Source organism: Setaria viridis, chromosome 5 (assembly GCF_005286985.2).
Source record: "Setaria viridis chromosome 5, Setaria_viridis_v4.0, whole genome shotgun sequence".
Lineage (NCBI taxonomy): Eukaryota > Viridiplantae > Streptophyta > Magnoliopsida > Poales > Poaceae > Setaria > Setaria viridis.
The window spans coordinates 39,309,611-39,378,526 of record NC_048267.2 but is presented as its reverse complement, the minus strand read 5'-3'; the positions used below and the strand labels follow the sequence as shown (position 1 = coordinate 39,378,526).

Sequence of the window (68,916 nt, the reverse complement as noted above, 5' to 3'; positions counted from 1 at the left end):
ATTCCCTTCTGTTGGTCATAATTTTGGTCATAGTTCACATGCTTAACTAGCTTTATTTAATATATAGGGCTATGGTTTAGACTTACTTCTTAGCATGCTCCTGGGCATAACTACTACAATCCTGCAGCAGCCTTTTATGGGTTCCATTAGAGCTGCCGCTGAAGCCGGCCATGTAGTTGTCCCTCTTAGTCGTGGTGGCTGCCCTCTTGCAACGTCTTGAAACTGATTGAGAGGTGACCTCTTGATGAGGATGCACGTTGGCTCCAGCAAATTACCTTGAAATTGCAGAGCTCCCAACAAATTTCCCGGCAATTAATCAGCGCTGAGTCCTTGGTTGGCGTGAACTGAAGATGATGAATTTTATTCTCCTTGTCTAGTGATGCAGAGAAGCGCGACCTGTAGCTCATATATGCACACAGGAGAACCTGGACCTGGAGTAGGTGGTGTGTGATTGTTTCCAGAATTTTAAATCCAGGCTTGACTCTAGTAACCGCGTTTTGGACTTCCAAAACTTAACGTGTATGCAACGTGACATGCATGGTTGCACTTGTTCATGTCTCTTATTGTGAAAGAAAGCAGACAACGGTGGCATATATTACGGTCTTTTGTTCTTGAGTGAAAAAGTGAAGAGCTTCAATAACGGATTTGGTTACCACATTTCGCTTTGCCCATCTACATGATTTCGAAAATCCAGACTGTACTCCATATATATGCTGCTGCATAATAGACAAAATAATGAGATAGTAGATGAGTTTACTAGTGATGCAAATTAAAAGAAAGAATTTATAGAATGAAATTTCATCCTGACATGTGAGTAATTTATGGAAAAACATGGGGTAAGCTTCAAGCAAAATAAATGAACAAATATTCGGAGCCTAATGCAACTGACAGTTGAGACTTGAGAGCCTTTTGCTAATATAATAAGATTAATTAGGGTGGTAATGTGTTGTTCTTGGGGATGGAAATGGTAACAATATCACCCACCCATATAAGTAAATATGATCATTCTAAATAAGTAGCAGCATACAATACTTCCATTGATACTGTTAAATAACTTATATTCATTGAGTTCTTGATTTCAGCCAAAGGGACTGCCAGGCTGCATTTCCACACAGATATCTGCAGCCACTCTTACCTGAACTATCTTGGATCATTTAAGGCACGTGCATTAGAAGTTGCCAAAGCTCAAAAAGTACAGGACAGGTAGCATTATGCACCTTAAAGAACTTGAGTGAGTACACCAAGATGTACGCGTTAATGATCTAACAAGAAAGAACAAATCCCTGTTGATCATCATTCTCACAACAAGACCCTATTGATCACTATCAGAAATCAATATATGTCAACATATCAAGTGAAATGTGATACATGCTGTATGCGGTTGGTGTGAGACTTGATGCCAAATCTATGACCTTTTGAAAACAGTATGCAAAGGTACCACTCATGAGCTGTCCAAAGTTGCTGTCATAAGTTTACCTGTACTAATCATTTGTTCTCAGTTTGACTGCCTTTTGATTGTAGAAAGCAAGGGTTAGCCTGATGCCTTGTGTAAATAACTGGCTGTGTTTGTATTGACGTTAGTTGCATGTTCATTAACTTAATTCTTTTATGACTGAAGTAACACAGGCATTAGGCAAGTCTTTCACTCATATTACTCATGTAGACACAGTTATGACTATCTTAACCATCTTTGAATTCTGGTCAAAAGTAGTTGGAAAAAATGTCCCCACAAGTTTTTGTTAATCTGATCAATAAAGATAATGAAGTATATGCTTTGTGAGAACTCACAATCCGAATGATACAGTATACTTTCCCAGCTCAATATTTGGAATGCAAAAGAGGGAAGATGCTGACGGGATTCTTACATGTTTCAGGTGATGTGAGCACGGTGATGACACGAGTACAGGACAGTCACTAGCTATGTTTCATGGTCAAAAAAGTCCCTCTCCTGAGCATGCCTTCAGATTACTTTTCTGAAAATCAGGCTGCAGCAACTGGGACCTGAATTCATTGCAATACCACTTTCTTTGATGTAAATCACTCTATCTTCAGACTACCACTACTCAACCACAATATCGCAGACTTCATTGTGCTCAACCGACAGCTGGAATTGTTATGGAATAAAACTCCGTGTCACTGTAATAAAGGATCACTTTAGAAAACCAGCACGATGGTCACGTGTTCATATGAGGTCATTCAGTCACGGCACAGGCCATGATACCGAAAGTGATTTATATGCTTTTCCAAAAGGAAGCCACAGAAGTCTCTCCAAAGTAAGCTGATTTGGACTAGACCATAAGAAATCCAGTGCGTTCAAGTGTTCCAGAATAGTTTAGAAGTTAGCCACTTCTCTGTCGTTACTAGTGTAAACTATAAAAAGTAGCATATCAGCCTTACAAAACATATTTTGAGAATCATGTCAAAGTTAAACGAATGGTTGGCTAACATTCATTTCATCGGTGTATACATGTATCACGATGCAGTCATAGAGATGTGCTTAGTTTACCTCATAAGCGTTGAAAATTATGCCAGTTGCAGATTGCGACCATCTTAACGCGTTGGAAATTGATGTGACCTGCGGTCTTGGGCTCAGGAGATGAGTCATCCAGCAGTCCAGCATCAAACCGGGCTTGTCAAGGATGCAGATGACCAAAAAATGGGGGTGAAATTCTGGGATCCTGAAGTGTTCAAACAACAGTTTGGCCAAGAACAGTAGTACAGCACCATAGGCCATCGGGCTCGCAGAAACGGCGGAACAGGCAAGGAGCAAACCTGAAACCACCCTCCGACGGATGCCTCAGCCGCGGGGATCCCGCAACAACCAATAGCGTAGGCGGCGCATGCTACCCATCGCTACCATCCCCGGTCGCGCCGTCGTCTCCTCGCATGATCCGTCGTAGGACGTGTCCGAGAGGCGGCCGTGGCCGCCGCCTCCCGCGTTGCCGTGCGGGGAGGAGAGGATTCGGTGGAGATTTTCGTGGGCCGCCGCCGCAGCCTTTTCGCCCTTCCTCTCTCTCGTTTTGCGATCGAAGATTTTTGGTGGGCTCCTGCTGTACTACGCTCACTAGTCACTACTCAGAGTAGTGGGCTTTCTACAAGGCTTCAACTGCTTTCGCTGGGCTTTTTTTTCTTGGCAGACTGGGCTTCCACTTGCTGGCGCTGCTTGCATATTTTATCCCTCTCTTCTCTTGGTGCTTGACAGGCAGGTATAGGCGGTGGCCATGATTCCTGCCTAGCCCTTCTTCACCGGTCGCGAAGCTCGACGGTCATCAGGCCTGTCGCCAAGCACGGCAGTCTCCTTGCCCTGGCTCCATTCTACCGCATGATTGGATCGGCACAAGGGTCGCCGGCTCGCCGCCCTGCCCTGGCACAAGAGTCATTCTGTCAGCCGCTCGCAAATTCTTTTTGTGCATGGATGCAATGGCTGGTTTTCAATTCACACTGTAGGGATACATGGCTAGCAGCGACCCTAGTCACAACTCACATTACAAACCATCACGACAGACACGTTATCCTATGAGATCATAAAGTAGTCATAGCAAGCCATGATACTGAAAGTGGCTTCTATGGGGGGTTTTTTTTCTGAGAGGAAGATACTGAACTCTCCCCAAAGTTAGCTAATTTGGAATTTGGACTAGTACATAAGATGAGTTAACCAGTGCAAGTCGTGAGCTGCAGAGCAGTCTCTACTCTCTACTCTGTTACTACTACTAACAAATTAAAGTATCCTCAAACCAGACTAAGAATGCGATTATGCGAGATGAGAATGAGAAAATTTGGTGGGATTGGTGGGCTACTTCCTGCGCCGTTGCGTGGTCCAAGGTTCCGTTGGGCTGCTTTCTGGAGATCCCGCTTCACGAAACATTTTTGTTGGACCGGGCCCTTCTGGTCTGCTGGAAGCCTGGAAGCGCTAAGTGGGCTTCATTTCGTTTTCGACCGTTTTGCACTCAGCAGAGGGCCCTTCTGGCACTGAGCAAACGTTTGAGGGCCCACGGCCCCCTCCTGGTCCTGGCCCAGGCCCCGCGTAGGTGAAAATTTTGGCTCACCAGCGGCCCATATGGTTGCTGACTGGCGCTGGCGCTTCGGAGAGCATTTACAAACCAGAGCCTGTGTAACACACATCTATGCATGACAAAGACCATGGGCCTGTTTGGTAGAGCTCCAGCTCTGAAAAAATAGCTCCAAATCCATAGATCCAGCTAGCTCCACCATAGAGCTGCTCCACCGTGGATCTAATATCTCAAAAAGTGTTTGGTACAGCTCCATTCTTGTCTTTATCTCACTGGCAATTTGGGCCCATGCATCAGAATAAAAAAATCTCCTTCCTGGCGCTGTTGCACGCACGGTTGAGGTGCTGGCGGGCACGGTCTCGCCGGCGGCCAGGCGGCCTCGCGCGCGCGGGCGGGCGCGGCCTCGCCGGCGGCCGGGGGCGGGGCGGGGCTTCGACGGGCAGGGCGGTGCTCCGACGGGCGGGGCGGGGTGGGGCAGCTGGCGGGCGCGGCCTCACCGGTGGCCGGGTGTGGGGCGGGGCTCCGGCGAGCGGGGCGGCGCTCCGGCAGGCGGGGCAGAGCGTGCTACCAGTCGCGGCCCCGCCGGCGGCCATGCGGACGGGTGCGGGATGGGGCTCCGGCGGGCGGGACGGCGCTCGATAGGACGGGGTGCGCTGGCCGCCGGCGGAGCGAGACAGCGCTCCGGCGGGCAGGGCGGTGCTCCGGTGGGTACGGGGCGGCGCTCCGGCGGGCGGGGCGCGGCGGGGCTGTGGCGAGCGGGGCGCGGCCATGGCGGCGCGAGCAGAGAAGGAAGCAATGAAGAAATAGAACGAACCGGTCATTTTCCACTAATGAGTGGCAGTGGTGGGTAATTTCCTCCAACTCCACCAAATTTGATTTCGTGGAGCACCCCTGAGGTGCTCCACCAAATCCATGGATCTGGGGGTAGATTCACCATTTTCGTGGAGCAGATCTATGGTGGAGTTGCTGGATCTCAAACCGTTTGGCTGAAAAAATCTAGAGCAAAGCTGTTTTTGAGGATCTGAAGCTGCGTGGAGCTCTACCAAACAGGCCTATGCTACATGTGAGATAAGATTACCTTTAGTTGAGTCTTTTCTAAATAGCTACATGCCTGGGCTGAGTAACATACTTCTCAAACAATAGTGTCTTTACATCAAACGATACTGCAGCTTCCCCTTGAGCACTAAGTACAGAATCCACAAATGCATCTTCCGGCTTGGGAGTGTCTACCCATCATCCGGGTGATTTCTTTGGCAGTAATCAATCACTTTTTGGACCAATAGCATAATGGCATGTCATAGCTAAACACAAAAAGGAAAAACTGAGTGATACAGGCAACTATTTACAACCAGAAAAGCAACTGACACGCAACGGAATAAAACTGAGTGATAACATATACAATTCCCGTATCTTCCCAGTTCCCACTTCCCACTCGACTCCGCCTCACCCTCGCCAGGAAAACAGGTTAGATAACCAGAGACTTGCATGTGACTGGGCGGCAAAGAAACAAAAACGAATCATGCGGGAATTCACCCTGTAGCATATCAGAGACCGCGGCAGGGAAGACGATGAAGACAAAAGAGAAAGCAAAGGCCAACCAGGCTGCAAGTGTCAAGAACGATGAAGAGATGAACACAAGAATATGGTATGATGACTGAATTCAGGAGCAAGATCTCAGTACAAGCACTGCTGGTGGGACGGCAAAACTACTTCTACCGCTACCAACTACCTAGAGTTTACTGTTCATCTTCTCAATACTCAGCAAGTCCTCGTTCGCCTTGAACAGACTAGAACGATTCCAAGCAAATGGAGAAATTAATTAACTTAAGTAAAATACAGAGATAAATGTGCTTAGGCGCTAAACAAGGTAAACTAAAGTGGGCTGTCGGTCTTCAGTTGAACTTGGGTGAACCGGTATCATCCACATGATGCTACTCTGATGAAACTGACTGTCTTAGCTCTGACAGAACTGAATATGAATGAATAGCTCAAGACCTACTGAAGAGGAAGAAAAACATCAACCAAACAAGGTACAGACCTCTGATTATGTGTGTTAACTCTAATGAAACTGAATATGACTGAATAGCTCAAGACTACAAGAAGAAGAGGAAGAAAAACATTAATCAACCTCTAAATATCCTCCATCATCTTATTCTTTTTTAGCACTTTTAACACAAGGGGCATAGGGGTGAGAAGCCGAGGGAGGGAGGATACCTGTTTTGTGTTGCCACTTGATTCTATGACCATAACGCAGAATTGGGAGTAAGATCTCCATAGTTTGTTGTGCAGGTAGTAAGAAAATTGAATCAATTATAAAAACAAATGTGGCGGCAACTGAATATCTTGCAGTTCATAGATAGCAATACAAAATGAATAACAGAATTGGCCAAAGTCTTAGCATTGCTCTTAAGTATATTCTTCCACATTCTTCCACGTGCGTTACCAGAGCAATCCTTGTCCTGTTACATACTGCATTATAGTAGCCCCTGATGTGAAAAACAAAAAATAAAGCACTGAATGGGATTGAAAATTTTGAATGATAAGAGATACTGAAAACCTAAAATGGAATTCAAAACATGCAAATCAAGATCAAGTTTCCAGAAGTTTTGCAAACCTGCAAAAAAATGAATTAATGAGGAATGAATGCATAAAACAAAAAACAGAGTAGGAAAGAATAAGAGGCCAAATAGTTAAATGACTAAACAGAACACAGCACACAAAAGCGGAGAGAAGAGCTATTCCACTAAACATAGATAAACTAAGTGCTTCCATTTTCATTGAGTCCTGGACTCCTTTGTTCATCCTAATTTCAGTTTATGCAGCTCACAACCAAAGTAGGAAGAGAAATAAACTTTGCAGAGGCGAATTATGGCCAAAAGGTCAATCAAATTCACTCAACAAACCTAATGGTTACCAACACAAGAGGATAATCTAGGCTAGGTGGGTGCTTCATTGATTATTTCTTCCTTCCAGCTTCCATACAAGACGATATGAAATGACAGTATGCAGCGTTACTACTGAAAGTTGAGACTTGAGACTCTACAACAAGAAGGGAAAAACAAGCTGTAACATTCGAATGAAGAGAAGTAGGCCATTTTGGTCTGAATGGTCCAAACAAGAAAAAAAAATCATCATGTATGCAGACTTGCAATGGCACAAGTCAGTGTATAAAACAATAATTAAACAACGAGGATAAAATAAAATGAATTGATAACCTATCACTGAATAAACCTAAGATTGATAACTGATCAGGTGAAACTTAACACTGAACACATCTGAACTGAAAAATGGGGAGCAGTTAATCCCCACAATCGCCCATCACTCCATGACTGCAGCAATCGCAAAAGACATTCGCTCCCCCCATAACTAACATTAAATCAAAACTCATAACCATACCACTACCACATAAATCCACAATGAACATTCATGCAGAAATCATGGCGCGAAAGATAAATGAAGACAATGTGTGCGGGGCACCTAGATGCGCGGAGGACAGAGCCGCCCTCTCTGCTGCCCACTGGCGGGATCACGGAAATTTCTACGAGAAACAACCTGCCGGGTCCCAACTGCCGCCACCAAAGCTATAGGGGGGCAAAAATGGATGTCCAATGCCGGTAGCTAACAGGCCGACGAAAACAAACGGGCCAACAAATAGGGCAAGCAGCAATAGCTGCACGAATCTCAAAAGAATCGCAACCACAGAAATCCAAGTGAAAAGGAGATAGAAAAACAACCGAGTGACGTATAGAAATTCCGCAAATTTTTCTTCACCTGGAGCACGAAGCCTCAAACTACCCGTTGAAAATTCTCCTCAAATTACCTCCATCAATCCACGCACGAGAGTCTGAGGCCCAGCTGATTGGATTGGAGGCGCCTAGGCGGATGCATATGGAATTGGAAGGGGTTTTGTCACCGGAGAGGAGGGGATGGGTAGCAATGGGCAGGCACTGCAGGGCAGCAAACATCAATGGCAGCAGTGAGGTGACGGATCAATGTTGTGCTGGAAAGTGGTGTGAGGATTGCTGTGTGGTTACAGAGACCAGGGAGAGAGGTGAGCTTAGGGGATGAGACAGATTGGGAGTACCTGCACATGAGAGGCTGACAGCCGGTCCTGAGAACAGCCAACGACGACGGCTGCGCTGACATCAAGGTCTTCACACGTAGAGAGAACATTGCTGATACTGGAGATCAACGTCACGACAGCCTTGTCCACTACCAAACCGATTGTCCTCACCTCAAATGAATGATAAACGCACATAGTATGGAAACTTTTGTTCCCATTGGCAACTGTCCGACATGGTCTGGCGCATCAATTTACCTTTATTTTAGCTAATTAAGTGTAAAAGGCTTGATGATACGATACCACATGTTCTGGCATGTAAAAGGTTTCTTCGAAATTGCTATCACACCATAAAAATTGAAACTATGAAGAAACTTGGTACAGAGCCAAAATCTGAATGACAGTCTGACACGGTCTTCAAAACAAAGTTCGTTCAAGGTGCAGAGCAAAAATTTCTGACAGCCTAACTGGTTTCCTCATCCTGGATGACTGTAACTAAGAAATGAGTTAAGTACTTACAAGGTTGCTTGGAGACAAATCAAACAGCACCCTAACCATCTCTACTGTGAAACAACAGCCAGTTCCAAGCATGTTATCTGTTAATGATTTCTCTAAATGTTAGACAAAATTCCTCCATCATGTCATAAGTCAATCAAGTTTAGAAATTTAGAGAAATGTCAAAGTTCAGTTTATCTGATTACCAAGCATTTCAAGCTCAGGTGTATTAATCTTTCCTTCCAACTCACAGGTGATTGCTGATGATCCCTCAATGGTAATTCCTTGAAAAATTGAAACGTAGCCAGGAATCAATAGATCAACTAAAGCATGGAAAAAAATAATCAAATTAATACACTGTCTTTGTCTGATACAAATACTGCACAAAGATAAATAGAGCTATAGAGGAACCTGCCAATCCTTCCTAGATCCAAATCCTAAACCAGGAAATAAAAAAATAAAACAACAATTTACGTACCAAAATTTAATGGCCAAATGATGCTACCGGTTCATATCAGATGGCTTCTGAAGCATCAGCATGGATCATTATGAGCGCATAAAAGAGAATTCAACAATTCGTTAATCTACATCCCTATTATCACATTCCCCAGCCATCATGAATAACCGCCTAAAATGCGATAGGTCTGGAAGTTCGTCAAAGTAATTAACAAGCTGCCGCCTCCATTATTACTTGTACACTGTAGATGGATTGCTTCAAACAATGTGACCATTTTGTGCTACATAATATTAACAAGGAAAACATCCACTGTTTTGAATAATAAAGAAAAAGTAATAAGATATTTTAGTACACTTTTCAAGTTATCCAATTAATTCATTTATATGTGGAATGTAAATGTTAAAGGTGAAATTTAGATATAAGAAAAAAGGATGGGCCACTGGATGATAAAAGAGATCTAGTATATAATTCAATTGCAGACAGTCGCTATGCTTCTGGTGCTTCTTCAAATAATGTTGTTCCATTATACTCCCTCTGTCCCAAATTACTATTCGTTTTCGCTTTTATAGCTACATAGCTTTTCTGACTGATCAGCCTATGCCTAGTATTAACTGATACAATTTAATGTTTTTGAAAGTTAAATTAACCATAACTGAAGCGAAGTCTTTGAGCTGAAATTAGGGCCTGTTTGGATACACACTCATAATCTCTAGGACTTCATTTTTAGTCCACTTTTAGGACTTGTGCATCCAAACATATGTCATAAAAATGCATTCATAATATTTAGGAGTGTTGTTTTCATTAGGAGGACCAAACCATCATAATAGGTCATTTTTCTCCTAAAAGTGGTCCCCAACCCATCCTTTACCCCTATTGCCCCTCCCCTTCTCTCTCCACGGCGCTAGAAACAGAGCAAGGGTGGAGTAATTAGGGGTACAAAAGTCATTCCCCCTCTAACATCCTAAAGATTATGATTCCATCCAAACAGCCCACTCATAAATTTTAGGACTACCAATTTCTACCTCCTACACTTTATGAGTGTTCTAAAGTTTATGAGTGTGTATCCAAACAGGCCCTTAGCCATAACTTAAGTTTTTAACCATAACTGAAGTGAAGTCTTTGAGCTGAAATTAGCCATGACTTAAGTGAAGTTTTTGAGCTGAAATTAGCCATAACTCAACTCATATTTGCAAATGGCAAAGTGAATATAAATGAAAATGATGAGACCAAAAATGCAAATCTCATGTGAACAATGGCACTCGTAAAATAGTCCAATATGTGCATTCCATAAAGTGAACTACATGTCACCAACATAGTTTTGCCATCGAATTGAGCTGGTTATCATCGTGTATTGGAATACAAAACCGAACATTTTCACTACCAAAGAAAACAATAGTTGATTTTTGCTACACACCAAGGTTTGACTGAACTTGTAAGCATCATGATGGTAAAATAAACCCCATATGTCAATTAAAAGAGCATGCACCTTCCTCAGTTAAGTGAATGTATCCAAGGTTTAATGGGTATGTTAACTTGACAAGAGTTAAAACAATAACTGAACTTCTTTATGTGTTAAGCAACCATAGCTTCACAAAGCGGCCGTCAGTGCCACCAGTCCTCCCCCATCTTCCCTAAACCGAACCTTTTTGCATCTGAATTTTGGTCATGTATACAACAATTTTCAGCTCACTGAAACAAAATGTTAAACATATCAATGTGATAAGAGAAATAATTACTAAGATGGTCCAGCAAGCCTTGTCAAGCTTCAAGCTTCCTGACACTGCGGATCTTATATTGCACCCTATTCTAACCAAGGAGAGCAATACAGTTTTCGTTACAACTACAGATCTTCTATAGCAAAAATTCAAGACTAGGCTACTTCTAGTGCCACTTATATCTGTTAAGAGGAAGAAGGATCCAAGAGATTTACAACTTGGATCAAAGCGTTAAGGGAATAATGTCCATTTCCATTTTCACAGAACAGAAATAACGTCTGGATGCAACCAGATGTTTGAGACAACGAGAGAGAAAGTGTGAAGATCCCAGCAAAAGAAGCCATATTGACATCTTACACAGTTACACTACCCTAACTGACCTAATCTCCATACCAATTAGCTTATTTAACCAACTAGTATGCTGTTGAGTGCACAAAGCACTAGCTGACCACACAAAACAACACTGCTCTTCCAGCAGCAACACCATCTTAAACCTGCTTCAGACAGAGGAAATGCAACTTCTACGATTGATCTCAACTTCTCGCAACTGAGTTTCCAACACTGTCAACCTTGCAGTTCAGACAGCAGCACTTGCTTCTTCTGAAGCGGGTAGCAGTGGACATTCACACACCGTCCTTGGCATCCCATCACTTTCAGCACCAGAGTCCGCACCAGCCAGTATAACCTCTCGTGTGTTGTTAGGGTACAATCCTGCACAATAATGGATGAACACACAAGCATCGCATCACATGGATGTTTAATCAGTTTTTTTTTGTCAAAGGAGCCCTTATTTCTCACTTTCCATGTTGCCCAGCAAATTGATGCCAACCGTACCCCTAGTAAACATATGCCGCACTCCTGTCAAAACTGTTTCAATCCAGCTACAAAACTGTTGGTAGCTGTTGGGTTTAGTATTAGCCCCAAAACAGGAAGCAATAATAGCACATGCCACTCATCACAGCACAACCAAAGAAAGATGATCCGCAGTTTCCTCTTGATCACAGAAATTACACGATGGGTCTCCCTGCCATTTTCTTTTCAACATATTATCTTTAGTCAAAATAGCCATATGCAACCACACAAAAATCTTATTTTCTGCAGAACCTTAGCTTTCCAATTCTGTTTCAGATTTTTCTCCCCTATCATACTTGGCCAAATGCTCATAAACAGATTTCACTAAAAAATTCCCATTTTTATTCCAGATCCACTCAAACCTATCCTCCTGATCTTCTAAGACCACATTATTTAATCTACCTAGTAGCCAGAGAGTAAAATTGTTCTTGGAAGAAAACTGGTAGATTTCTATTGAAAATGAGTCACCCACCAAGCTGCAGCAAAGTGCACGAACCTCATAATAAGACACCCTGGCCATCAAAAACCAACTGAAAACAAAACCAATTATCATCCAACCTTATTTCGAAATTTATTATTAATACGTCAATAATCTTATCTGACAATACACATTGTTATCGTTTCAACAAGGGCACTGGCAGAGCCAGGGCCTGGGCTGCAGCCCTGGTTCCAAGCCAAAAGGACAATGCAAATTCTCTAGACATTGTACAGGTGTCAGAGGTTCAAATGACTGGATCTTGAATTGACACTTGATTAGCCCGCAGGCTGATTGCCTGTTTCTGTCTCCGCCCCTGGACAAGGGGGCCCTTTGTACAAGATGCAACTAATATGACTAACTGCTGGCTTGCTGCAAGAACCTACACTCCCTGATTTGGTGGTACAGACTCTAAAGAGGAACCAAGAGCTAGCTACCATGAAATTCCAGAATAATATGACACAAAATTGCACCTTTTCTCACTCATTCACAGGATCCAGCAGTTTCTATGCAGAAATATGATAAAAATCGTTACCAGGGATTCTGAATTCCAGCATAGTACGGCACAAAATTCCAGCACAATATGACACAAAATCGCACCTTTTCCCACTCATTCGCAGGATCCAGCAGTTCTATGCGGAAATATGATAAAAATACTTACCAGGGATTCTGAATTTCTGATTACAAAGGAATCCGGCGCACTGTTTCCCCCCTCTTGCCGCAAAGACCAAAGGCACTCATTACAATCACTGCAAAGATGACTCTCTCCCACCCCCCAACTCCATCCGCTATTCCTGGAAGCTGAAACCGGAAAGAGCCTGCCAGCCAGTAGTCAGGCGGCGATCTCCCTCCGCCGACAACCCTAACCTCGATCCTTCCGATCTCCCCTCCCTCCGCCGACAACCCTAAGAAGCCCAATTAGAGGCCTGCCTTGCTATATATGTAGGCCTTCAGGACAGCCCAACAAGCTGAAAAGATTCATCAGAAAGGCCCAGCAACAAAACTAAACTAATCCATCAAATTATCCACACACACTCAATGAATGAACATTCCAATGCACAAAGATCAATCAATCCAGTAACAACCGATCAAAACTTCTAACCTCTTACACAGGCAATTGCCTTCACTCAGCAACAATAATCTTGCAGTATATACTGCAAACCTCCTGCTCAACTGCCTCCATACAGTTATGGGGCTCATGCCTGTCGCACAACTTTGAGCCGCCGCTGGGATTCGGGAACAGCCGTGGTCGCAGAGGGACTCCCAGGTTCCCGTCCTCCATCTCCACTGTCTGAAACGTCAATGGCAAGGAGGTCACGCAATGAAAACAAATTGAAGTTAATCAGCTAGAAATTAAGAGTAAAACCTTAATTCCGTCAGTTAGATCACCCGGGAGCTGATGGTCGTGGATCAACAGCCATCCATCCTTCCTGACAATATCGAAAACCTGGAAATCGTCTGCCGCGTCATGATGGTGGTGGTGCTCTTCACAGAACCAAGAGGAAAATGCCAGCTCACACCCGGTACAAAATCTATCAGGGAAATGCCGGCGGGTGTAATCACAATTGACGAGTTGATGGACAATATCCCGATTCTTTCCGCTCTTAACTGCGGCAAGCTGCTCGAAACAACAAACAAATTTTCACATGAAGCCAGAAAATCACAGCTTGGCAATTTGATCAATAAGCGTTAACATAACGACAGGAACACAGCAAAGAACAACATGAACCGACCAAGAAACGGAAGAGATCAAGAAAACCGCAAGAACGAACTAACCAGCCAAGGAGGCCATCACCATACCTCAACGGCCGACAGAACCCAATCAAGAACCGATTTGGGAAACAAGAATGAATCTCTGTCAAGAAGCTCGAAAATCGCAACTTGAACATCCGATGATGAGTGGCAATGTGATCAAGAAGTGCTAAAACAACGGCAAGAACGACATCAAACGACCAAGAAACTGAAGTGCTCAAGAACGCCGCAAGAAGCCAAGAACGTACTAACCACCCAAGAAAAATCCATCACCATCCATCAACGGCCAACAGAACTCAATCAAGAATCGCTTTGGGGGTCTTATCTTACCTTGCAGCTCGGGCTGCAGTGCTCCATCTGGACCGGGATGTGATCACCGCAGGGCGCGCACTCCCCCTGAAACCAGTTGTGAGGCAAGTTTGGCCGCTCTCTGCCGAGCATGACCCAGCTTGTGCCCTCGTGTTCCACCCTCTGAATCTTTGACCAATTATATCCGAGGCCTCCTCTCTTGACGTTGAGGGCTGAAACCGCTGGAAAGACACCCTCGAGCATTGTGATCTGCAAAGACCCAACGAAAGCTCAAGCTCAAGAAGTTATGTTCATAGTTCAAGAACCAAGACCAACGAAAACACAAGATAGAACGCGGAGTTTTCTTCTACAGAACTTACATCCATTGTACGTCGGGGCCCGACCCCGTGATCAGCAACCCCGTGATCGGGGCAGCACCGCAGGCACACGGCCTCCCGACAGATGCTGCAAAATGTCCAGCCGCCTGGACATGGGAGCCTGAAATCAACCTCCAGTAGGCTACCTAGGTAGCCCGCCATTGCTAGCTCGGGGGAGGCTGGGTGAGAGAACCGTTCGGAAGAATGAGAAGTGAGGGAGGAGGAGAAAGTTGAAATTCAATTGTTTCTTTAAGCGTAGATGAAAATTCTTGATTGGTGCAAACCTTTATATTGACACTACCCCTGACATAAGCCATAATGAAGTCGGTAGCCGGATTCAGTAACTTGCCTCACGCTGACTTACCTCTTCATCTCCCCTCTCCATTCTTGATCCAATGGCTCACATTGATGCAACGGAAAAACATTAGAACTTGCAGTTTCCAAGCACAAGAATTGGTAGTACTGAAGCAAAAACCGAACTGATTACACAGGAAGAAATTATGCAACCAAAAACTGAATACAAATTAGGCTTCAGTTCTTTAACAAGTCACTGAATCAGACTAAGACTAGTTTAAGATGGTATAAAAAATCATGATCACAAGAACAAGTGGATTGTGTTCAAGTATAACTTCAGTGTCTTGATAAGATTCAGACTGCAGTTTCAAGAACAAGACTGCAGACTGCAAACTTTAACGAGAACTGATTCAGCAAGAATATGCACTCTCTCTACATTGCCAATCTCTGAAACTGCATTTTGGTCAAATTGGAGATTCACCAACTTCAGTAAACCAAATCACAGATCAACAACACAGATCAAGCACACATCAACTCAGGTCAAGAACATAACATAGGCTTTGACTTACAGGTCAATAATGATGCACATAACATCAAACAAGTCCATCCAATAGTCTAAAATCTTTGTGATCTGAACTGGTCTTCCTGGTGTTGCTGAATTTGAAGAATGTTTGTGTTGTTTGAGAAATTGCATGTTCAAACTTACAGTATGGTTAGTTTCTTTATTCACAAATGACTAATCGTAGGATTATGCAACTTAGTACCCATGTTCATGTATGATAAAAACTTTACAATTACGAGTGACAAAATCACAAATAACAATGACTGTAATTTGAGCACCAAAACACAGATTGAGACTTGCTTCAGTTTTGGTGGATCAGTGTGATTACTTGTTTCAGTAAAGACCATATAATGATGCCTGTGCTAAGGGAAATGTTTTGTGTTGGAGACTATCCACAAAATGTATGTTGTGATGTCAGCCTTCATGGTTTGCCCTATGCGAGCACAAGATGCATGTTGTGAAATCAGCCTTCATTAATGTCCCTGCCTCGTTATACAGTAGTTAATGTGGATTTGTATGCTTGAGCTAATCATGGATCACAACCTGTGCTTGCATTGATATAACGGCTTATGAGGCTTGCAACACAGAGCTCTTCTGTAACTTTGCATACGACTTGGTGGTTTAAAATGGTTTAATAGGTACAAAACAATTTTATAGGCACCCACTGAACACTGAGCTCGGTAACTAAATTTTTCTGAACTCCAGCATGCTTATTTGTAATCTGTATAGGTAACCGCAGAATGTTAAAATGGCTTAATGGGTATAATCTGTATAGATAAATGCAGGATGAACAGCTGTTACTCGGTTTCCATAAACTAATCATCTCTTATCATGTCGGATAGGCCAGGAAGAGTGCCACATACGGATCGGCAACGATTCGGCGGATGGTTCTTATGGTGGCTCTGGCTACTGGAGTTCCTGTTTCTTCTCAACCTCAGATCCACCTCCTTTAAACTTCCTGAAGTGCAGTGTAGAACAGAAAGCTGATGCGCCAAAAGGAGGCCACAGCAGTCTGTTCTTCACTCAAATTCTCAAAATCTTTCTTTTCTCTAAAATTTATTTACCACTGTTACATTTGGTTCAATAATCTTCGATTCTATTCTCCGATTTTGCTTTGTCGGATTTGATTGACGTGAAATTGCAAATGGATGGGATGTAATGATAGCATATGTTACTGCTGACTTCTATAGTACAAAGGCAGATCATAAGTTAAGATGCCTTGATCTATTCTATTTTGTTAATGCCTTAGTAGATATGACGTTTTGCAACTAAGAGTTAATTTGCACATTTTTACAAGTGAGGTTTCTATCCAGTATACCCTTTGCAGATGCTGCATATATCTCGGTGCGTTCCATATGTTCCTTATTTGCTCGTTTCTTTTAAGGTGAAAAAAGGTAGGTTCAAATTTAATGATTGAAATATGTAGAGGGACCCAAAACAACTCTGGCCTGATTAAGGTATGTAATCATCTTGCTTCTCAATTTCTCATCCAACCAGATAATATGCAAGTCACCGGACTTGGAAAAGGATCAATAGCACATAGCTCATGTATTTTGTTTCCCAAAGTTAGGATGGTGCAATATACAGTTCTGGAATCGGGAACGAAATGAATATTATTCTAAGACTGACAATTTTTAGACCATGGCATATATATGATGACGATTGACGACGAAGAGGAATCTAATATGGGTCTATCTAATATGTATGGAAAATTGGGAGTATGATGTTATTGTCGGATGAAGAATCGTGAGGCTCTGGAGCACTTAGTTTTTAGGGTACTTAATGCTCAGACACCAATATCAAGTGCATCAATTTGTATGAAAGAGGACACACATTTGCAATGGTAACTGGCAGTAGAAGGTCTATTCGATAACTTCTTTGCTTACTCATCACATTGTTTACCCCCCCCCCAACACACACACACACACACAATGGCTTATAGAAAGGACTCTAGGGTACCCCTAGGCGGGTTGCCGGTCTAAAACACCGACACAGCCCTCCGATTGGGTGAAGCGTAGCTGTCAGATGAACTCATAAAAAATCCACGTCTGCCTCCATTTCGCGCACCCACATGGGGTATGCGCCACCCGACCCCACGTGGGGCCGCTCGCCCCCCTCCCCCTCGTCCCCATCCCACGCACATGCGCGTGGGACCGTGAGGGCCAGCTCGACGGCGCCCTAGCAGCTGCAACACGTGAGTCCCATTGCGACATGTGCAACACCAGATCTACTTTTTGCAACATCCAGTAACATAGGTCCGAAGCAATTAGAACACAAACATATGTCTGGAACACTTGCAAAAACTTGCAAATGCTGGAAAACACTTGAAAAGCTGTTGCAAAATATATACGACATCCTGATGAAATATTTGGAACGGATGTTTGCAACATACGTGTATAGCCACTGCAACATATGCATCATCTGGATCTACTTTTGCAATATACGTATGAAAAACAGATTAAACATTTGGACCAGATGTTTGCAACATACGTGTATAGCCACTGCAACATATGCAACATCTGGATCTATTTTTGCAACATCCATATGAAACACTTGCAACATACATCTGAAACACATGGAACATATGCAACATCTGGATTTACTTTTGCAACATCCATATGAAACACTTGCAAACATATATCTGAAACATCCGAAACACATGGAACATACGCTTGCAACATGCAACAAAACCTGACGGGAAGAGCACTGCACAGCGGAATCCAGTGTTAGGAAACGATGGAGGAGGAGGATGACAGCAGGTGGACGACACCTTTACCCACGGAGCAACTCCTCCGGTGGCTGGTGCGGCTCGCCCCTAGCCCAAGGGAAGCGGTGGCCCAGGCCCGGTCGTGCCGTAGCACTCGAGTGGCGGCCTGGGCGGCTGCGGAGGTGGAGGCAGGGTAGGAGAAGGGGCGGCGGCCTGGGTGGGCGCGAACGCCGACGACGACGGGGAGGCTGCCGCGGTCGGGGTGGGCAGCGACAAAGCGTGGCGGACGAGGAAGGGGTCGGCAGCGTCGGGGTCATCCCCTGATGCGGTAGCTCCTCCGTCGGCCAGTGCGGCTCGCCCCTAGGCCCGAGGGAGCGATGGCCCACACCCGGCCTTCCCCACGGAGCAGCTCCCCGACAGCTAAGACCGCTCCCCCACACCCAGCCTTCCCCGCGAAGTAGCTCCCCAGCAGCCAAGCCCACTCCCTGGCTCCAGAGGGAGAGAGAGATTTGTTGGGTGAAAGGAGCGGTGGGTGAAGGGATGAGGCAGGGAAGGCTTCCGTGAGACCGCGTGTGGAAGTGTCTAGTGGAAGAGAACGCTTGGATCAAATTGGGCCACGTAGCCATCCGACGGGAGGACTCGTGTTCGGACGTACAACTTATAGCATTTCCGTTTTAGGTTTGGACCTAATTTTAATTCTGGTTCCACCTGTTTCTTTTTTCCCCACGCTATCCTCTCCTGAATCACGCACCGATGATGGACCAGAACCGGCGCACTCTCCAGATCCGAAAAGTCAATTTTTTTTCCCACGCTAACCTTGCGCACGGACGGACCAGAATCCGGAGCACTCTCCAAATCCAAAAACTCGGTTTCTTTTTTTTTTCCACACTAACCTCTCCTGAATAACGCTCAACAAAAACCGCGAGAAGGGTTTTTAACCCTGGTTTTAGGCTTCCCAAGAAAGAAGCACACCACTTGCACTACAATTTTTTTTGTGTTATATGAGCGCATTCGACCTCATTTGAATGTTCCAGCACATCCCATAAGCCAACCGGTTACTATCATCAGTCATGCGTGGCAATAGATATAGTCGCGTTCCTTTTATTATACGGGTATTAAAAAAATCCATAGCATGAAGTTTTTTATAGAAACAAATTCTAGCTAGATGTTTATTTTTCAAACTTTAGGACTATTTATCAGCTTGAAAAGAAAAAAAAACATGTTTGGGGAATCTAATTATATATTGGAGTAGAAGAGGATAGAAATGAATGAGTATGAAATGGCGCACTAGCAAATATGTAGAGATTCACGGAGTTCAATAAAGATATAGTGATAGAAGTGGAAAAAATCCACGAGTTTCAAAAATCCAATTATCATTTCACCATAGCAACGTATGGCATTTTTCTAGTCATGTACTCCCTCCGTTCAAAAAATGATATTTTAGCATTCAAAATTTGTCCTAAAAGAATGACATTCTAGGATTTTAATCTTATGCATGCATATAGAAAATGGAGAAAATATTCTCCATTTTCTATTCTCCATTTTCTATATGCAAGTTGAACTAACTAAGGGTACATGCATCTTTTTCATTCACCCCTAATATGTCTGAAAAATCTAAAAAATCAATTTTTTTTGGACGGAGGGAGTATGCAATGGCAACACAAGTTTGTGTTGGCCTCAGGATCCACGTACGTAACGTGAGTTTTAAAAAGGCAAAAAAAAAGCTTTGAGATTTGCAGTGAAACTTAATTTCTTATTTACTAGATATTTTTAAAAAAATCACACGCATGCTGGACGTGCATAGAACTAGTATTGAGAAAAGAGAGTGTTTTGGTGGAGTACATTTTTCCCAATACAATAGTTGGACTAGGGATTGGGCGTATTGTAGATGCTACTGGAGTTCGGTTTGTTTCTTCCAAATTTAATAATTCATTATTCATCATTTATCAAAAGTAATATCTCCTTTGATAGTCCAACGAGCAGTAACTATATCCCTCTAACTATCTGACGACAGATTTGATCATAAAAATCTGTCTAATTTCTGACCTTCTGACTACAATTAACGGCTCTCTCTTTCCTTCTTACTTTATCCGCTCCCTTCCACATCGTGCCTGACACCGCCGCATGCTTCTGCCTAAGGACGCGCTCCCCCACCTCCGCCCAGCCTGGCTCCGGCGGCGCCATAGCATGGAGCTGTCGCCCCCGCGACAGCTCCCTCCCTAATCCGGTTGAATCGGATGCCCCCGCAGCAAGCTCCGCCCAACCACCATCCTCAACCACCGTGGCCGGCGGTGCTCCCGTCACCTCACCGTCCTGCCCTCCGCCCACCTCCTCCGCCATGCCGACAGCCTCCCCAAGCATCTCTCTACAATCAGGACCAAACCTGAACCGAGTTTACCGGAGTTAGCCATTGTTGGAGAAGAAGAGGAGCTCGCCGGGGAAGAAGAACCACAGAATCTCAAATTGAGTCCTACAATAACAAATTCGACAAATTTCTCCCCCAAATCTGTCAACGGATGTCAACGGATACTTAACAAAACTCTAACTATTTTTGTGCTAAGCATTGTGATTCTACACGGGAAGTAGTCGTAAACCGACAACTCGTAACCTGCTACACGGCTGAATAAATATGTGCCACGCACCCCTTGTTTGGCATCGTTTTCCAAAACTTTTGAACGGTGCCCGTCGTGATGCCGCCTGTGCGACGACCCCGCGCCCATCCCGCCGCAAGTCCGTACACAGACGGGTGGCTGTCACGCCGCCACCGTATCGCATTCGCATCTGACGTTGGCGGCGGTGCGCCTCCGACCAATCTGCCCGATGACATCCTCTTTGGGATCTTCTCCCGCGTCTCGGGCGCCGCCGACGTGTCGCGCTGCGCCGCGACCTGCCGCCACTGGGGCCGCGTGGTTGCCGCGCGCGCCGCCGCCATCTCCCGCGCCCTGCCACCGCCCGCTAGATTCCTTCCTCGCCTCGCCCTCGGCTTCTTCCACCAGCAGCAGAACGGCGTCAGCCACTCCGTGCGTGTGGGGGCGCAGCTGCGCTTCATCCCGATGGCATCTACCTCGCTGCTCCTAGGCCCGTCCGGCGGCGGCGCCCGTCTCATCCACGAAGGCGGCGCCTTGTTCGAGCACGCCCGCCCCATCGCGTCCCGCAACGGCCGCGTGGTGCTCGAGCTCCGGCGCGAGGCGCGCGCCGACGGCCTCGCCCTTTGCGTGTGGAACCCCACGACGGGGGACACGGCCGTGCTCCCAACCCTCTCCGGCAAGGACTCTCCTGGAGATTACGCATGCGCGATACTTACCGGCGACGACCTCGACGACGTGCCGCCGCGCTCGACGGACTTCTTCCGCCTCCTCCTTGTCTACAACCGCCGCGCGGCTCCACAGCACTGCGGTCCTACTCGTCGGACACCGGCAGCTGGGGGGCAGAAGGCAACAATCCCGGTGTCAAGATCAGCTGCCATGTGCTCCGCCGGCTAGGCCCGGCCGTCGTGGTCCGCGGCGTGGCCTACGTTTGGCGTGCGGCTCGATGACGGTACGATGGCGGCGGCGGCAACCATGGACGTGTGCTCGGTGCCTTACGCGCTAAAGAACTGTAAGCTGGACAAGCACGTGCTGGGCGTGTCGCCGGACGGGAGATTGCGCTTCGTCGCAACCGGGTTCGTTGCAAGACGACTCCTTGTAATCTCCTCGTTGATCTCACAGCTTCAGGGCAGCGTCCACTACGACAGCACCGCCGGTGATATAAGGATCGCCGTACCCCAGATCGAAGTGACGAGGACAAATTGGAACACCATCAAGCTGCGGTGGTTCGGCGAGAAGACCGGCACGCTCATCTTCACCGTCGGGGAAACCGTCAGCACATGTTCGATCTTCGCGTTGAACCTTGCTAGCAGATCACTGGAGAAGCTGCCCCACGGCGTGAGCTACCATGCGTGCAGAAACCTCTGTGGTTATGAGATGGATCGGGCCGCGCTCCTTGCGTGGCTAGCTCCTCAGTAACATATCCCGTGTAATCTTTCTTCATTGGTCTCAAGTTTTGAGCGGAGATGCTAGCGTCCGAACTTTCAACTCCGATGCTACCATCGGACGATCGAGAAAAGGGAAAATTCTCGCCAAAAATAGTTATACGGATGTTTCACGTAACATTTTATCTAGATCTCGATTGAGATGGATAATGTGCACGTATACGTAGCTGATGAAGCTACCATGGCTCACAGGCTCACAGCCAATAAAAGCGTGATCACCGTTGTATAAAAAAGATGCAACACGGTACTGTATTTTTTATTTTTTTAAAAAGCTCAACATTGAGGATGTACTACTTCAACATTTTGAATAAATTGTACTAGTTTATTCAGAATTTTGATTTATATTTCACAGATTGTTAATTAAGTTTAAAAATATTAAAACATGTATAAACATACAAAATCATAATCCTATAAATATTGTTAAACATAGAGATTGGAGGGGGAAATGATAACAAAAGAGCAAAAAAGAAAAGCTTATTTCTCTATGCTATATGGCCTATTATTGATGACTAGTAAGAATTAGACCCAGGGATATTGAACTACTTTGCATGTCTTGTGAAATCATCTTTCACGAGATGGATGATACAGGTCCTGCGCTATTATATTGACCAGCGATCTTTGACGAGTTTTGTGCTTGCCTAAAATTTGTTTCAAGATTTTCTTTCCCTCATACTCTCATAAGTTCTCTGCATAGCTTAGGAAACATGATTACTCTTGAGAAGACAAAAAAAAACTAAGAGCATCTATATCAGGGTTTTAAATCTTCGGATGTAGCTACCGGTATCTCCACATATAGCTGTTCGATAAGGGTCCAACTGTTTGCTCTCTAATTCAATATAGCTACTATAGCCTCATTTAGCCGGCGATTAGTTGTTTGAAGGCATATCGCTAAATGGCTTAGCCGAAGATTTAAAATAGTGATCTACATTAACGAATAACTAAGACGATGACCAATAACATCGTCGCGTGCTGAAGTCACAGTGCGTGTAAGATAGCATCTGGAGCCAGCATTGGCCGCGACGTCGCGTGTCGAGATGCTGTCAATCACCTCAGGACCATATCGAAAGAAAATAGAAACGATGCCATCCCCATCTTTACCTCGTTAGCTTTTTTTTTTCTTCTCGAATATGCAGGAAAGTCGCGCATCATTGTACTGAGTAGAAAAATAGTTTACATCTACGCTCATCGGAGGAGCTGTTTTGTTACCTCGTTAGCCCAGACTAGCAGTCTGGAACCTTCCTTGGATTAGTTGGTTGGTTAACCACCCTTCCCCGGAAGTGTCCGCGTCGTGGCGGTAGGTGTCATCACTGACCACTCCATGGACTAGCTAGTATCTGCGCGAGATGGATGCACACCTACCAGTTTATTTTCTCGGACTTCCGCTGTGCCACCAACCAAAAAAATACGTACGGGTGGACGGCCAGCCGGCGCCCATACAAAGCTGGCTCGAAGAACATATGGCGTCAGACGACGGCCACACAAAGTCCATGCGTCACGGGTGACTACAGCTGCTATTGGTAAGCAACGTCACGGGTGATCACAGATGCTCCTCGCGTAAGCAACTGTAGTTGGTGCTGTCGTGCGATTCTCCTTCATTTCCTTCGTATTGATGGCACCTATCAGCTGTACACGTGGATTCATTATACATAGGTGCCATGTATGCATCGACCATGGTCCTGTCCTGTGTGTTTCACCGTGAAATGCAGGCTCGGAAAATGGGCACTTCAAGCTCTTCCCGTACTCCCTCCGTCCCATAATAAATACATTTTTATAATTTAAAATTTATCTTAAAACAAGTGCACATATAGAAATGAGATCACCTAACTCTAGGTTATCTTCTTCTACTTTTTCTCTTCCCAAAGTGTAATGATTGGGGTATATATATAATTTCTCACTAACATTAATCTCTTCACCCAAACTCTAGAAGTGCATTTATTTTAGGATGGAGTGAGTATGTAAGAATCAATATTCACTATGCCAGAAAACATTTCCACTTGCGGTCAAAACCAATTTCTGCTGGCGGGTCTGGCACCCGCTAGCAAGCCACTACCAGCAGAAATGGTATCTCTACTGGCAGGTGGACACCCGCCAGCACAGATATGATTCGTATTGGCGGGCGATTAGAAGGCCCACCAGCAATGATATTTTTAGGAAAAAAATGGTTGTAGTCGCTCGTGTTACCGCAGCACCGCCACTCGTGTCGCCTGGGTTGCCCACGCTGCTCGCTACAATCGTTCGCGCTGGCCCTGCACTCGCCGTCCGCCAGAAGGCTGCACCCGCCGCCCGAGGCTGCCCCGCCAGCTGAACGCGCCGCCGGCGACGGCCATCCGCAGCTGCATTGCAGACCATGCCCGAGCAGGCCGCCTGCGCTGGGCATGCCGCACCGCCCGCAGGCCACCTACGCCAGCATCCTCGCCGCCCGAGCCGGCCACCCGCCAGGCATCCCGCGCCGCCCGTCCAAGGCCCAGGTGCAGCTGCCCTGCAGGAGAAAGAGATAAGATAGAGATGTAAGGATGCGGAAGAGAGATAGAGGAGGAAGAGATAAATACCAAAGGAGCTGGGTCCACGCGTACACGGGGCATGCCGTGCCACCCGCCCAAGCCCCAGGTGTAGCTCCCTTGCAGGAGAAAGAGATAAGGTGAGAGAGGAAAGAGATAAGATAGAGATATGAGGATGCAGAAGAGAGATAGGAGGAGGAAGAGATCGATAAATACCGAGGGAGTTGGGTCCACATGCGAAATGCATTTGTGCTGACGGGTGATATAAGTACCCGCCAGCACCAATGGAGGCCATCTATGCTGGCGGGTGGTTATGTCACCCGCTAGTACAAGTACATTTGGAGTGACGGGTTTTAACGGGGTTGGCCACTTGACCATTTGTGCTGGCGGTGGTAATCTTGCCCACTAGCAGTAAAAAATCAAGGTGGCACCACAGATCATTTCTGGCATAGTGATTTAGCATAAACCAATTGCACCCTAATATTTAGAATTATATTGGATCCTGTCACAAATAAGCAACACCGTTTGTCACGTGTAGTTAAACATTACCAAACTTTAGGTACACATTACTAATAATGATTTCATGTGCCCCACAAAACAAGAACATCGATCACTCTCTGACTACTCTTTCTATACAAGCACAGCCATGGAGTACGTACGGTGCACCCACAAAAGGCCGGCTGGACAAGCAAAATGCCAACCCGACCTGATGCACGAGCACGACCCAACCTCCTCGCCGAGAACGATCTGAGACGGACGAACGAACCGATCGTTCCACCACGTAAACCAAAAGCCCCGGAGAGATCCATCACACTCTACGGAACACCAGAGACATGCCCATGCACAGTGTCTGCGGAAATGGGCGGCCACCAACTCACCGAGGAAGCAGCGGACAACATCGAGCGAGTGACGCGTAGCAGTCTTGCACGGCTGCTTGGAATGCTGGATTTGTGGCTGGCCGCGATGCCAAATGGCTATGGCTACCCCTCCGGTGCCGGGTTCACCAAACCACTCTTTGCGGACGTCATTACTATGATGTACCAAATATATATACTATAAAAATGGAAAATATAAAGTTCTCTTATTGTGTTCTTAGGTGATGCGGAGTTAGATTCTTATCCCCTTTCTGAACAATTTGATTTTTATATTATGTGTAGTTCTTTACTGAGTAAATTGCACCCACTATACATAGGTGGATGCAAATTGGTCCAACACCTTGTAAAATGCTTAATTCAATATAATAACTTGATAGGTGGGTGCAGATTAGTCCGACAACTTGTAAAGAGCTCAAGCTAGCTTAATGACTTAACAAATTTGTGCTACAGTCCAAACGTTACAATGACAACGTATTAAGCAAAGTGCATGGACATACGAATTCTCTTGCAATCAATAATTCTGTTTCTTTTATCGTTAATCATGACATGTCCGTTGCTTCTCAACGGTGCTTAACTTATTTGTTCATTAGTTAAATTGAATCAAATTTAAGAATTATGCAATTGGCATTACTGAAGGACTAAAATAAATAAGAAAGATCTTTGGACCTTAGCTTTCTTCTTCTGTGCTTCTGCTCATGTATTCAACTGTAAAAGAACCATGTCAATTTCTATTATTTTTGCTCATTATACTTTTCAAAAAACTACATGAGATTTTAAAAAATATTTATGTCGAATTTCTAAAAGATATTGTTAGTATATATTAACTATTGTTTTTTAGCTAAACAAAAATGCATATCATCAAACATATAAAATAGTGAGAGCAAATTTATCAATATTGAATATGAAATTAAATATTCCTAATCAAAATTAAATTATTGTATAAAAAAAATTGATACGAAGGTATAACATTAATTTCCTAAAAACATAAAGTTCTTGTTCCGGGTGAATACATTACCATAGCGACACGAATATCAATGGTCAAATAATGCTCAATGACTTGTTCGGACGCGAATATACTCTGACCCAGCATTAGAAAATAGGTTGCTTATTATATTATCTTGACTGCGGATGTACCAATTTGACAAGCTATTGCACTAAATTGGGCAGTTTACAAGTTTTTTATTAATCTACACCAAGCTATCAAATTATTATACTAGATTGAGCATTTTTCAAGTTACTAGACCAATCTACACCCACATGACAAGTTATTGTACTAGATTGAATATTTTATAAGTTGTTGGATTAATTTGCACCCACTTGACAAGTTATTATATAGTGGGTGCAATTTACTCTTCTTTATTTTGATAACAAACATCGTCCTTCTCTATATTTATATAGTTCTACTGTCATTCATTTGTCTTTCTTGTCTATTCAACGAATATAACCTATCAATTCCTTTGAGCTCTAACCGAGCAAGGGATCATGAGTTACCATCATATGGGATCAATTATTGAACATAAAGTTTCATACATCTATGTATCGTTCATGAAAAAAAAGGTAAACGGAAAAATAACAACCAAACACTTGGAACATGGACCAGAGTCAAAAGGAAGCTCTCACCTACCCACCAAAAAACCTTTTCTGTGCTACTCCAAACCCCAAAAATCATTGGCCACACATCTCCACTCTGGTACACACCCTGCAAGCCCAACCAAGCGCAGCGCCCTCACTGCCGGTGGGCCCCGACCGTGGACTCACTAACGCCGCATCCACCAAACCCCCTCCGGTCCTCCCCTACGGCCCTACCTACCGCATCGCCGTCAATTGTAACGCCAACTCCTCTGTCGTCCCGCCGGCTCACCTTTATATGCGCACGGACGTGTCCCTTGGACTCTCCACTCTCCAGGAACAACCGCCGTTCCAGCGCGCCAACACAACAGAGACACACAAGAACAGTGAAGACGGCAGCGTGCCCGCCATCCATCCCGGCTTCGTCGCCATGGACCTCCGCTTCGCGGAGAAGCTCCTGATCGGCCTGTTCGCGTCCGTCGTGATCGCCATAGCGGTGTCCAAGCTCCGCGGCCGCAAGCTCCGCCTGCCTCCCGGCCCCGTCCCCGTGCCCATCTTCGGCAACTGGCTGCAGGTCGGGGACGACCTCAACCACCGCAACCTCGCCGCGCTGGCCCGCAGGTTCGGCGACATCTTCCTCCTCCGGATGGGCCAGCGCAACCTGGTGGTGGTCTCCTCCCCGCCGCTGGCGCGGGAGGTGCTCCACACCCAGGGCGTCGAGTTCGGCTCCCGCACCCGCAACGTCGTCTTCGACATCTTCACCGGCAAGGGCCAGGACATGGTGTTCACCGTGTACGGCGACCATTGGCGCAAGATGCGGCGCATCATGACCGTGCCCTTCTTCACCAACAAGGTCGTGCAGCAGTACCGCGCCGGGTGGGAGGCCGAGGCCGCCGCCGTGGTGGACGACGTGCGCGCCGACCCCAGCGCCGCCACCGAGGGCGTCGTGCTCCGGCGACGCCTGCAGCTCATGATGTACAACAACATGTACCGCATCATGTTCGACCGGCGGTTCGAGAGCATGGACGACCCGCTCTTCCTCCGCCTCAGGGCGCTCAACGGCGAGCGCAGCCGCCTCGCGCAGAGCTTCGAGTACAACTACGGCGACTTCATCCCCATCCTCCGCCCGTTCCTCCGCGGCTACCTTAGGATCTGCAAGGAGGTCAAGGAGACACGTCTCAAGCTCTTCAAGGATTTCTTCCTCGAGGAGAGGAAGTGAGTAGTTCCTTCATCCATTCCATAATTTCGTTGGACTAGTGGCAGTGAGAGAGTGGGAGAGCAACCGGAACAAACAGAACAAGCACCGTGCGACTCTGACGAAAAATCATATGATGTGCTCACATGGTGGGTGTTTCTGCAGGAAGCTAGCGAGCACCAAGGCCATGGACAACAACGGGCTCAAGTGCGCCATTGATCACATCCTGGAGGCGCAGCAGAAGGGGGAGATCAACGAGGACAACGTGCTCTACATCGTCGAGAACATTAACGTTGCAGGTACGTGCAGTACAGACTAACTTAATCACCCTTCAGGTTTAGCATGGCAAAAGACTATTGTCCCTGGAATTTAGTAGCCTAGACTAGAAGTTTCTGTCATGCACTTCCAAGACGCAACGATGGCGCCATGTGAGGCCCAGGAACATTCTGCAACAAAAACTGTACTACAGCACTTGTGTTGACAAGAAGGCTACAACACCTGCAAAAACGCTTGACGTGATAGCCCAACATACCAACCAGTGTCAACAGTGTCCGTGCATTGCAATTTTCATCACTAGCTACAAAAATAATCGATCAATTTTATCACAGTCGGAGCTGCAATGCAACTGACAGCAGTAGCTCACTCGTTCTTGTCTGTTTGTGCCTCTGCAGCGATCGAGACGACGCTGTGGTCGATCGAGTGGGCGATCGCGGAGCTGGTGAACCACCCGGAGATCCAGCGGAAGCTTCGGCAGGAGCTGGACGCGGCGCTGGGCCCCGGCCACCAGATCACGGAGCCGGACACGCACAGGCTCCCCTACCTGCAGGCCGTGATCAAGGAGACGCTGCGCCTGCGCATGGCTATCCCGTTGCTGGTGCCGCACATGAACCTCCACGACGCCAAGCTCGGCGGCTACGACGTCCCCGCCGAGAGCAAGATCCTCGTCAACGCCTGGTACCTCGCCAACAACCCTGACAGCTGGAGGCGGCCCGAGGAGTTCCGGCCGGAGCGCTTCCTGGAGGAGGAGAGGCACGTCGAGGCCAACGGCAACGACTTCAGGTACCTGCCCTTCGGCGTCGGCCGCAGGAGCTGCCCCGGCATCATCCTCGCCCTCCCCATCCTCGGCATCACCATCGGACGCCTCGTCCAGAACTTCGAGCTGCTGCCGCCGCCTGGCCAGGACAAGATCGACACCACCGAGAAGGGAGGCCAGTTCAGCCTCCACATCTTGAAGCACTCCACCATCGTGTGCAAGCCGAGAGCGTTCTAGCTTCGAAGAGCTGGCCGTGTGTGATCGATGCTCCGGAGTGGGAATGCTCTGTTCCATCTCTTGGCTGTCTTAATTATATAGTAGCTCTCTATCTCTTCAGAGTAGATAAATATTCAGACAAATGTTAATCGCAAGAGAGGGTTGGACAGATAAAAAACAAGGGATGAAATGTAGAGATCTGATAATTATTCAATGCAGCGTTCAATTGAAAAAAAAAACTCGTTGCAAATAACCAAGTCTGTATCAAGGTTTTTGGAGTCAGTAAGAAGCATGTACGCACACATGCCACTTACCGCTCACTCCCAGAGCTCTGGCAGACGCAATGCAGTTTTCCTTTCAGATTATTGCAGAGTCTCCGCATGACTTTGGGGTAAACAATACAATTTCTATAGACCATTCCAATTTCTCCAAAAAAGTACTGATATCATGGCAGTTTTCTTCTGGTTTAAGCAAAGCAAGAGTCGGCATAGGCAACATTGGTTGTGATGTTTAGTCTCTCCTAACTCTTAACTGTCTTTTTGGTAGCTGGATGCATTATCCCGCGGGGCGGTTTGGTGTTTCCTTAATTTCATACTTATCAAAATATAAGCTAATTTCATAAATTTTGTGAAGGCAACTTTTTAGTTGATTAGCCCTCCATAATTCTTGCCCATGTCTTGCGGTATGTGATATAGTTGTAGTATTTTCGCAGCCAATGTTTTTTTTGTCATGGTGGCATGGCGAAAACGGTGAAATTCTTATGTGGACGATGGCGGCAACAATAATCGACAATGAGGATAAGTGTTGTATTGTCATCGTAAAGATGAGAATGGAAACGACTATGGTGGGATAGAGTGGTGTGTCCAAGCATAGCAGCTAGCCTCTCTAATGGGAGGCGTTGGGGCGACCGACTTTTTTATTTTTTAGCTCTTTTTGCGAAAGATTCTCACAAATAGATCTCTGGCGGAACCAATTTCAAAAATGGACCCTTAGCTTGGCGCCATCCACGCTGGCGCCAAGCTACAACGTCTCGGCGCCAGCCATCCTGGCGCCAAGGTCTATACATAGCAGCTGACGCGGATGCCGACGTGGCGGGGGCTTGGCGCCAAGCCTTGGCGCCATGGATCTTGGCGCCGAGCTTGGCGCCGTAGATCTTGGCGTCGAGCTATCCACCCCGTACCTCTACGCGTTTCGAACTAAACAAGTATAATTATTCCGAGGAGTAAACAATAAACTAAGTTGTGGTTCAACTCTACATTTTACCATATCGACAGGAAACGCGAGATTTTACGACCGACCGGCGCCACCGTCGGAAAAAAAGGTTCAATAGTGGGGTTCAAACTCAGGTCTCTAGGATAAGAAGCCCACCTCCTAACCAGTTGAACCACAACTTAATTTGTTGCATACTCCTCAGAATAATTATACTTGTTTAGTTCGAAACGCGTAGAGGTACGGGGTAGATAGCTCAGCGCCAAGCTCGGCGCCAAGATCCATGGCGCCAAGGCTTGGCGCCATCATGGATGGCGCCAAGCCCCCGCCACGTCGGCATCCGCGTCAGCCGCTATGTATAGACCTTGGCGCCAGGATGGCTGGCGTCGAGACGTTGTAGCTTAGCGCCAGCGTGGATGGCGCCAAGCTAAGGGTCCATTTTTGGAATTGGTTCCGCCAGGAACCTATTTGTGAGAATCTTTCGCAAAAAAAGCTAAAAAACAAAAAAGTCGGTTGGGGCGATATGGGGAGATAGAGCAGGAGGTAGGCACGAGTCAAGTAGGTTTGTGAGGACTCGCATGCAACTGAGTTGCCAGTCAATCGGGTCGTAAACCCAAAATAGTCCGCATCTAGTGGCTCAACGGACAAATGGAGTCATGGACAAATGAAGAATACACTTTAATATAGAGAGATTTATTGCAATAAAATTAAATTAACCACCCATTGCTCAGTTCTACTTCTTTTTCCTTTTCTCATCATGATTGATCCTGAATTTGCTCATTCCCTGTTGCGTGTGTTAACCTGCCTTAGCGGTTCTCCTATTCCCGAAGTCTTGCCTACTTATTTGCTATTCTGCAAACACTGCCAACCCCTCATCATCCATGGCAGGGGTGAAGCTACATTAAAAAATGAAAAACAGTGATTGAGGTAAATTTTTCACCATATTACCAATAACATATTAACTCTATGCACCCACAAGCCAAGCGCACCCCCTCCAATTTGCTTTAGTTTCGCGATGTTGGTATGTTGTCTAAGTATATAGGGCCATATTTCCAACTATGAAGAACCGTGTACCTAGACATAGTGGTTAGAGAAAAAAAGAGAAAAGTAGTAGATAGTTGTGCTCATATGATGGATAGGAAGCTAAATTTTGGACGACTCGAGTGCGAAAAAATTTCAATGCCTAAATGCCAAATCTTCCAAATGGCTAAGATCCTGTTTGTTTCCATTGTAAATTATATAAGTTGGAGTATAGTACCCATATAGTAAAAGTCCATCCTAAAACCGAAAATAATATGAAATAAGCTATTATTTGCGGTCCCATGGTGATCCTAGAGTGTTTTTTTTTACCATATTAGGCTCTGTTTAGATTTTGTTCTATACTCCCTCCGTTCCAAATTGTAGGCTGTTTTGACTTTTTTATGCATAGTTTTTGCTATGTATATAAATATAGTGTATGTCTAGATTTATAATAATATCTATTAACCTAGATAAGTTAAAATGGTCTACAATTTAAAATAAATGGGTATAAAAAACGTAATGTTTCTGAGCTCCGCATTGAACCAAGTTGGCAGAAGCGTTATTATCAAACAAATTTAAATACTATTGCCTCAGTGGTCAGTGCCAAATTATAACCTTTGAGCACAAATCTCGAGGTTTAGCTTCTACTATTGTTCTAATTCTTCAGAGCACATGCTTGATGCTTCCTCTGCATCTTTTCTCTGAAGAAGCTCCCTTGTCAATACTTGTCCATGCCTCGGTACATGCACGGAATACAACTAGCATGTGCATGGTCATTGCAAAGTTGCAAACCATGCAATTTGTCGTGCCGAAATACTTGCATTGCACTTTCTTGCTAGAATGAGCTGTGCCATGCGCTCTGTCCGTGTCCAGATTCTCTAATCATCAAGGGAAGGGGCAAAAGTGCAAATATTTTTGACCCCCTCTTCCAGGTAGGCCCCTCTCCCGTCGTGCCGGCGTGCCCGGTTTCCTCTTCCCCTTCCTCTCACCTCACCCTCCTCGACGCTACTTGTCCACCGCCCCGGATCTACCTCGCCGCGTCGGCGCGCGGGACACCACCCACCGACGCGAGGAGGCAATCGAGGCGGACGAAGCGCCGCGCCGGAATTCGACGGGGCATCGACCACCGGAGGCGTAGAGCAAAATGTTCAAGTTCCTCAAGGAGGTGGTCGCGGGATCCGGATCGGGCCTCAAGGACTTCCCCTACACCATCGGCGAGCCCTACGCCTCCGCCTGGGGCTCATGGACGCACCACCGCGGCACCTCCAAGGTACGCCGTCCGCACTCTTCCCCGTCTCTCCCGATCGATCAGATCCCCCGTAGGGCTGGTCGGAGGTATTCGCTGTGTCGCTGATTAGGTTCGTAGGCTGGAACTGTTCGGTGTATCGCTGGTTCTGTTGGTCGACTTCGAGTTGGAACAATCCGGTGCGCTATGCTAGCGTGTATTTTGGTGTGCGTGTGAGGGTGTTCTGTGGGCTGTGGCCCGTGCGCTCTGTAGCAGGTTGAGCTCTCGGTGCTGTTTTGGTGTGGTTTCGACTGTGTTGGACTGTTGCTAGATTTAGTAGCTTCTAAGGATCACAATTGGTTGATTCATTGTAGAGTTGACTCGAGTTAGTTTGGTTTTAGCGGATGGAAGGTATTTGGTTTACATTTTGCGGGATAGTTGTGTGCAGTTGTTCAAACCTGGGTATGCTGGTTTGATTGTGTAATTCTTGTGGAGCTCACGTGCCACAGCATGCCATCCAACTTGGTGAGGTTCAAGGATAATGAGGATATTACTGCTACCAGCACTTACGTTGCATTTGAGTTTTTGGTGTTATATCTAGGTTTCTTCATGATATTTTTGTTATCTGGAGCTATGCTCTTGATTTCATCTGGTGCTATTGGAGTGTACGGGTATGAGGTGGTTTCTGGGATGTGATGCCTTGGGACGCCTGTGATTGCGATGTTGACTGCGAGTATTGCAATAACTGATTTTGGCCTGAAGGTCTCACACTATACTTGGCAGCAACTGACTCATTGCTTGTGTGGAGTTACCCAAAACCTTTTAGATTCTTTTGGTCCAACCTTGGAGTTCTTTAGAAACTGTAAGCAAGTTTGAGCCTCTACAAAGGGTTTGGTGCACACAGCTTGTTTCACTATTACATCACACCAGCAGTAGGCTGAGAAGATGATAAAAGCAAATAATTACCAAACCTAGGATGAATTGCAATCTTAGTAATGGTTAATATATTTTCAAATATGCAGAAGTTTAGAGATTGTGTGTCATGTTATGATTCTGGTGATTATCAGCAGTTGATAGAGTTTTATTATTCATCCTAGGTCTACCATTAATACTGATTTTTCTGGTGCAGTTTTGATTTCTTAAGCTGTTATTCTTTTTTTCACCAAAGGATTATTTTGTCTTAATTTTTGTTAGATATGTATGCCCTTGCCAACACTATTTTTGCCTTGTCTTCTCCAGGATGATGGATCGCCTGTGTCAATTTTTTCTCTGTCAGGGAGCAACCCTCAGGACAGACACTTGGTTGCTGGTCGCAATGGTGTTAAGAGATTACGAACGGTATGCTAATAACTGTAGTCATTCGGTTTTGATGATCTATAGTGCTGTAAATTTAAGAGTTAAGACTTAATGTGCAGTCTGTTGTGGCAAAATGTCAAGGCTTAAAAAAAAATCCCGGTGGCAATAAAGCCTTTTTTTTAACTGAAAATCTGGACAATCCCTTAAATATTCTAGATCAAATGGAAGGCAGCAATTTGTGCCAAAAAAGAAGAAAAAAATTCTCGTGATATTTCAGTATTACTTCTATGTGCTGTTTTGCCCACAGCATATCGCATCGTTTCTGTTGTCTTACTTTCATCAGAAGGAGCACCTCTGAAATATACAATTTTTTTCTTTGGTAGTTTGCTATTTTGTTTCCCAATATCTGCTAAGTCAGTTTACTGCTGTTGTGGCTACTGCAGGTGCGGCATCCAAATATCTTATCCTTTTTACACAGTACTGAATCAGAAGTTCCTGATGGACCTGCCATGAAGCACACAATTTATATTGTAACAGAGCCTGTTATGCCACTTTCCGAAAAGCTCAAGGAACTGAATCTTGGTGGCACCCAGAGGTACCATGATCTTCTTGTACTTTTGTGTTCATCAAAATGTTCATTCACTAAGAAAAATCTTGTAGTTTCTGGCATTTTATCAATATATTTTGATTCACCCCTGTTATTTGTTTATTTATTTTCATTGAACTACATGCCACGGTGGCTAATAAATAATGGTGCAGGGATGAGTACTTTGCATGGGGGCTTCACCAGATATCGAAAGCTGTGAGCTTTCTCAATAATGACTGCAAGCTTGTAAGTCCCTGCATTAAGATTTGAAGAAGATTGCAATCTGGCTAAAACCTTACATAATTTGTTGCTTTGCGATATTCACTCATAGATTTTGCATTGATGATTTCTCATCATCCATTCTTGCTTGTGGTTGTTTTGTGGCGTTTACTTGTGGTTTTATTTAGTTATAAATGATGGAACAATATTATGAAGCATGTGGGTCTGTATTCGTGTATGCTGCTTGCAACAGAGGTGATTCTTAAAATGATTATTTTTTTACTGTTCGAGTCTCGATCTAGAACATTTCCTTGTTTTGATTATTTGATGTGGGTGCCTTGTACACATATCATTGGATTATATAGTGCAGTCAAATTAAAATGGTGCGGTGTTAACACATAATTGGAAACTACAAAGGCTGGAAATGCTTTGTTTCTTAAATGACCTGATTGCCATCACTTGATCAATTCAGGTTCATGGGAATGTATGCTTGGCGAGTGTAGTTGTCACACAAACTCTGGATTGGAAGCTTCATGCTTTTGATGTTCTGTCAGAATTTGATGCTAACAATGAAGTCTCTGGTAGCCCCATGTTGGTAAGGACTTAATCCCACACCTTTATTTATGTTAGTTATATGTATCGCATGTATGCTTCCCTCTTCTATATCATTTGGTGAATATTCAAATAGTGCTATAAAATATATTAAAGCTTGAAAACTTGTTTTATTTCTACACCTGTTTTGTTAGGGTCTACTTAGGCTGTTCCTAGAAATCAGGTTCAATATCTCTATTAGTACCATAGAAATTGATGAAAAAGATGGATTTTATAAATAATTCCTTCATAAAATAACAAAATGTTTGAGTTTATCTAAAAGCTGTTCTGATTTTTGTGTTTTTTTTGCAGCAATTTGAATGGTTAGTTGGAACGCAGTACAAGCCGATGGAGCTGACAAAGTCAGACTGGGCCTCAATTAGAAAATCACCTCCGTGGGCCATTGATTCTTGGGGACTGGGTGAGCATATCTAACTCTTAATTGTTCCTTGTCCTGCTCCTGCATTGCATGCTTGCAGTGATTAGGCCTATAGATTTGTTGGCTACTGTATGGGAGAAATTGTGTTCTAGCACTTACTATATGGGAGAAATTTGTCTGCACTTGTATCCATAGCTCCTAATCTTTTATGTTAAGTAATACTGAGGTTTTGGATTATTTATAGCTAAAGGCACAAGGAACTAAACAGAAACATCAAAGTGTGAATTGATAAACTGATGCCATTCAGACTTATCTATTGTTTGCCTTCAGTGGTCTTCAATTCTTCATCATTTGGTTGCTATTTCCTTAAAGTTGAAATAATGAGAACATGACACTTATGACAGGGTGTTTAATTTATGAACTCTTTTCTGGAGCAAAGTTGGCTAGAACAGAAGACCTTCGAAATATTGCTTCAATCCCAAAGGTTTGCTCGCATAATTTCTCTTAGGAACTTATTTCACAATGTGCTAACCTTTATTGGTTTTGGAGTTTCCCACTGGTCTAACTGCAGAAGTTTCTACGCATTTGTCATTTTGATGAGTTATTTACTATTTCTCCCTTGCAGTCTCTGCTTCCAGACTACCAGAGGCTCTTGAATTCCACACCTTCTCGTAGATTAAATCCTTCAAAACTTATTGATAACAGTGGTAAGTTCAACCCTTTTTTCTTGTCATTTAGTCATTTTTTGGGGTTCCAATGGAATTTTATTGAATCAATACATTTCTTCAGTGCTCAGTGCCTCAGTCTTATTACAATATTGTGCCCTACAAGGTGGACGGCAATTGCATTAGTTTTAAAAAAATTGAAACAATGTCTTTGGCTCTTTGTTTTCAGAGTTTTTCCAAAACAAGTTAGTTGAGACCATCCAGTTCATGGAAGTTCTTAATTTAAAAGACAGCGTTGAGAAAGACAGCTTTTTCCGGAAACTCCCAAATATAGCTGAACAGCTTCCTCGTGAGATAGTCCTAAAAAAGGTACCGCCAAAGTCTAGAGTTCCCTTGATTCATCCATACATGATTATTCTTTCTACCTTCGTTAATAGTTTTCCCAACCAGCTGGGTGATCATGTGCTTATTATCTGGACTACTTTGTGCACAGTTGCTCCCTGTATTGGCTTCTTCTCTTGAGTTTGGTTCAGCTGCTGCTCCAGCGTTAACTGTTCTGTTAAAGATGGGTTCCTGGCTTCCAGCTGACCAATTTAGTATCAAGGTGATCTTTTATTTCCACTTTTGATAGATTTGTTATGGTCAGCGCTGTTTTATGTTACATCAAATAGTCTGATTAATAGATAATGCTGGTGCTTTCAGGTTTTGCCTACTATTGTCAAGCTTTTCGCCTCCAATGACAGAGCTATCCGAGCTTGTCTTTTGCAGCACATAGATCAGTTTGGGGAATCATTGTCAGCTCAAACTGTTGATGAACAAGTATGTAATCTCTTTTGTATACAGACAATTGGACATCTGCATTTGTGTTTCTGGAACATTTTCTGCATAAATATATCTAATAATTTCTCTCTTTTTTTAGGTTTTTCCTCATGTTGCCACTGGCTTCTCCGATACTACTGTTTCTATTCGTGAACTAACATTGAAGTCGATGCTTGTTTTGGCACCAAAAGTGAGTTGCTTCTATCCTACTGAGCATATAGGTCTATCATCGAGAGATGTAGTTAAAATCTGATCATTCACCTGAGCTATGAAAAAGTATTAACTGTTCTGTCAAAATTTTCTGAATTTATCATTTACTTGGCCATGATTTATATTCCAAAGAAATCAAAAACCTTACATGTATTCCTTTGGTAACCAATTTTGGCATGTGTTCAGTTTTGTTCTGGAAATGTGTTTTTTCCAAGGTTAAATATTATCCAAAGTTAGGGTTAAACTCCGACTACTGATTTACTCCTATCATTTACTTTAGATGCAGGAGCGTGTACATAACACATACCAAATTGCCCTCCTGGGATTTTAGATCCTCAGGCAGTCCTTTTTATTTTCTGCTGAAAACTATGTTCCCTGATGACTAATTGTCTGGCCTGATACTGCAGTTATCTCAGCGAACAATCTCAGGATCCCTCTTGAAGTATCTCTCTAAGCTACAGGTGGGTGCTGTTCTCTTCTGATTGAGATGCCCTTTGACTCTGTTATACCTGGTTAGATTTGATGAGTTTTGTACTGCAGTTATAGTAAGCACTGCTGTCTGTTACAGGTGGATGAAGATCCCGGAATCAGGACAAACACTACAATTCTTCTTGGCAACATTGCAAGCCACATGAATGATGGGGTCTGTCCCAAAGATACTACTATTGTGTTACCTGTTTTCCTTGTTGATTTTCCTTGAATGTGTTATGTGCTAGTTAGACATGGTGAACACATGGCATTATGGAATTTCTCTGAAATTAGCTATTTTTAACATGTGTCAGTTGTGCATAAAGGAAAGGTTTGTAGCATTTTTTTTACTCTGGAAATCCATATGCTCTAATTCTGCTTTAAACACAAAATACAGTAAAAAAATGAATCCATAGGTATTGTGTATAAGCTTTTGCTTCCACGTTCAAGGTTCATGTTTATGTTAAAAGCGCTGGTTTTCACAGCTGACCTGACTGTAGGCCTGGTTAAGGGTATTCAGCACTATTTTACTGCTGAGGAAACATGATAAAGAAAAAGAAAAAAAATATGATGAAAACTTCCTGTGTGGCTGTATCTATAATTCGCTCCTAAGTGAAAAGTAGAACAATATCTATATTAACCTGGAGATGGATTATGTGCTATTCTAGCATAATCTTTGCCTCTTTTGCTGACAAGGCTATGTTATCTGACAGACCAGGAAAAGAGTCTTGATCAATGCATTCACAGTCCGTGCATTACGAGATACCTTCCCTCCGGCCAGAGCAGCTGGTACATACCTTTGCAGATGTGCTGCTTTAGTACTTTTAGATCTATCCAGCAACAAGTATCAGAGCAAGTGTGCATGCTTTGTACCATAACTGACATTTGTTTACTCTTGCTTCATGGCAGGAATCATGGCACTGAGTGTCACTAGTTCATACTATGAGATGACAGAAATTGCAACTCGCATCCTGCCTAACGTTGTTGTCCTCACATTTGACCCAGATAGGTACAACCTCAGTCTCTACATTCTCCTTGTTTCATGTTTTAAATAACATGCTTCATCCCTGTAAAATTGCTGGGGATCTGTGAGATGATCGAGCGTGAGGTTTTATGGCGCTAGACCAGGTCTTGGGCCCCGTGAAGGGTATGTGTTTTGGTGAAGTTTTCACAATTGTAGTTGGCCCATTTCTCACACATATGTTGTAGACAAAAGAAGCGAAAGGAAGGACATGAGGTAATAGTCTTTGTCTCATCACCACACTTGAGCCCAACAGCTTCTCATCACCAATTCCTCCGACCCTGTGCTACTGCCTGCCGTCTACTAGTCTACTGCTACTAGCCCAACCCCTTCACCTTGCTGCTGCTGGAGAGGGAGAGAGAGATTGGCTCTCCTCACTTAGCAAGGTTTGCCTTGCCTCACCTTGCCAAGCAAGGCTAGGCTAATGAGCGATGTTGGGCAATAAAATCATGCCAACATGAATGCATGGCACTATTCATTCCATGTTTGGATATAGTACCATCAAATGTCCATCAGAGTTCTTTTTTTTGGCCCCTGTGAAGCAAGTTTTGCTTACAACTTTCTGTGATAACTGCGGGCCCATGATTCAGTAGCATACCACACAAAGATAGAGACATTGTTTGAGCACTCTGCACAGTTGCTAAAATAAATTTGCTTGATGGGTGCATTTCCAGTTTGAATAGAAGTTGTAAAGTAAGAAATGAAGTTAAACAATCTAGGTGGCAGGCGGTTGATTCCAAAATGGTTAATTGCATCCCATTTGTAACACTGCATTTCGAACTGTACTTTTCTGCATGATGCTTTGGTGATTTGGTCTTTAAAACAAATCATGTGATGTTTCTACAGTGATGTGCGAACCAAGGCTTTTCAGGCTACCGATCAATTCTTACAAATAGCTAAGCAACACCATCAAAAGGTACCCATATCTAGTTTGTTGTTTATGATCTATATCCACTTTGCTGGATCACTTTAGCCTACTAATATTTTTGCAATTCTTGTGGGTTACTAGCGACAGGCAGTATAGATTGTATTTTTTTTTATGTTCTGAAGCATCTCTTATCTTAAGACGTGATTAAGGCAGAAGGTAAAAATCAATAAAAATATACATCTGGATAATGCCAATTAAAAACACATATTCTAAAAGCATCACTGCAATTGATTCTGGATCCTACCATAAATGGAAGGGATCCTCAGAAATCTCATTTGCATTTTGAGCTAGTTATTCCAACTTTATTCATTTTGATTCAAGGGCTTTTGTGCTTTACTGTTTTTGGAACTGCTCCTTTTACATTATTTCTGGGATAAGGTCATCTTCTGTAATTTTTACTAGTAGAAGTATTCTACTTTACCTTTATGTTCTGTCAATTTGCTATTCTTATGTTGTCTGATGTTTTAATTTTGTGTACTATAGCTTACCACGGGAGACACGATGGTGGCTGAAAGTACTAGTGTTCAGTTAAAGCCTGGAAATGCCAGTTTACTTGGGTAAGCTGTCTTGCCTCTATGTTGGCTGCCAAAATGGACACAAATATTCTTTATTAATTTGGGTGGGTGGCTTGGTTCTCAATCAAATCATCTACACCAGTAACTAGTTATTTTCTCGTTGAAAGCTTGGCCTAAATGCATTATAAACTTCTGAGTGCCAGTAATATATTTACATGCGTGTATCAATTGTGTGCTGTCCAAAATCTACGCAACAGTAGAAAAACATATGCTGATTCTAAGAAGCCACCCCAATGCTAATGATTTGTTATTTTAGTCTAATTTAATGTTCTACTGGATTTTTTTATTCAAACTCGTCTGAATCCAGGTGGGCCATGAGCTCTATTACTCAAAAGGGTAAACCTTCTGATCATGGCTCAATATCTACTGCAAATGCCAGTAATTCGCAAGTTTCAGCAACCTCCGCTGCCACTCCAGGTATAGGTAATTTTATTCTCCCAACTGCTTTAATCCCTAAGAATCACCACATTTCTCACTTGCATAAAGTATATCTGGAAAGAGGATTAAGAAAGTACTCCCACCATACTTGTTTATTTGTCGTTATTGACTAGCGATTTTTGTTATGCATTTGACTACTATTAAAGAAATAAATGGATGAATCTTCCAATATGATTTTCATATAAATCAAACTTTAGAAGTCTCACCTATCAATGGTGGGAGTACTTTCTTAATCCTAACCTTGACAAACAAGAATTGATAGTGTCATATTATACTTGAATCGTAACCTTGTGGTATACCTATAGTACCTTCTTGCCACATTCCAGACATCTGTTCTAGTATTTAGGCCCTGTTTGTTTTAGCTTGCAGATTGCTACAATCTAATAATCTGCAAGCTGAGACAAACAGGTCCCAGGTTGAGTCCCAGATTGTGACAATCCATAGACCAGATTGTTACAATCCAACAATCTACTTTCCCCAGCTTGCAGATTGTAACAAATCTACACGCTACAATCCACAAGCTGCAAGCTAAAACAAAGAGTGCCTTCTTTTTGTTACGTTTTGACTGTGAATACCCCTACTTAAACTTCACTTTGAAAGGTCTACAATTGAGAATCAATTCTATTGCCACAGGTACTCAAGCTTCTACTGTAGGGCATGCACCATCCACATCCAGCTCCCTTGATCATGCTGCACCGGCATCAGCAAGGTCTTCAGTAGATGGATGGGGTGAGCTCGATGATGGTAATATCCATGAGGAGAATGGCAGCGATAAAGAAGGATGGGATGATGTAGACCCATTTGACGATAAGCCATCACCCTCTCTTCTATCCAACATACAAGCTGCTCAGAAACGTCCAGTGGTGCAACCAAAGCAAGCAGGTAAGTTTGCTTCTGTCAAGTGCATTGGTTGGTTTCACGCAGCTGTGTCATCAACTTTCATTAAAAAACAGTAGTAAAAGGTGATATTACTTAGTATTGTTGCTAAGATCATAATGAGAAATTACCTCCCTATGTGTCAATTACATATAGCCCCTTGACCCACTTCTCAACTTCACATTGGATGACATTTCCAGTATACATCCTTGTGATGGTAATGAGCTAATTGATTATTAAATAACCATCTAATTCTTGTTTTCTTCTATTGATTTTGTCAAACACAGCTGCAACCTCAGCCAAATCACATCAACTGAAAGCGCCAAAATCAGAAGATGATCCTCTATGGGGTCCTATAGCTGCTGCACCACCCAAAAGTGCATCAAAGTCTGCAGACGTCAAACCATCAACGTCACATAATGATGAGGATGATCTCTGGGGTACAATAGCGGCACCCGCTCCAAAATCATCTGGGAAGCCTTTGAAGGCGGCCGCAGCAAACAGTGACGACATATGGGGTTCGATTGCAGCACCTCCACCATCAACCAAAGCTAGACCCTTAGCGTCATCAGGTAGGGGTCGAGGGACAAAGCCGGCACAACCAAAACTTGGTGCTCAAAGAATAGGAAGGACATCCTCAACTGGGATGTGACGTCTTATGATATCAAGTGTTGTATAAGAATGCAAAGTTGTCCTCTTGTTTTTTTCCCCCTTTGCTTTCTGGTCTGTCCAGGATACCATTCTTTGTAAACTAGCCAAAGCATTTATGTGGACACGATTTTGACCATTGTATTAGTCTTGTTTTACCGTTGTGTATTAAGTAGCTCCAGAAGATGTATGTACATCACAGCCAGAGTCATCTTGAATCGATATTATTAATATACTGGTCTTGCCTTATTTTGGCTTGATTACTACTTTGACAATTCCCTTTTTGTGTTAAGATTAAGCGTATACTTATGGTTGACATGTAACATATACAACAGTACCACCCTTGAGCTCAAATTATGTGGGAAGAATGTAGACTAGAAATCGTTCCCGACTTTTTGAATGCAGCCATTCCATGTAAGCATGTAGCTATGCTGCAGTACAGTATGCGATCTCAAGTATCCACACAGAATCTGCATGCTTTGTGAATAGGTAAAGAAAGATGAAGGGAGTTTGGCTGTACACCCTGGATGGTCTTAGAGCGAGAGTGTTGCGCAGCCTTGCAAATTACTTCCCTGAATCCAGTGTTGCGCTCGTCTTCCTCGGATTTTCCATTAGACGTCGTCTTCCTCAGATTTTCCATTAGATGTTAGCAGGAAGCAGCCACGACGTGAACGGTTGATGGGTGGTGTTGTCAGCTTGTAGCACATCTCTATATCGGCACATTCGAAGTAGCGCCTTGTTCTACTATTCGTCGCCTATGCCCTGAAGTTTAAGGGCGTCGGTTTCTGATGCTTTGCAGACAATGATTTCCCACAGCGACTCAGCGAGCACGTCCTTCACCAGTAATCTTTGCAGGAGCAGACTCCACCCTCAAAGCGATGGAAGCGGCTGGCGTCCCTGACCAGGAACGCCCGGTTGGCAATCCCAGAAACCGCCTTCAAGAACGAGTGGCAGTCCCCGCACACCCTGAGGTTCTTGATCACCACGATCTCACTGCCGGCCTCGGTGTTCAGCAACCCAAACGCCACGGCCAACTTCTCGCTGTGAAAACCGACCAGCCGCTGCGCAGCAGCCTTCTCGGCCGCCCCACTCTGACTCACGCCTGGTCTCTCATTCACCACCTGCTCCAGCCTCATCACGAGCTCGTAGATCCTCTTCGCCTGCGGGTGCGAGTGATCGTCGGCCATGAAGAGGTGTACCCGCCCCTTGTGCTCGAGGTAGCTGCACCCGGGCTCCTTCTTGAGCCCGCGCTCCTTCATCATCGCCCGCACCCTCGCCACGCCGTCCAGCTGCCCTGTGTCGATATATATGTTCGACATGAGCACGTAGTAGCCCGCGTTGGTGGGCTCCAGCTCGACGATGTGCTCGAAGGCCTCCTCCCCTACCTCCGCGTTCTTGTGTATCTTGCACGCTCCAAGAAGGGCACCCCAGACCGCGCCATCAGCCGGCATGGGCATCGACGAGATGAGCTCTCTTGCCTCTTCCAGTCGCCCAGCACGTCCGAGGAGATCCACCATGCATGTGTAGTGCTCCAGAGTCGGTCGCAATTTGTAGGCGCTTTCCATTGTTGAAAAGTACTTACGTCCCTCGTCGTACATCCCGGCGTGGCTGCACGCCGACAGGAGCCCGACCATCACGATGTTGTCAGGGCGGATGCCTTCTGACACCATCCTTTCAAAGAGGCTGACGGCGACGTCGCCGTGTCCGTGCATGCCGTACCCAGTGATCAGCGCCGTCCACGACACGATGCTCCTCCTGGGCATTTCGTCGAACAGCTGCTGCGCCCGGGGCAGGCTGCCGCAGCGCGCGTGGAAGTTGATCAGCGCGTTGCACAGCTGCACGTTGGTGCGGAAGCCGGGGAGTCTCTCCCGCACGTAGCGCTCGACGTCGAAGCCCACGCCGCGCGCGCCCAGGTGCGCGCAGGAGGAGAGCACGCCGACGAGCGTCACGGCGTCAGGTTCCACCCCGCCGCCGTCCGGGCCATGCATGCGGCGGTAGAGCTCGAGCGCGTCAACGGCCAGGCCGTTCTGCGCGTGCGCCGAGAGCACGGCGTTCCACGACACGAGGTCGCGCGAGGCCGCCGGCATCTCGTCGAAAACCCGCCGGGCGAGGGCGGCGCCAGCCGCCCCGCCGCGCGCGTACGTGGATATGAGGCAGTTGGCCACAGAAGTCTCGGCGGCGAGCCCGGCCCGTGCCGCGAGTGCGTGGACCTGCGGCACGGCGCTCAGAGGCGCGGCGGGGACAAGAGCGAGCAGGGTGACGGCGTCGAAGCGGACCGAGGCGGCGCGCATGCGGCGGAAGACGGCGAAGCACGCGGCCGGCATGGCGTGGAGCGCGCAGCCGGAGATGGTGGAGTTGAACGCGGTGCGGAGCGTTGTCTGGGGCGTGCACTCAAGAGGCATTTCGTCGAGGAGCTGGTGGGCGAGCGGGAGGCGGCCGAGGCGGGAGTAGGAGCTGAGCAGCGCGGAGAGGAGGAAGGCGTCGGCGGCAGGGAGCAGGCCGCGCTTCGCGGCGAGGGCGTGTATCTGGGCGACGCCGGATGAGAGGGACAGCGCGGCGCAGGAGATGGCCGCGGACGGGAGCGCCAGGGCGTGCGGCGGCGGCGAGGGGTCGCCGTGGCGCAGGAGGGCCAGCGCCTCCCGGTGTCGACCGAGGCGCGTTAGGGTGCGCACCCGCGCGCTCCATGGCTCGGTGAAGTTTGCGTCGCCGGCGAAGGCGGCGGCGGGTGTGGAAGGATCGGTGGCCATGGCCCATGGGTTATAGCCTTGTCATGGCCTCATGGGGGACAAGGCCATTGCAGGCGTTCGATGAAATGCATCTCTCGCTGGCATGCGGGCCCATTCTACCAGAAAGGACTCTATCCTGACCTGCAGTAGGTAAAGCAGCGTACTCTGCTTTGAAAAAAGAAAAGAAAAGAAAAGGAAAGGAAAACAGATCTCTCCGTCACGATGAAAATAAGGCCAGCACCGGTTTTTGCCCCGTCCGTTAAGCTTAGCATAAAGTTTTTTTTTCCTTTTCTTTTGAGACGATGGAAAGTTCTCTTCTTCTACCTCCCGACGGGAACTTGGTCCTCTGAATCAACCGGTATCAGTAATTTATTTTCGGGACAACTACATACGTGCCGGCACTTTGACTTTTAACTGTATGTTTGCTAAATTTGCACAATCGCTCATGTTTTGACGAAGTCAACGCACTGTTTTGATGGCAAAAGCTGGAAAAAAAAACTAGATGGGTTGACTTGATCAAAGCAAGGGCAATAGTGCAAAGTTGAATAAAAATAAGAACAAACGATTTAGAGATCAAAATTTGGGTAGAATTGCAAAATGCCCTTCATTTCCCTCCTCTAGCAGCAACTTCTTTCTTTGTCCTCGCCCCGTACACTCATCTTCCTCGTCTCCGCCGCCACCCGGTGCTACATCAATCCAGTACATGCACTGTGGTGCCTCTATCCCTTCCTTTACCCAATCAAACTAGTCTCATCAAACTATCCACGTCTTGCGTGCCCACCATCACCATCGGGTAGGCTCGTCATTGAAGACTCTCAGGATACTTACTCACATTAAAAAACTCAATGCTAAGTCCAATTTATTTTATTTTGAGAAATTTTATAAAAGAATATAACATTTAAAATATCAAATAATGTATCATCAAGAGATGTTTATGGTAGATCAATTGAAATTTGATGTTATATATGATCAAAGTTAGAAAAAAGTTTGATTTATGGCAAAACTAAAACATGATGTTCTTTGCATAGATCCTGTTTGAGTTCCCGTTGGATTCAGAAGACAGAAATAACAAATCTGATCGAGTAGGTAGCATAGACTAACATAAGAAGAATCCCCTCTTTACATTATGGACCAATACAATTCCATTACGAATTTCTTTCTAATTCACTAAAAGAATATACAAAGAATGAAAAAAAACTTTGCATCTCTTCACGAAACCCCCCCCCCCCCCCAAATTAATCAGACTCGTTGTAATTTACACCCAATTTAATGAAATAAAACAGTAATTGGATGAAGAATTCTTCATGAATTCTCACAGATCACAAAGCCGCTGAAATCTTCCCCGCGCCGTAAGAAGGGACCCCAAAAATGTTCATGGAGCAGAAAGATTCAGCTGTGCTCGCCGTACCGCTGGCTCCGTAGAACCGAGCTGACGGAGCTGTACCCGAGCACGCGGTGAAGCGGCCCCACCTGCCCTGGCTGCTCGCCACTCAGGTTGCTCCACGCGCGCGCGTACTCGGTGTCCTCCCCGCCGCCGACGGCAGGCTGCGGCGCGGAGAAGATCTTCTTCGGGTGGTCCGTCGAGCCGCTCGCCGGCAGCGTCAGCTCGAACGCTTCGCCGCAGCCACCGCACTTCAGCCTGGAGGCTCTGCCGACGGGCAGGGCGGCCGGCAGCTGCAGTATCTCCTTGCACTCGTCGCAGACCACGAACGGCGTGCCGCCCAGCAGCGGTCGGCAGTGGTGCGCCCGAGCCCTGGGCCCGCCGCGCCGACTGCTCGAAACCGACGACGCCGACGACGAGGAGGAGGCGCTGGCGTCCCGGCGCGGGCGCTCGACGGGCAGCGCCCGCGTGAGCTGCGACTCCAGGCGGCGCATGAGACGGGAGCTGCGCCTCGTTATCGTGCGCTTGCCGCCGCCGCCGTCGTGGCAGGACGCGCTCAGCCGAGGCATCATGCCTTGCCAATGCCCCTCGATGCTGCGCGGGTGGTCGACGGCGGCGATGAGCTTCCGGAGGTTGTCGAGCGCATGGAGGAGGTCCTTCTGGAACGCCGGGTCGCTCAGCGGCGATTTCTCAAGATTGACCGTCGGCTCGAGTCCAGACAGGACCGACGCCACCTCGAGTTCTTGGGAGCTTAGCGGCGATGCCCGTCGCCGGTAAGGCATCGCCGGCACGTCGGACTCCGAGTCGGTGCCGGATCCTCCGTCGCTGCGCACGTCCACATCGCCGCTGCTCGACCGCCTGGTTCTCCGCGACGACGGCCGGAGCTCGGTTACGCGGCCGTGCAGCGGCGATCCGCGTCGCGCAGCCTCCGTTCGGTCGTCCCGGTTCATGCTGGAGCTGAGAGGGCCGCTTCTCGCACCATCTCTGACCGACCCAAACCCTCTGTACGCAGAGGACGACGACGCGGCTCCCGTGTCCTGCCTTGTCGGCACGGAGCTTCTACCGGTAGTTGACCTGCTCGCCAGCGACGGCCGCCCGTCGTCGTCGTCGTCGACGGCCCAGGCCGACCTCGTATTCGACGGCTCGACGTCGTCGGAGAAGACCGACGCGGTGTCGGCGGAGAGGATCTCGAGCTGCGCGAGCGCGTACTCGGTCTCATCGGTCGGCCGCGGGTTCTTGCCTGCGCCAATGCGGGAGAAGAAGAAGAACCGATCAATCGATCGCGCCGGGGACGAGTATTTGCCGGAACACGAAGGAACAGCGCCGGAACTCGAATCGAGCGGCGGAGCTGTGCTTTGTACTACCTCGGATTGGCGTGCGGCACTTGCTGCAGTAGAAGATGATGGCGGTGAGGTCCTGGTAGATCATGGCGCGGCAGTACGGGCACCGCCCGAACCGAGACTTCACCTCCTCGGCCTGCATGACGACGGCGCCGGCCGCGGCGCGGTTCTTACCTGCAAGAACAGGGCAGGGGGGTTTCGTAAGCCGGCACCGACTAGAAGCGCGTCGCGTCGCGTCACGGCGACACGCCGTATCAGAAGAACCGATCGAGAGGCTCACCTATACGCCAAATCCTTTAATTCTCCCAAATTCTTCTTCAGCAGTTCATCCACTGATCTCAAGAGCGGGGCACATGCCAAGATTACGAACTGCTCTGTCGTCTGTTCCAAGAAACCCAGGCACGGACGGAAGATCCACCTCGCGAGACGTGAGGCCGAAGGAAGCTGGACGAGGAAGAAGCAGCAGCTAGGAAAAGCAGCAGCTGAGACTGGGTCGAGAAGAAGCTGTGCGCCACGACGAGAAGATTTGCTGCGATGAGAGAAAAAAACAGAGAGAGAGGCTGTTATGGAGAGATTGCTGCCTCCAAACCTCCGTTGACGCGAGCCGAACGAGAAGGTAGGTGCCAGTGCGACGCGCACGGGTGTTGAAAGCGAGGCGGGATGAGGCGGAGACCCGGTCCCCTCGCGCAGAATGAACGCATTCCCTCACGGCAACACACGGTTCACGGGTTTAGTTCACACCACACAACCCCCTACCCTCTCTTCCAATGGCTGTTACATACAAGAATGGGAAAATTACTTGAGCAGTTTTGCCAACGACATGGATTAAAAAGGATGGTTTCAAGTGTTGTTTGCTCAATTCTTTTGTCTCGATTGTTACTAGTAACTACGGAGTACACAAGCAGCCACGTGTTCTTCTGAACACCCTGATCTCTCACTGTCACCGGCGGTGCCTCGTACAGTCATGCTAGCTGCTAGTGCTATCGCATCAGTTCACTGTCGAAGACTTGAGGAAAGGGGAACCGAGGCCGGGTTCCTTGCTCTATCGACGCAAACATCCAATCTCGTCCCCAGCGAGAATGCAGTTGACGAGGTGTGCTGTGGTGAAATATCAGAGGTTCGATGCTCTCCCCGGAAACTGAGAAAGGAGCAGAATGAGAAAGTGAAACGGCCGAGCAGGACCCGTGGTCAAAACTAAGAAGCCATTGGAACCGAGAAGCAAGGAGCCGTGTGAGAGGTGACACGGGCGGGACTGAAAATTCCGTGACAGCCCTCGCACGCGCTAGTAGCAAGTACGGAGTACTTGCCAAAATCCCCGTTTGTTCAGTAATCAGTAGCGATCGACGTCAACGCCAGGACCGGGATCATATGGCTGCCCGAGTAAATCAGCGTCGCTGTCGTTGGAGTTGAGACCGTGTCATGGTGTACGGGCCGCCAAGGTATCGACCCTTTCTCTGCGCTGGACGTGGGAACTTTTTCAAACACGAAACATCCTCCAAGCAAATCATCAGGTTGGTCTGCGCTGGACGACAGAGAGCTCATGTCTGAATACCTGGACGCCGCTTATCTTTAGATTGCACGGAACCTCGCGCCAGGAGCTAATAAGAATTAATTTGGCAGAAATTTCCCCCAAAAAAAAGAAAAAAAAGGATGTATGGCCCATGCAGGTCTCGAACCTGCGACCTTCGCGTTATTAGCACGACGCTCTAACCAACTGAGCTAATAGGCCTATGTTGAATTGTATTTTTATTTTATAAGTTTATTAATTTGTAAGTCAAGTCCCCCCATTTTTGTCATGTTGAATTGCTGGTTATCATTTGCCCTCGCTTCCACTTCCCTCGTGAACATTTGCACCCGCTGTTTCCCCTCAATACCATCTGAATTATGGGTCTTGCTTTTTCGGGAGCTGCCAATTTCTCATGTGTTAGAATGTCAGTTTTTGAAAAAAAAATAGCATACACATTTCATGTTTGCTTATACATCGATAGCGGAATCGTGTAAGGGCCCGTTTGGAGGACTGGTACCGCCTCCAACTTCATCTATTTATACAAACCGAAGCACTACAGCGTGAAACCATTTCACAAACTGAGGTAAGAAAATAGAAGCTGAATAAAATTAGTTTTTTTTTTTCGCCAGTAAAACTGTTTTTTTCTCGTTTGCCTCACGGGCGGGACGAGCAAGAGCATCGGTCATGTATACAGCCTGCAAGTGGTCGGAAGCTCTCTAACATACTACTACAGCCAGCAAGCGCTAGCTAAGGACGGTACATCCAGATCCAGCAAGCGGTTGCTACTTACCACCAGACATCAGCTACCAGATAAAGCAAGACTTTCGTTTGGTTCCATCTTTCCAACTTCAATTCATTAAGGAAGCACCGCAAAATCCGAGCACAAGGAGTGGCAGAAATATAGAAGGGAAATTCAATTCATTAATCACGCTGCAGATATTATGTCAAATTACAGAGCAACATTATCCTATGAAAATCAGAAGAGCTACTGATTTAACTGAACGATACAATGGCACGGATTATCAATCAGAATAAGGAAAAAAAATGCACAACAGATTTACTGGAAACAACCGGGGATCGAACAGAAACTGCGCTACGCAGGACGCTATCAACTTTGCTGAAGCTCTATAAGCAACTCACTATGCAACCTAGTTACCGTCTCTGGCTAAACTATGCTGTACCCCTCATGGTGCTTGGGCAGTCTCCGGCTTGTCCTCCAAGGGCGTCCTTGTCCCCGAAGAGTAGGAGTTCCGGATCTCCGTGATCCTCCTTATCACCTCCTCCATCTTGGGCCGCTGGTCGGGGACAGCGGCCACGCACGCCATTGCGATCTGAAGCATCTGAACCATCTCGTCCTCGACGTTGGGATGCCTTAACAAGTCCACATCGAAGACCTCAGCGGTCCATTCCTCACGAACCACAGACTGCACCCATCTTGGAAGGTGCTCGATGGAATCCTCACGCCCGGGAGATCTGAGAGGGGCTTTTCCAGTTAGCATTTCAAGGAGCAAGACACCGAAGCTGTAGACGTCGGACTTCTGAGTTGATTTCTTGGTCTCAAGGACTTCCGGTGCCCGGTATCCAACAAGACGTGGGGCAGCCTGTGGAGTGGTCATGAGCTGTGCCAAGCCAAACTCAGATACACAACCGTCCTGGTTCTGTGATAGAAGGACGTTCGATGCTTTGATGTTGCCATGGATGAACTTGCCACCTCCCTCGGCATGAAGATGAGCAATACCACGGGCTACATCAAGCGATATCTTGACTCTTGTCTCCCAGTCCAATGGAGCTCTTCCAGCAGATTTGTTACCTGAAAGTAGTTACAATGAAATGCAATAGTGTTATTTCATTTCAACAGTCAACACATTAGACAAAGTTCTCTTCAATGAAGACCGATGCTTCTGGCATGAGCTAACACACATTAAAAACGTAATGCTAAATGCCTAAATTTTATTGATACACTTACAATGAGTGCTAATGCCCGTGCATTTTCATGTTGAAAAATAATGCCTGTGCATTTTCTAACTCATGGTTTGCCAAAAGGGAAAAGGTAATTAACATAGAGAAATGGTGGTAAGTTTAGTTGATTCTTTCTGACAGAAGAAAAAAAAAAGTAATTATCCATATGACCTCACAATGAAACAAGAACTAACACATCAATTCTAGTACAAAATATGATACTGCTAAGTTTTCAAAGGAAATTATTTATCCCTCTCCTGAACCCACTAATAGCATGCTGATTTCACTGTAAAAGCCAATGAATCTATAGTTTTGGTTTTTTGGTTTCCTAGCTATATCTTAATAACCTTGAACTGGTGCATATTAGTCAACCTCAATTACCAGTTTCTGGCATCAGTATTAAGGAACAAGTTGAACAGGATAGAAAGCCAGAAATAAGTACTAATCGGTAATAACTAAAGAGGCAAAACAAAGAACATACCATGCAAAACAGCAGCGAGGCTACCAGACGGGACATAGTCAAACACCAATAGCTTCTCATCCTTGGAGTAATAGTAAGCACGCAATGGAACGACATTTTGGTGTTGGCCAACCCTGCCAATTATCTCCATCTGCTGTTCAAAGTCCTTCTTGCTCACCACCACTTCCTTCAGTCTCTTGACCACAACTGTGGTGCCATCCTCAAGAACAGCTTTGTAGGTGGTTCCATAACTTCCTTTCCCAAGAACTTCAGCAGAAGCTCTCAGTAAATCTTCCAAGTCAAAATTATATGAACTGCCCTCGAAGAAAACCAACTTATTCCTCTCTGCTTCCTGAACACCACTGCTGTAGTCTTCCTTAGGATTTTCTGCCCTGCCACCTGCAACAGCCTTTCCTTTGGATGAAGCTGTGGTAGGTTCAGTGTGCTTCTTTCTCTTGAAAATACATATCAAGAGCATGAGAATCAAAATAAGCAACAATACTCCTCCAACAGCAGCAATTGCAATTATCACAATAGTTTTGATCTTTTTCCATAAGCTCTTCTTGGTCTTACTGGGTGCTAGGGGTGATACTGGAGAAGGAGAAGGTGCCGTTCCTGGACATGGATCCAAAGGAAATCCACACAGAAAAGCATTCCCCAAGAAGGAACTTGCAGGAAATTTCTGCAAGGAAGGTGGTATTGGCCCGCTGAGGTTATTGTTGCTCAAATTCAAATGTCTCAATTTGGGGAGTTGGAGGTCAGGAATGGGTCCCGAAAGTGAGTTATTCTGGAGAAGTAATGCAGTAAGTTGAGTAAGATTTTGCACTTTCAATGGAATTTCTCCATCAAAAGTGTTGTACGACAGGTCTAAGAATGTTAAACTGGAAGAGAGGGAAGTTGGTATGATTCCAGACAGGTTATTATGCTGAAGATAGAGGGAATGGAGGGCAGGAATAGATCCTACATCAGGAGGGAGGTCAACAGTAAGGCGATTGGACCTAAGGCTCAATACCTCCAAGGCATCAAGCTTTCCAAGAGTGTCCGATGGTATTGGACCAAAGAGTCCTACAGCAGGTAGACGTAGTGTATGTACACGGCTCTTATCTGGTGTGCATGTCACCCCCACCCAGGTGGTACAGACAGGTGTTGTGGAGCTCCAGTTGAGCTTCTTGCCATGGGGCAGTGATGCAGCAAATGCAAGAAGAGCCTGCTTATCAGAGTTGAGATCAGCACTTTTGGCATGAGGAATGCTTGCAAAGAGAAGAGCAGCAGCCACAAAGGCTATCACTGTAAGATGTTGCATGGTTGAGACTTGCTGGAAAAGAATTGGATTCAGTACTACTGTACGAGCTTTCCCATCAGAACTTCAATCCTCTAGCAGCACAAGAAAAGAAATAGAAGTTAGTGAAACAGCGCATAACATCAAGATCATATATTCATATTTCATATACAACAACATAGCCTTTCATATTCATATTTCATATAAAAGAAAGAATTCAGTATATGATGCATGATGCACAAACTTTTGACCTCTGACACACTTTCATCACTAGCTTCCTAATGAGAAAAATAAAGACGATCAAAAGAATCTGAGAATTTTGAAAAGATGGGCATCTGGCAAATGTTGTAGAAAATAATACATCAGATATTTTAACCCCCAAAATACAAAAGAGATCTTCAAATAGATAGGCAGGAAGTAGACATTTTCTTGTACTAACAGCCTGTCAGTAGCATCTCTCCTTAGTTCCAAATCAAGGCCCCATTTTAGCTCATTTCATAAACAGACTCCCCGATTCAGTAAATAAATGTTAGGTATTCCATCACAAAACACAACACTTACGGCCTAAACAGAACTGTGACACACTAAAAGTACAAAAAGTTACTGCATTAGAACACTAAACAACAGAGTGTACCTTGTACAACATGACAATTTCTTCAGGAATTTCAGGGCAGCATTGAGAGCTACCCAAACTGTACCTACCTATGCTAGTACTTTGCATAACCCAGAATAATTCACTTTGGCAACTGGAGCTACCATGGTCAGAAATCAGAACACAGCCCTTGTTGGAATAAAAAGGAAAAGAAACTGGATTTAAGTGGTTAATAGTGAGGCATGCTATGAAGGGCGTCCCGCTGAAAGGAAACACACATGACCCTCATTGTCTTTTCCCTAGTCTCAACCATGAGACAAGCATCAAACTGACCTGCCATAGTTTATCTTCCTATTTTTAAACGGGGCAGTTGGGGATGGGATCAGGAGCATATGACAAAAGCAAACCATCCATATCACATCAGAAAGTAGCCATCATTCATCAGTCACGAGCCTCCTTTTAATAAAGCACATACCACATTATATTAACAAATTAGCTACAAAAATACTCACTAAACACTGTCCCCAAGCACTGGAATTATGACTAACAACCATCATAAGAGAACAGTGGCAGATAATGCCAAGAGCTGTTTAGCCAAAGTCTCCAAAAAGGGGAAAACTGCTAGATTCCTGTACTTGGAGCCTTGGAGGTGATCTCCATAATGTACCAGCCCATAATACTGCATTATAGCTGACCCAAACCTTCCCTCTACACCTGATGCAACAGTCATGCCGTTGCGTTCTAAAGAACCAAATGCTTACCAAAAGTGATGGCACATATACTAAAGGCTAGCACATAAAAGCGAAAGCTCTCTGATGCAATGCAAGAAACCAAAGGAAGGAAAAAGACGAGAGCTTTGAACTTTTGGTGGGGGGCTGGTTGAATTAATGCCGTTGTTCTATGCCCTGGATGGGCTAGCCTGGCATGGCCCTACACGCGAATCCATCCGCGTAATCGATTGTGAACCCAGTAAAGTGAGGATATGACTGTCTCAACCACACAAACAGCATTTACACCATAAAATCTTTTTCGATATGAAAAATGGGATCACTAACAAATACAGTGTAGGAAAGGAAAAGCAACCAAGAACTCATCACACCAGAGAGTAGTACTAAGTACTGACCAAGTGGTTCTTTAAATAACGTAAGATTCAAACTACCCAACTCTTCAAACACTAAAAAATCGGTCAATTTTCTCGTCTGCTGAAGAAAAAAATAGCAGCTACAACCAACTACTCACATTTTATCAAATCCTAAACAGTGACCTTTTGCAAAAAGGTCAAACATAACAAACTACATTTCAGTAACCTGCAATATCCCATATGCCCTGCCTAAATCCTCTCCCAAAGGTGGGGAATAGGGTCCAATCCAGAATTTAAAGTTGGCACCAAAATCAAACACCGAAGGCAAAGATTGCAGAAAACAAGAAAGCACGGACTGAAGAACGGAGAAGGCCCCAAACCTTCGGCTAGCAGAAAAATCAAGAAACGGCCGCCTCCCACTCCCCCTTCTCGCGTCCTCCGCCGCAAGATCCGTCCTCCGGCCGGAACCACGCGAGGGCGGCGGCGATTCGAGAGCCGCGGCCGCGGCTCAGCCCGATCTGCCCCCGGAGAAGGCCAGCATTGCGCCGAGGCGCCGCGGAGAGCCCCGGGCGGGAGTCCACGCCGGCGGCCACCCCCTCCCTCCTGCTCTCTCGCTGGAGACCCGGGAGCTCGCCGCGACTGTGAGCTGTTTCTCGTGCCTGTGCGGCTGTGCTGCTGCCCCTCTGTCCGGAGTGTCTGGGTGTGTGGCTTGTGGCGTGGTGGAGAGTGGAGTGGAGTGGGACGCGGGCTGGGCGCAGTGAGAGAACTCGAGTGTGCTGCGGCCTGCGCGTCGCCTGTGTGTACACATTTGGTGTGCATTTAAGAGAAGCGTGTCGGGAGCTTGGTTCTGGGGACTTTTGGGTGACGGATCTGCCCCTGAGCGTGACCGGCCGACCTCGGCCACGGCCAGAGCCGCAGCCCTGCAGAAGATGCGCTGGCGTGGCCTCTCTGGCAGTCTGGCTCATTGACTCCTAGAGTACAAACTACAATCTTCTCTTCTCCTGCCTTGGTTTCACCGTATGATGAACCAAGAAACATCAACCTACATTTACCAGTACGCTCTCAGCTGTTTTCTCGGTTTTTCTTTTTTGCAAAAGGAAAAGGAATTATCCTATCCTCTTCCTTTCAAGATTTTATGAATCTCCGAGCTTGAATTATCGAGCTGGATCTCTGGAAAGAATGTGGCATCGTTTCTCTCTTCATTTTCGAAGATAACTGGTATTGGTGGGTGCTTCAGTACACTGTATTGATTAATTCCTGTCAACGGATACCATGGTAGGTGAAGTTGGTGAACCGTGAGAGCAACGCAATACAAATTTCATGGCTATTAATTAACGCCTCAGATCAACAACTCCCCCTTTGGCTACCTCAGGCAAGCACCCAAGCTCCAACGGCATGAACAGATTGAAGTGAAGCTGCAACAGCAATGTTCACAAAATGGAGCCACTCAATCATGTCATGTATCAAGCAGAACAATTTTGTGCCGCCAAAAATGTCGATCACATATTACCAAGTAGAAAAACTGCAACTGGTCAGGCTTCTACAGCATCAATGATCTGAAGTACAGTATTTGGCTAAGAATCCGCCGGTTCTTCAGGAGATGATCCAGCACGTTTCACTAATTAGCAAGAGGATGCAAAAGGTCATCATGCTCCAACGCAACATGACAACGGGATGGTTGCATCTCGTGGTCCATTATATCGGTGGTTAATTGAATAGCCATGCTACAGATCTACAGTACCACTATACTACCATACGTGGCTACATCTTAAACAATAATTTTGCAGTAGCATGTTGGGATCCAGAAACAAATTTATGTTCCCATCCAACTTCGCCGCTCCTGTCTTCTCAGCAGCCTGGATGAATCGACTGGCAAGCCAATGCCAACACAGAAAACTTTATTCCAGATGAGCTACCACCGAGCAGGCCCATTCGAGAAAAAGATTAAGCAGATGATTAACATAAGCATTTCAACATTTCAAGTTTAGCACAAGGTTGACGACAACGGACAGACAGGTAAACTCCAAGGAGAAGAACCTCCAGGCAAACCGTTACCTAGGGCAAATAAAAGAATTGAGAATTTGGGGGACCTGTTCTTAATTAGCTCAGGTTATTTTCACCTAGAATGATGGTGCATCAGAGTGGTTGAACCACTGTCACAGCGACCAGTGGAGTTATTTGGTCAACCAGCGGCTCAAGATTCCACTTCAATTGCACTGGGACCACCTGTCGACTTGACTCGGTTTCCAGCAAATATTGTCCTAGACAGGTATGTCAGCGAGGTCTTAAACTTGAACATGCTAGTGTATTACGACCAGCTTTTACAATTTAGTAGATTATAAAGGGGAAAAAATGCGACAAAAAGGTCCTGCGAGTTAGGGGGTTTCCAAGAAAAAAAAAAGAAAATACTCCTCAAATTGTTACGATCAAGTACCTGCATTCCTAATGAGTTTTCACATCCCCTAATCCCCTCTGACAGCGTTGACCATTTGATATGTCTTTCGTCTGGCCTCGTACATCCCTTTAGATACCTCACTATGGATCGGGTACGCTTTAATTCAATTTGATACACTAGAATTTTGATTTAGGAGGAAGGATTTATAAAAATATTGAGATCATAATGCCACGCGTGAGATAAAGAAGAGAAGAATCCTGATGTTGTCTCTCCATGCGAATTATATGAAGTCTAAGCAATGGTGAAACATTTGGAGACTAAGAGTCACACTGGAGGCTAATCCTGAGCAATATCGAGCAAAAAACTCCATGGGATACGAAAACTTATAAAAGTTACAGCTCGTAGGAGGGTTTTTGCCATTTTCCAATTATAAATCAACGCGTGGGAACAAAGTGGTATTACAATTCACGTCATCGTGCAGTGAACACTTGAAACTTACACATCATAATGATGTTAAGGTTGTAAATTGAGTATATATTGTGTTCCCATACATTGGGTATTTGGGTTTCAAACACAAAAATCACTCAAAATAGATATTCAAGCTATCAAAGGAGTACAAGGTACAAAACCCCACTATCTTTATCTGCTCTAGCAGATCTATGAAAAGATGGGGGAAGGAGGAAACCGAACAGAGATAGCAGCATACAGTCTGTAATAGCTAGGGAAGAACAGAACAATGAGCCCATCTTTACGGGTTGTAAACAGTTCATAGCGGACCAAATGGCTCAGGGAGCGGCTCAAACCTGTGATCAAACACTGGGCTCTGGTCAGACTTGTCATCCACACTGTGCAACCAACTCGTATTCTTGGTGTCCTCCTTCAGCAACATCGCCTCATATCGTGAATTGGCGTATATATCCAGTTCACTCAGAACCTCTTTTGTTCCAGTGCTTTCCCTATCAGGGGAACCAATGGAGCTCCCGCCATTGTGTGAAAGAGCACCACTAGAATCTCCAGAGAAGTGCCCATTGCTGCTGCCATTATCGGTGAAGCATCGGTCACCATTTGAGACGGAATGGCCTGGGTCTGACGATCGAGCTGGTCGGCCCTTGGTATTAGTAGAGCGAATGCTATGAGGAAATAGAGAGGCACCACGGATGCCACCCAAATTTTGTCGAATGTCCTACAATGAAAGAGTCATTCAGTTTCTTCTAAGCAAGAAAACCTACCTGCAAACTTGTGAAACTTGAAATAACAAGAGTCTGTTGCCAACTGCAGATCCAAGAGGTAAAACTTACCAATTCGTAATGTATTTTTTTTTAAAAAAAATGCATCTTCTATAATTTACTAGATTCTTTATAACATTCAAAGTTACTACTTTAAACAGGCATAATCTGAAAAGTACTTTAGTTCAGGAATACAATAGCTGTAATCTTTCCTGCATACAGATGGAAACTACCTCTTTTTTCTGATTAAAATGGCAGAGATAGAAACACATAAGACCTTGTTCAATTCAATGTAAATATGAGGGGGTGAACATACCATGTGCCTGATAGCCATGTCAAGTGACTTCCTCGATATTGTCCTACCGAATCCATTGTCTGCAGCTGTGACAGATCGCGAGGGTCTAGTTGTTTGACCTTCCAAAACAGATCTTTCACTCTGCCTACTTTGGTGCCCATTGGTAGGAGAAGATGCCTTTGATTGTACATCAGAGAACTTACTTCGAGTGATAGCAGGCACAGACATCTTTTTTACAGGAGCTGAGGAAACTGGTTCAGCATTTGGCTTTGACCTGGCGCCCGAACCCATACCTGGTCGTACTCTACCAGCAGAGAGTGGTCGTTCTGGCAGTCTTGTCCTCAAGTTTGGTGGAGTTTCACTTGGAAAATCTGGAATATCTAGTGGGCGAACTGGAGCTCGTGGCCGTGTATTTGGGGAACTTGGACGGGATGATGGCGCTGATGAAGGTGCTGAACTCCGACCACTACTGGCTAAGGATCTGCCATTAGATGTCAAGTTATTGCTGCCAGAAATCCGCCCAACAGAAGGTGAGCGACCAACAGATGGTGCTGATGAACGCATGGTTGGCTGACGAGTGGGTGTGGATGACCGAGAGCTAGAACGGTTCACTGAAGGAACTGTACTTGATGAAGAACTGGTACGAGTTATTGCAGGAATTTTACCAGAGGATGAGCTGGGACGGCTCACTGCACTAGTTGTGCTTGAAGATGAACTGGACAAGATTCGAGACCGAGATGTTGGAGTTGATGATCTTGAGCTTTGTACTGACATGGTCTTGGGAGCAGTGGAGTTGGCCATAGAGCTAGACACAGAAGGATGATTTTTAACTGGAGTAGATGGACGAGTTTTAGTTGGTGTAGACGTACGGGCTTTGACAGGTGTAGAGGACCGTGTTGGCACTGGACGTGAAGATGTAACAGATGATTTTGATGCAGTAAGAGTGGCAGTCCGCTTGCTCGGGGTTGTAGGTCTTGAACTGATAGAGGAAATGTTTGCATTGAGGATTGATGAGCTGCTGTTGCTAGACATAAGAGTAGATTGAACTGCTGGGCGGGAGACAGAGTTACTTCGTGCTGGTCTAGCGGGAAATGTTGAATGCCCATTCTCTGGTTCAGAAGCGGAAAGCTGCAACAAACATACCATACAGTTGTGTTAACTATATTCATGATCCCCAACGATATGAGCAGCTGAGAGTAAATTTCAAAAAACAGTTCTGTAGCTGAGTATGTTCTCACAATTTGACTGAAGTGGGTGATTATCAAGTTTGCCATTTTGAACTACATGATACTTGATTTTCATGTCTCAAAAGTAAATTCCAGAATGCTGTGGAATTGTGGATTCAAATGTACTGCATGTACCATGTAGTACAACTAACATATGAGAGGTGTGTGCAATAATTTAAAGGTTTCCACATATGGTCACCAAATAATCAACCAACTATAAAGCAATTAATAAGCAAAGCCCTATGAGAAGGACAGTGATTTCTGCAATTGCACAAATAATAGTTATTCCTAAGGAAAGTTTTGTTGACAATATTGACAAATCATCGAGACATGATTGCTGAAAATAGAGTAAGAACTATGTTTTAGTACAATTTCATGTTTTAACATCCACTAATTTGACAGACTACCCAGATGATGAAGATGCTTATCAATCTTGTGCACACTATTTAAGACTGTACAGAAGATAAAAATGATTCTAGCAACTTTTTGAAGCTAGGCACAAAATGCTCTTGAATCCACTGTAAACTCCCAAATCAGTAGTTATTGCAGTTGTAGATCCCGTAAAGCATGGATAGATTATTGTTGCAAGGATGTCACAAACATTATTCCTTATGCAACTTGAATGCAGCAGTAGATTGTTATTCCTTATGCAAGCAAACCATTAATATGACCTGAGTGAATTCAAATGCCACTGATAATATAAAATATATATAACCTTCACAAAATATCTTGACATTGCATAGACAAAGATCAAGAAACATATTACATATAGAAACATATAGCATATAATAACAGTAACTGTACCAACCCTCGATGCTCTAGTCGTTGAGGATGACCTGGTAACAGTGCGTTTAGTCACTGTTGAGGATGTATCTTTCTCAGCAGCATCAAGTGCAGGAACACGAGGGGTTCCAGGGGGCGTCAAAAGCCTGCGGAATTCATTACATATGTTACAAGATCGGGTCAAGATATGTAGTCACTCGTGCACACATGCCACATGATCCTGGACAACAGATATCAGAATATTAAGACACAGATGATGATGTTCAAGCACAAAAATAGAAGTTAGCTCCTACATCTTGACCAACAAGGCAACAACACAACAATCCGTTTGTGAACAATCTCATGAAAATGGCATCCAAATCAACCTTTTTGTACAACTAGATGTTTATAGTTTCTTTCTAGAATACGCAGGAGTACCGTGCATCATTACATTAAGACAACTGCACAGGTTAGTTTATGTTGCACATAAGCCACGGAAAAAGTTGAGACTACGACCTAGCAAAGTGTCTAAAGCTGTTGCTCCTGCCAACAGCCACAACCAAATCTCATCTGAAAGCTCCGCAGAATGGTCTGCACCTGTGGATGCATTATCTTATCATTGTAAATCAGTAATGCTTCCTAATACGGATAAAGCTACCATGTTCACTAAGGGCAATCGAAATGGTGCTATGGTTGCATGAAAGCAATAAACATTTCAACTAAACTTGTATTGAAATGATAAGAAAACACCACAAGTCTGATATGTGTACCTTCCAAATTTCACAATTACATGGGCGATGTAATCATATTCTACAGAAATCGCAGTATTTCATTTAAACAACAATAGAATCATTCCAAAATGAGATAATTTGAAGACATTCTGAAGTAGGAAACCCTATCTGTCATTCTATTCTTTTTATTTGATTTCCTCTTACTAAGAAAAAAAAAGTATGTATACATAACGTCCAGAGCTTTGCTCGTCATGGAAGGAGCCCACATGCCAACCATCAAGTTGCATGCCTATCTTTGCTCTCAGCATAACTAACTCCCCAGCTAATCCAAACAAGGTCCCTACCAGGCAGGCCAACCTTGCCCAATGCCCACAAGCAATCACAGTCAGCACACCCAAAACCCCCCAAAAATGATTTGGGAAAAACCCTGGAGAAACCAAGTACAATGAGTAGAGAGTCGTCGGGGAGCGACCAAGCAAACTTTCTAGACCGTTCGAGAACACCGCATAGCCAACCATTTTGACTACGTTCACGGCAACTATTCAAATGATTAACCAATCGCATGCGGCACAAAATCGTGGCCACATTAGGAAATCGGATCACCGCAAAACGAGAGTAATCATTCAATCACCAGTCATAGTCGTTCTTCCCGATCTCCGTGTCCAGCAGGTCGTCCATCTCGACCCCCCCGCCGCAGACCAAAAACCGGCGCTAGATCGACACACGCAACTGCAAAAGGGGAAAAAAAAATTAAAACCACCACTCGTAAACTCAAAACGCGAACGATAAAACTCAGCGGTGCCGTTACGGTCCGGTACTCGCACTTACCCCGGCGATTGGGCGAGAGGGGGTGCGTCGGCGCGCCCGCCGGAGACGGCTCGGGCCTCGAGGGATTCGAATCGGCGGAAGGGGAGAGCCTCTCCCACCCTGCGCCGTGCTCTCCTGGGTCCTGGCCCTCTTGCTCGCGGCGAGGAGCTGCGCGTTTGCGCGGGTTTGAGACCGCGGGGGAAGAGGAGGCGACTGCGACGGGAGACGGGGCAGGGATGGATGCGTGTGCTTTGCTCGATTGCTCCGCGGTTTTTTTTTTTTCTCGAGTCTTCCTTCCCTTCGTTTGATTTTCGAATCGCCAGGCGGTAAATATTGGCACCTGGTGAGTGTTATTTTAGTCCATGTGGGCCCAGTAAAGAGCGCGGTCCCAGTGGTCAGTGGGTTTGGCTGCTCGTGGCACGGCGTGGCGGTAGCGAAAGGGCTGGTAATAAACTACTCCGTAAAACCGGACAAAGTGTACTTGAGGCGGTAAGCCTGGAGGTCGGCGGAGTCTTTTTGGACGGAACGGAAACGGACAGAGGCCAGGTATTGGGGTTCAATGGGGGCCGCACCCTGACAGGTGGGGTTTCATCAACATCCCCACAGGTCAGTCGCTATCCATGGCAGCCAGAGGGCCCAGAGCCCACCGGCCACCGCTCCGGTCAAGGATGGGGATGTTGAGGTGGATGAGTGGATCACCGGTCCGAGCGCGCGGGCGATTGTTTAACAGGTGTCAGGCGTTACGGGCGCGACCGGCAGCAAGCTAGCGACGGGCGTTTTGAGTCACGGAATGCTGAGCTAGTTAATTATCTAGGGCCTTCCTACCTTAGGTCCCCCGTGCATCCAATTTTGAATTTGGGCCTGAAATGGGAGACCTACGAAACATTTGCATCCTAATAAATTCTTAATATAAATAACCAAAACGCGTGTTGTTTCTTTTTGCGTTTAGATTTAAACCAGAATGTCGCCACCCAACAATTCCCAAAAATTCGCATTTTATATCGTACAGCCCAGCAGCACAGTTCCAAGTAAACTTCGTGGCTGTCGAATTGGAGCAGCACTGGCAAGTTCGGTACGAGATCGTAATTAATGACATCACCTGCAAGCTTCATCATCACGCGTCGTCGCCGTGCTTGCGTACGCGGTACGCGCGTCGCAGCTGACACCTCAGGATAATCCGGAGCTCCGGATCCAGTACCTGGCAGGCTGCCGCAGGCGTGCCGCCGCCGGGGAGGCCGGAAGAGGGCACGTCTAAGCGCTGCGGCGCCGGTGCGCAGCGCACGGTTAGTTGGGCGGTGGCGATCGGCGCAGCTGCCCCGTCGCCGTCAGGAAGCCGGCGGGAGAGGACAGGAGATCGCACGCGCCATTGATGAGGGCCGGCCGAGCTATAGCCAACTTTGTTTCATTTACTGGCATCAGCCGCCTCTCGTGAATGCTTCGGATGGATGGACGAGAGCAAGTTGGGCTGTTACTGTAGGACATGTATATTGCAGCGGTCCATGCCATATTGCCATGCCAAATGACATGCGTGGCGCCATTGCCCCGGCAGGGGGCGCGGCGGCGTGGGCTGTGGCCACACAGGCATTTCCGCAAACAGCTGACGTCACGCGCATGCTCCAAACAACGGCGACCGTCATCGATTGCACTTTGCAGCAACCCATCCAGGACCGCAGGCGCCAGGCATGGCTTGCCTCAGCCTCAGCAGGAGCCGCATTGCAGAAATTAGTAAGGGAGGAACGGAAGATTCAGGATTGCCATCGATGGAAATCATCGGTCTTCGTCCTTCCCTCGCGGCAGCCGCCCTCGAGTCGCTGATGATGGTGGCGCGGCTGGTTTGACGATGGATCGAGGGGTTGCTTTGTGCAATTTCCGTCAAGTTAAAGGGGCCGGGGTGCACAGAATCTGAGATCAAGTCCCCTGAGACCTTATTTAGTTGCCAAAATTTAAAGTGCCAAAATTTCTGTGCCGGCACTGTAACATACTGTAGCATTTCGTTTGCATTTGTGAATTATTGTCCAAACATTGACTAATTAGGCTCAAAAGATTCGTCTCACAAAGTACAACAAAACTGTGCAATTAGTTTTTACTTTCGTCTACATTTAGTACTCCATGCATGTACCGCAAGTTTGATGTGATGGGGAATCTTCTTTTTACATAGTACCAAAGTTGGGATTTAGGGGTGAACTAAACAAAGGCTGAACTTGATTCAACGGACAAAATGACTTTGGGGGTGTTTGGATCCCCGGGCTAAACTTTAGCCCCTGTCACATCGAATGTTTGGACACTAATTAGGAGTATTAAATATAAGCTAATTACAAAATCAATTTCACAATCTCTAGGCTAAATCGCGAGACGAATCTATTAAGCCTATTAGGCTTAATAGATTCGTCTCGCGATTTAGCCTAGGGGTTCTGCAATTAGTTTTGTAATTAGCTTATGTTTAGTCCTTCTAATTAGCATCTGAATATTCGATGTGACATGGACTAAACTTTAACTTTAGGATCCAAACACCTTTCTTAAATTTGCAGGAAGACCCCTCATTTGGATTGTGGTTATCATTCGCGACCCAAATATGTACAATAATACCCCTCATTTGGATCGTGATGGTAGATCGCGATCCAATTTTTTACATAAACCCCCCTAGTTGCTATTGGGATACTTTATGGCCGGGTGCCGGCAGATGAACAGCGATGAAGAGCGAGGAGATGGTCATTATGAAGGCACAGCGTCATCAAAGGGTAAGGAATCAGACGGAGGTGTCCGACAAATTTCGGCCGATTCAGCATCACGGAGATAGTTCCATGTGCAGACGAAGGTCGCTAGGGGGGAGCCCTCAGCGTTGTGAGCCGCAGCCGAGCAAAATAGATCCCAGACTCCGAATCGAGGCCGGCGATGAGGATGTGGCAATTTCCTCATGAGGTTTGCTACGAGTTACTGAATACCATCTGCAGTCAAATTCAAAGTTTCAAACAACAGACGAGGCATAGTTTCTTTCAAAAAAAATTTGAAAGGAAAAAAAAGACGAGCTACAGAAATTTCAGGCAATTGCAAATGCAAGTGACTGAACCGTCTTTTGTTGATACTCCCCCCTTCCAAATTGTAAATCATTTTAGCTTTTCTATGTGCATAGTCTTTTTCATGCACCTAAATATTGTATATGTCTATACGCATAATAATCTTAAAAAAGTCAAAACGATCTATCATTTGAAACAGAGTGAGTACTTAACTAAACGAGCGTCACAAATGTGGACACAGGCCTGAAGCTGTTGGGCTTTGCACCTGATGGCCAAAACTTTGCAAGTCATCACTCGTGTCTCCTCTCTTCAGAGCCCAGTGTCGGGAACAGGGAGAATAAGGTTGCTCCGGCTTCAGTCGCAGGAGATCCTACTAACCCAAAAGCCCAAAAGCCCAAAACTAGTTGCGTCGTCCTCCCGATCTGTAATACCTCTTGAGCGAATTGGTGCTGCAGGGGAGTACCGGAATTTTTCCAGGAGCCAGGTATACGTTTTCAGTGCCTGCATTGTGATTCTCTGCAAAGAGAGATTCAGAATAATCAGTAGCCTCAGTTTTACAGATTTACAGTTATACCACCAGCGAAATGCTCGCAGTTGCCAGTCCGAACATGGATCACAATGTACGATTACATTTTACTCCAAAAAAAAAAACAATTGGCATGCTACTGACTACAGAGATTCTTCTGCAGTTCTTTGTAGGTAACCGAGTGCTGTGCTATCTCAGCACTAATGCACCAAGTTCAGTTCAGTCTACGGGCAACCCTGTCCATCTGAAACCTTTAGTTCAGTCTGTGACAGGTGTTAAATCTGAAGCCAAACAGGCCCGTAAAGTTTCCCGTTCTCGTGGCCTGTTTGGACGTCGGAACTTGGGACTGTGCCCGCCGGATCTGTCTCTCTCGTCTCCGAGACCCCATCTCTTATCTGTTCCTGTCAGCATCCTTTTTGATGGCTTGTTTACTGTCAACTTCAGACGTACTGCAAGTCTCCTGCCTATGTAAACCAGCACTTGCCTTGCCGTTTAGTTGAAGCACCTAGCTAAAATCCGTCCTGCTCAATCTTCCACCGAAAGCTACCGCTCCCCTTGTTAAACTATGTCCTCGCGCCTTTCGTGTGTGAATGCTGCTGCATTTGCTTGATTCCGTTGAGCTCCGAGTCGGAGAGGACTGCAACTGCAATGCTGTTCTCCGTCAGTATCAGCATCACTGCATCAGCATCAGATAACGCATAGAAGAATACCTCGCCCAGAGAACATCGCCATCGACATCCACCGGTGCCGTGGAAGCTAGAAAGTGAGTGAGCCACAATCTTCCTGGATCATTCCTTACCTTCGACTCAGGATTAAACTTTTCTCACGTCATCGAGCTATCCATTATGCATATACAGTTCATCCGGCTAGCTCATCATCGGCGCCGTTTTTCCGATGGGATTTAGCTGCGTGTCGGGCGGCGAGTCCGTACTTGAGGCGCCGTCAGCGAGAAGCTCTCGACCCGCCTGCAGTCAACGCGCGTGCTGCCCTTGAAGGCTTGAACGAATCTGAAGCAACGTAAAGGCTCCGTTTGGAGGACGGTACTAAATTTTAGTCCATGCCACATCAAATATTTAGATACTAATTAAACCTATTAAATATAGATTAATTGTACAACCAATTGCATAATGAAGATTAATTCGCGAGACGAATATAATAAGCCTAATTAGTTCCTGATTTGACCATATGATGCTACAATAAATATGTGCTAATCATAGGTTAATTAGATTTAATAGATTCGTTTTGCGAATTAGCCACGGCTTATGCAATTCAGTTTTATATAATTAGTTCACGTTTACTTGGTATCCAAAATATTCGATGTGACTTAGAATTAAAAATTAATCCACGGATCCAAACACCTCTTTTTAAATTATGGCGTTGGTCCTTCTTGTTCTTTCTTCCGCGGCGGATTAGTCAGGGCGTGTTGGACCGTCGGTTGTGCGCACCAATCGGAGACGCTGCCGTGGCCGCGCCCTGGATCTTGGCAAGCCGTTTGTAAATGGAATCCTTAACTTGTGCAGCAACTTCTGATGCTTAGTCACTGGAGTCTGATGCTTAGTCAGATATGATAACTTAAGATTTTTCTTTAGAAAACTGCTTTGCATGTACTAAACATGTTTCCCCTGAAGATGTGAGGCAGTTGAGAGAAGTTAACCAAACACCTGGACCGTCCAGAAGCGGCTGCAGTGCACACACGTACGCATCTTGGAAGCTGAACCTTGGATGTATATCTCGTGATGGCTTTGGCTTCCTGTTTTTCTTCCCGGCCTCTCCGTGGACCTATGGTTCGAAGTCGGATTACCTGCCATGGTTTCAACAAGCACGGCACGGGACAACCGGACAACTACCAGGTTAGGATTGGAGCACGTCCTTCGTTTCAGTTTTACGCGTCACTTCTGTGCACCAGCTAGGACGTGATGTTTACTGGGATTTTGTTGATCTTGTGTCTGAAAGCTTCTGTTCAAACCCTGTCTTCCTAGTCTAGTACTACTGACTCACCGCGGTGTCACTGTTCCTGAATACTCGACACCTACGGTCAAGGCTCTTTTATGTCCAGGTGTCCTTGTCTTGGACGGATCAACGAGAATTACGTACGTCTTCTGCTTTGGTCACGCTCAACCGACGGTGAAAGCTACGAATCGCCTCGCTGACTTGACGTTCTCCTCCTAATAAGATTACTATGTGACAACCTGTGTGCTGTTGAATGGATGCAATATTACGCAATGCATGTTTTCTAAATTAAATTTCACTAATTTTTACCAATTTTCGGAAAAAACGAAAATACTAAATTAAAGCAAAAAAGAACGGGTCAGATTGAGACTTGTAGGCCCTCGTGGCCTTGTTTGTCAGCTAGCTCATCATCCGCGGTCCGCGCCGTTGTCTCGATGGGATTTGTCTGCGTGTCAGTACCGGACAACGAGTCCGTACTCCAGGCGTCGTCAACTAGAAGCTATCGATTGACGAGTCTGATGAAGCAAAAGCAGAGCAAAGGTAAAAGCAACCAAAACTTGTCCATTTTTATCCTTCCTTTTGGCTCCCCGGTGGATCAGAGACGATGCTGTGCCTCGGATCTCGGCAGTTGAAAACGGAAATCATCGGAATTCTGCTGGAACGAGGCGTGCGTTCAGATCTTGGCATGTCTTCCCTGAAGCAGATCAGAAGCGGTTGAGGCAAGCTAACCAAACCTGGACCATCATCAGAAGCAAGCGGCTGCGGGGCGCGCACGTACGCATCTTCCGTGCTCAATTAACGTTGGATTACTACTGGTCGTGCACTCGTGATGGCGGCCTGACTGACTTCTTCTTTGATTTCCTCCCTCGTCCTTGCTGTCAAATCGGCAATTCAATGGCTTCCGAGAAACAAACAATTGGAGCTTCAGTTTTAGATGTCACAGATGATGATATATCTGCACCACCAGCTGGGAGTCTAGGACGGGATCCATGTAATCGTAAGCTCATTTACGAAGCACGACTTCTT

The 68,916-nt window shown here is 45.8% G+C and overlaps 7 protein-coding genes, 1 long non-coding RNA gene, 1 other non-coding gene and 1 pseudogene across 13 annotated transcripts in view; 3 read left to right on the top strand and 7 right to left on the bottom strand.

The window, feature by feature from the left end:
- LOC117858539 (probable WRKY transcription factor 29) overlaps positions 1-710 on the bottom strand; it is a 4,538-nt gene extending 3,828 nt beyond the window's left edge. Inside the window, exon 1 of the mRNA XM_034741621.2 lies at positions 87-710. Within this exon, the coding sequence (XP_034597512.1) occupies positions 87-172 (86 nt within the window). The 5' untranslated portion in view covers positions 173-710. The remainder of the gene's footprint in view (positions 1-86) is intronic.
- Positions 711-10,968: 10,258 nt separating this feature from the next.
- LOC117858750 (uncharacterized) lies at positions 10,969-12,957 on the bottom strand. The gene is made up of 2 exons (XR_004641046.2): positions 11,536-12,957; positions 10,969-11,448 (listed from the first exon to the last, which is right to left on the bottom strand). It is a non-coding gene; the product is annotated as an uncharacterized lncRNA (long non-coding RNA).
- A 7,777-nt stretch (positions 12,958-20,734) lies between these two features.
- LOC117859243 (uncharacterized) lies at positions 20,735-22,182 on the top strand (annotated as a pseudogene).
- Positions 22,183-27,358: 5,176 nt separating this feature from the next.
- LOC117855309 (trans-cinnamate 4-monooxygenase) lies at positions 27,359-29,713 on the top strand. Its single transcript, XM_034737626.2, has 3 exons — positions 27,359-28,231; positions 28,377-28,510; positions 28,883-29,713. Exons 1-3 carry the CDS (start codon positions 27,447-27,449, stop codon positions 29,479-29,481), a joined length of 1,518 nt encoding a protein of 505 aa, XP_034593517.1. The 5' UTR covers positions 27,359-27,446; the 3' UTR covers positions 29,482-29,713.
- A 2,915-nt stretch (positions 29,714-32,628) lies between these two features.
- On the top strand, positions 32,629-42,908 carry LOC117856744 (uncharacterized). 2 transcript variants are annotated; one of them, XM_034739126.2, is made up of 21 exons: positions 32,629-32,959; positions 34,154-34,252; positions 34,654-34,805; positions 34,970-35,042; positions 35,488-35,610; positions 35,919-36,027; positions 36,390-36,469; positions 36,611-36,692; positions 36,880-37,019; positions 37,144-37,254; positions 37,353-37,469; positions 37,570-37,659; positions 38,087-38,140; positions 38,248-38,322; positions 38,861-38,936; positions 39,057-39,156; positions 40,015-40,084; positions 40,580-40,653; positions 40,979-41,088; positions 41,743-41,991; positions 42,273-42,908. In XM_034739126.2, the coding sequence occupies exons 1-21, from the start codon at positions 32,834-32,836 to the stop codon at positions 42,635-42,637; spliced, it is 2,475 nt and encodes an 824-aa protein (XP_034595017.1). In that variant the 5' UTR covers positions 32,629-32,833; the 3' UTR covers positions 42,638-42,908. The 2 variants fall into 2 exon arrangements, with proteins under 2 accessions (XP_034595017.1, XP_034595016.1); XM_034739125.2 differs by having other exon boundaries at positions 32,630-32,959; positions 40,979-41,094.
- A 52-nt stretch (positions 42,909-42,960) lies between these two features.
- Positions 42,961-46,286, bottom strand: LOC117856745 (putative pentatricopeptide repeat-containing protein At3g11460, mitochondrial). The gene has a single exon (XM_034739127.2). It carries the CDS (start codon positions 45,378-45,380, stop codon positions 43,470-43,472), a length of 1,911 nt encoding a protein of 636 aa, XP_034595018.1. The 5' UTR covers positions 45,381-46,286; the 3' UTR covers positions 42,961-43,469.
- Positions 46,287-46,425: 139 nt separating this feature from the next.
- LOC117855289 (uncharacterized) lies at positions 46,426-48,837 on the bottom strand. 2 transcript variants are annotated; one of them, XM_034737601.2, is made up of 4 exons: positions 48,670-48,837; positions 48,361-48,584; positions 48,105-48,254; positions 46,426-47,980 (listed from the first exon to the last, which is right to left on the bottom strand). In XM_034737601.2, the coding sequence occupies exons 3-4, from the start codon at positions 48,220-48,222 to the stop codon at positions 46,749-46,751; spliced, it is 1,350 nt and encodes a 449-aa protein (XP_034593492.1). In that variant the 5' UTR covers positions 48,223-48,254; positions 48,361-48,584; positions 48,670-48,837; the 3' UTR covers positions 46,426-46,748. The 2 variants fall into 2 exon arrangements, with proteins under 2 accessions (XP_034593492.1, XP_034593491.1); XM_034737600.2 differs by lacking the exon at positions 48,670-48,837 and having other exon boundaries at positions 48,361-48,663.
- An 898-nt stretch (positions 48,838-49,735) lies between these two features.
- Positions 49,736-49,809, bottom strand: TRNAI-AAU (transfer RNA isoleucine (anticodon AAU)). The gene has a single exon. It is a non-coding gene; the product is annotated as a tRNA-Ile (tRNA).
- Positions 49,810-50,486: 677 nt separating this feature from the next.
- Positions 50,487-55,761, bottom strand: LOC117857484 (probable inactive receptor kinase At5g58300). 2 transcript variants are annotated; one of them, XM_034740162.2, is made up of 3 exons: positions 55,339-55,761; positions 52,028-53,380; positions 50,487-51,397 (listed from the first exon to the last, which is right to left on the bottom strand). In XM_034740162.2, exons 2-3 carry the CDS (start codon positions 53,307-53,309, stop codon positions 50,772-50,774), a joined length of 1,908 nt encoding a protein of 635 aa, XP_034596053.1. In that variant the 5' UTR covers positions 53,310-53,380; positions 55,339-55,761; the 3' UTR covers positions 50,487-50,771. The 2 variants fall into 2 exon arrangements, with proteins under 2 accessions (XP_034596053.1, XP_072149885.1); XM_072293784.1 differs by lacking the exon at positions 55,339-55,761 and adding an exon at positions 53,920-55,322.
- Positions 55,762-57,861: 2,100 nt separating this feature from the next.
- Positions 57,862-62,693, bottom strand: LOC117858209 (uncharacterized). 2 transcript variants are annotated; one of them, XM_034741233.2, is made up of 5 exons: positions 62,422-62,693; positions 62,225-62,322; positions 60,909-61,029; positions 58,896-60,002; positions 57,862-58,536 (listed from the first exon to the last, which is right to left on the bottom strand). In XM_034741233.2, the coding sequence occupies exons 2-5, from the start codon at positions 62,269-62,271 to the stop codon at positions 58,120-58,122; spliced, it is 1,692 nt and encodes a 563-aa protein (XP_034597124.1). In that variant the 5' UTR covers positions 62,272-62,322; positions 62,422-62,693; the 3' UTR covers positions 57,862-58,119. The 2 variants fall into 2 exon arrangements, with proteins under 2 accessions (XP_034597124.1, XP_034597125.1); XM_034741234.2 differs by lacking the exons at positions 62,225-62,322; positions 62,422-62,693 and having other exon boundaries at positions 60,905-61,029.
- Positions 62,694-68,916: the final 6,223 nt, after the last annotated feature.

Excerpts from the sequence above, each read along its gene's own strand:
- LOC117856745 (XM_034739127.2), bottom strand. The coding sequence starts at position 45,380 with ATGGCCACCGATCCTTCCACACCCGCCGCCGCCTTCGCCGGCGACGCA.
- LOC117856744 (XM_034739125.2), top strand. The coding sequence starts at position 32,834 with ATGTTCAAGTTCCTCAAGGAGGTGGTCGCGGGATCCGGATCGGGCCTC. Across the intron at positions 34,253-34,653 it reads GTGTTAAGAGATTACGAACG|GTGCGGCATCCAAATATCTT; the intron begins GTATGCTAATAA and ends TGGCTACTGCAG. Across the intron at positions 34,806-34,969 it reads AATCTTGGTGGCACCCAGAG|GGATGAGTACTTTGCATGGG; the intron begins GTACCATGATCT and ends ATAATGGTGCAG.
- LOC117855289 (XM_034737601.2), bottom strand. The coding sequence starts at position 48,222 with ATGCAGGCCGAGGAGGTGAAGTCTCGGTTCGGGCGGTGCCCGTACTGC. Across the intron at positions 47,981-48,104 it reads GTGCCGCACGCCAATCCGAG|GCAAGAACCCGCGGCCGACC; the intron begins GTAGTACAAAGC and ends GCATTGGCGCAG.
- LOC117858209 (XM_034741233.2), bottom strand. The coding sequence starts at position 62,271 with ATGGACGACCTGCTGGACACGGAGATCGGGAAGAACGACTATGACTG. Across the intron at positions 61,030-62,224 it reads GGGAAGAACGACTATGACTG|GCTTTTGACGCCCCCTGGAA; the intron begins GTGATTGAATGA and ends TGAATTCCGCAG. Across the intron at positions 60,003-60,908 it reads CAACGACTAGAGCATCGAGG|CTTTCCGCTTCTGAACCAGA; the intron begins GTTGGTACAGTT and ends TGTTTGTTGCAG.
- LOC117855309 (XM_034737626.2), top strand. The coding sequence starts at position 27,447 with ATGGACCTCCGCTTCGCGGAGAAGCTCCTGATCGGCCTGTTCGCGTCC. Across the intron at positions 28,232-28,376 it reads TTCTTCCTCGAGGAGAGGAA|GAAGCTAGCGAGCACCAAGG; the intron begins GTGAGTAGTTCC and ends GTGTTTCTGCAG. Across the intron at positions 28,511-28,882 it reads CGAGAACATTAACGTTGCAG|CGATCGAGACGACGCTGTGG; the intron begins GTACGTGCAGTA and ends GTGCCTCTGCAG.
- LOC117857484 (XM_034740162.2), bottom strand. The coding sequence starts at position 53,309 with ATGCAACATCTTACAGTGATAGCCTTTGTGGCTGCTGCTCTTCTCTTT. Across the intron at positions 51,398-52,027 it reads CCTCGCTGCTGTTTTGCATG|GTAACAAATCTGCTGGAAGA; the intron begins GTATGTTCTTTG and ends AACTACTTTCAG.